Here is a 72,089-nt window from a genome sequence, read left to right as displayed (position 1 = left end):
ACGAGACGATCTCGGTTTAAAAGAAACAATGGATGTAAAGTTGTTTAACGAGATATTTGATGGACAATACAATAAGAACTTCACTAACATCCGGAAATTTATGCAAAGAAATTGTTCGCAAGCAAAAAACATTCTTACCTCGTGGAATAAGAAAAATTCGGGAGACGCGTTCAAGTACGCTATCAGCATTATGTCTACTGTTGGTAAGATAATTGATATTTTGTGATCACCCGAGTTAATCTTAATAGTAATATATAGTTTGTAGTTTAATTTATACTGTGACGGGTGACCTCCAGTGGCGTAACGTTGCCTGTTGGCGCCCCCCCCCCCCCCCCCCCCGCCAAAAAAGCGCCCCCCCCCTGTTGGCGCCCCCTCCCCTTTTGGTGCCCCTCCCTAGAATTGAACAAATTAGGTGATTTTAAACTTAGAGGATAACCCGATAAAATCTCTAAAAAAGTGTGTATCCAGAGCAAAACGCGCAGTTTTGCTAGTACTTTAGTTAAGTTTTCGAAATTGTCCCACATTTGACATACGTTGCATGCCACTTTTCGCGCCGAATCCCACATTCAAACGACGATTTGGCGCCCCCCTAAGACGGCGCCCCCCCCCCCCCCCCCCCACCGCACAGCGGGGTCAGCGGGGCCCTTCGTTACGCCACTGGTGACCTCATAGTCATTCCAGATAAATTGTACAGGATATGAGATATTATATCCTGCAAGTTCCTACTAGATATAACTATAATATACTATAACATATAAGCAATAAACACATGATTTACTGACACACTGCAAATAATTAATTAATTGACTGATAATTAATTAATTATATCTTCCAGGATATGGAGTGTTCTACCCTCCTGATGTAACGCTTAGAATTATAACTATTCTTTATTTAATGTTTGGAATTCCTCTTTTCGGTGCACTGATAAGTAAGCTTATATTAATTAACAAATTTTTTCCTTCATATTAAATTTCACATAAACTTTTGAGATTCAAGTTTTTACAAATTCAAACTTATATTAATTAATGCCGGCTGATAATTACATGATTTGAGGGAGCTGGATACATTTGGAATTTGAATCTTCCTTTTGAACCATGACTTCTATTTGTCTATAACACATATAATTAATAATTAATTTTTCTCAAGACCAAATCGTCTGTTTTCTCGACTGGTTTGAAAAGAAGATGGTAACAAAACAATGGGTGAAGAAATACCTTGGCGACGAAACTATCTTTCATACACTCCAACTTGTATTCGTCATCATAGTTGTCTTGCTATATGGTAAGGACCAGTACTAGTACTACAATAAACGATTCTCTGAGTTTTTACAATAATTGATAAAAGCTGTTATTTTTCTGAAATATGGAATTAATATAACAATTTCCAATCTCAATACTGATTTGACGAGTGATGTGAAAATAAATATTCCTAATCCCTTCAGCTGTGATTTGTGATCAGATAGTTGAAGCGGAGAGGGAAAGTAAATTAAAAGACCTCTTAATCGAAGCAGGAATATTTGATGAGTGGCACTTTTTCAATGCTCTCTACTTCGCAGTGCAAACAGTCACTACAATAGGCTTCGGAGACATATACATCTACAGTCCAAAACATGCCCTGCTCCACATAGGTCCTGTTGCTATGGTAATAATGGATGCCTTAATCATAGCACTATTTTCTAGAGTCTTTAACAGATTCCAGGCAAATGTGGAAAAGTCGGCTACCAAGAAGACAGTAAGAGCCAGAAACAGTATTGCGTCAATTAATTTGGGAGTTATGAGAATTAATCGGCAGCCGATTGAAGAGTTGGATGAAATTTCCGAGGAGATTGATGAAATAGTTTGCGAAAGTGACAACTGACAGTTACAAATATCAGTGTAAAATTTTGAATAAATTTGTGTAATAGCATTGTTTTTTAAAGGTCGTACTTTGGTTTCAGCACATGGAAATTTCTAGATAATGAGTCAGCTAAATGCTAAAGAACTTTTAACTTGTGTTGATGAAATTGAAGTCTTAAAGTATTCTTATTTTTTTGTAAACATTTTTATTATAATTCTTCTGTGCCATACCAATCAATTAAAGTAATAGTATTATTGATAGCATCTATTATCATTCATATATCAGCGTGAATATTTTTGGAGAGCGGCCTTTGTTTTTGTTTATGCAGACAGCTAAAGAAATGTTAACTTGTTGATAGTATATATATATTATATACCTATACTATAAGTATAGACACGTGATCGAGACAGTTTTTCGCCGATATCTCGCCAGGGGAGCATTTTAACACTATGTCTTACTTGTATCACGTTGCGACCCCCACGGTCGTTTCACTATGTGAAACTATCGTTCTGACGAAACAGGGGGAGCCGCGCACTTCGTGCGCGGCGGGTCATACAACGTATGACAATGTCTTACTGGGCTGCGCTCAGCCTGTCATTCCGCCGAATCTTTATTATGTTTATGAACATAATAGCCTGAGGTCCCCAGGTAACAGTAACACTATGTCATGTGGGGTGATTTGGAGGTACCGCGACAATTGACCCCCTATGTAATTACATTGGGGTCAATTGTCGCGAAATCTAGGGTTTAGTACGTCAATTGACCCTCCGACAATTAACCCCCTTGTAGCGCGATGCGTTACTGTGCCGCGCCGCGCACTCAATGAGGCTTCTCACACAATGAGGCTTCTCGCTAAATTGGCGACATGCGCTACTGTGCCTCGCCGAGCTGCGATGGGCGAGCAAATTAGTAAAAGCCGCGATGAATTGACATCGTCAATTAATTAACCCCCCGACAATTGACCCCTTATGTTTTTACACTGGGGTCAATTGTCGCGAAATCTAGGGCTAAGTACGACAATTGCAAATTGACCCCCCCATGTACATGTCAATTTAGGGGGTGCACCATAAAAATAAACTTGCTCGGATTTTAAAATTTTTTGTACCACTGTTTTCTATTGACGGATGTTACTCGTCTAAATTTCTTCGAAGTAGCGCGCGCCGCTTTCTTCTCGAAATGTTATGGCCGAAATGGCCCGATGGCAAGTGCTACGAAGTAGCGCGCGCCGGGCCAGATCATTAACAATGGTCAATGTTTTCTAGAGACTGTGAGAATTTTCACAATACCAAATTTGTTATACCTTTTTGGAAAGATCAGTGAGTTTCGCCTAGGTGCCATATTTGATGGTGACGTGCGCGGCTTTTGGAGCAAAATTAGCTGTAAAAGTCGCGTAATTTGACAAAATTTGACCAAATTCGTTGATTTTTGTCGTATTATTTGGATATATCTTCAGTTCCTTGAATTAGATCATTCTGAAAATTGGCGACGACCTTCCAATAGGGCTTTCACAACTGTCCGAAAAATTTGGTGGATATCGGAGTTGATATAGTGATCAAAATGGGGCAAAATACGCTGTTTTTAGCTGTAACCTAATGTCTGATGGTTGGATATGCTTTAATGTTTAAACTTTTCGGACACTTTCCTTGTACGTCTATGAGTAAGCTTACCAATTTTTGTTGCAATCGGAGGTCGGGAAGGATACTTAATGCTTAATATCTAGTTGTTTGAAGAAAATTGTGCTGGCCGAAATTAGCGCTAAAAAACCATCATACAGTCGGCACGCGCGGCTCACTGTCGATGGCGCACTACCTAGTCAATTGTCGGGGGCCGGTCAATTGTCGCCCACCCGATTTGGAATCAGCGTTCAAAAATACATCGATCCAAGGAAGATTCAACTGTCAGGGCCGGGGGCTCTTTTAGAAAAATCTTGGAGATCGAGTGTAAACATTATAGGTTTTTAACCTATAATTATATATTGAAACAAATATTCTAAGAGTATCTGTATAATCACCCGTTAAGTGTAAACATGAAACAGTAAAGTTTAAGTAATTGGTTAGCGCGCTCGGTCTTTTGCAACGTACTTGACCATTGTTAATGGTTTGGCCCGGCGCGCGCTACTTCGAGTTCGAAGAAATTTAGACGAGTAACGCCAAACGCGTACATCCGTCAAGCTGAAGCACCGTTGTCATACGTTGTATGACCGTGGGGGTCACGACGTGATACAAAAGCACCGTACGAATAAAGCTAGTGAAGTAACTTTAAGAAAAAGCAGACTCTTTGTTGGTGTGGATGGGAAGTAAATGATGTTGTAAATTGTATCACTGAACTGCTTACTCGACTTTCAGTTTCACTCAATTTCTAAAGTAGATTTTTTACTCGTGCCCAAGTGAAAATCGGTTTTTCTGAATTTTTTCCAAAAATAGACATTTTGTGCTTTCATGACCTTCATAGTACCAATATAAACATGTGCACTGCGGTCATTTTAAACTCAAGTTTGAGTCTCTAAGACCTTCAGAAGCTGAAAGTGAAATACATATTTCCCATATACCTGACATGAAATATGGGCGTTGCCCCACAGGGTTGGGACTAGCGACACAACATGCGCTCCTCGGTGATTTGAGTAACCAATGACCTATTTAACCATTACATATCCAGTGGCAAACAACTTTATACACCGAAGTGCAGTGCACACTCAACCTCTCCCTGCTACTGGAGTATATGGAAACTTTCAAAAAATATGTAGCTTTTCAAAATATTTAATACCTTATACAATAAGACGATTCTTACCACAATATGCATGTGCGATTAGTTTTATTAGAGGTATAATTTAAATTTACATCATATTTTAATAATAAATGAGAAGCACATGAAAAATTATCGAGGCCTGAGGAAAATTGTTGTTGTGATATAAAAGTCGATTTTAGGACGCAAATATCTTGTTTCACTAAATCACAAATTACATCACCTTAAACATTTCATCTCACCACGCACACGTGACACCGATAGTATAAGTAAAACAACTGATTACAAAAGTAAAAACAAGAAAAATAAATGAACAATTATTCAAAGAAAATGATCAATTCAGGATATCATAACCACAACATATTCAATATTCATACAGCTACAGGGTGTCAGTGAACATGAAAATGATACTGCATAATATTATATTATTATTGCATAATATTACAAAAACAACTAAAATGTACAAGTGTGCCTCCATAAGAGCACGCCAAGGCCTTCTTTAGAATTACAAAACACTATCGAAACTCTGTAGTCAGAAAGTCAGGAGATGAATTCGATAAGCCCAACACAAACAGTCTACTTAGTAAGTGAATACATTCTACAAGCTACTGTAGCTACAAATATTAAATATTTGTACCGTTATACTCAGACCCGTACTACCCTATAAAAATCGCCCCTCAAATTGAATTTAGAAATTGGGGACTGCTCTGGAAAAAAGAAACATATAATTTGAGCAAATAATTGTATACTATAAAAAAACTTTAAAGCTTCCGTGTTACCTTATTAATCTAAATAGCATACCCAAATAATAAATCTGTTAAGATGTGCACATTACTCAAAACGCAAAAAAAAATATTTAATTTCAAAAGTCTCACTTGATATAAACTATAAACAGTCTATCAAATAACACGTTTCACTTTCACTTTCACTTTCATATCTGATAAGAGATTACCGGACGAGAGCCTGGCCCTTACTGACGCTACAGTAAGAGTCAATCACATTCAAAACGCCAGAATAGTCCATCGTCTTTGGGAGTGTGTTAAGGACTTGGTTCTTGTTTTTCCCTTTTACGCTGCCGATACCCAGTCTTTTGCGCAGCTTGGGTGATGTTATACACTGAGGAAAATAGCGATCAAAGTCACATTCATTTTTTAACGTTAACGTTCAGCGTGCAATGTGGTGACACCTTTTAGAATTTAAAACACTAAAATGATCAGTGATGCAAAGCTCATTACACATTTAAACAAGAGATAACAATGATCAATTATCATTATCAAGACCAGGCTTAACAAAGTCCCACCTCTATTTTAATCTTGGCGGGTTGGGCAGGTCTCAAAAACTTTATAGACCATGGCTTCATGTTGGGTAGTTCAGCGTACACTGGATTTGTATTCGTTCCTCCACCTGTTACGATAGGACGATTAAAGGATTAATTAAAAATTATTTTATTTGATTACACAAATAAATTATTCAGTAAATTAATTCAATAATTATGGTGTGTTTCGATGTCTAATTCAACAATGACAATATTTGTTGAGAGACTTAACAGTACAAATTGCTCGACTGCGAGAAGGAACGATCTTCAAAGGAAACTCTAGACAGCACGTTTTATTGGTAATTACCTTTGGGGAGAGTGGGTTTCTGAGCCATGTTGGCAGATATTTCACACCATCTGTCCTTATCTCTCAAACTGTGAACATTAGCTGAACCGTAGAAGTCTCCTCCTGAGGAAAAGCGTTACTAATGTTAACATTGTTAACATTGTTATCATAGTACTGCCGTTTTCTGACAAAAGTGCTTAAGTAACATTTTGGAAATTTCGGGTTTTTTGGTCTTGTTGGCCAGGTATTGTTGACTGCCGAACGTGCTTGAACTATGCAGTCCACAAGCGGGAGTACAGAGAGGCACGCGACGACAGCATTACGAAAAGGACCGGGGCGAAAATCCTCAATGTTCATTCTCGGTGGACATGGAGAAAGTCTTGCTACTACCTCACATGCCACAGTACAAAGAGGCTATATTCACTTGGAGGCTGGTGACATTTAATGAAACATTTGCTAGACTGGGGTCTGATAGCGCCCCATTAGCGATAATATGGCACGAAGCTATTGCTGGGAGAAAAGATGAGAACGTTTCTTCAACCTGGGTGAAAGCTATAAGGTATTTTTCTGAAGGGAGGATTGGTGAAAGCCGGGAAATCATTCTGTGGGCAGATAATTGTTCTGCGCAGAACAAATGCTGGACACTTTACACCGCATTATGTTCACTCATAAACAGCCCTGACCTCGAGCTTGATAAAATAACTGTAAAATATCTGGAGCCAGGCCATACATTCATGAGCGCTGACTCATTTCACCACAAAGTGGAACTGTCCATCAAACAGTGTGGACAGCTTCATAACTATGAGGACTTTGTTGATGCAGTAGCAAAGGTCGGTACTGCTGTGTCTATGGCATGTTCTGACTTCCATTCGTGGCCCAGGTCATATGGGACGAGCAACCGCTGCAAAACCGAACGGCCACTGCTCGAGATGGTGAAGGTCGTTAGGTTTCAGCGTGGCTCGGTGGAAATGGAGTGGAAATCGGAGCATAACGAGCTTTCTTTCCGTTCTGCTCCATTTCTGCGGCAGAAAGAAGAGCGGTTTATCGAGTTAGGTAATATTATAGCTTTCCCACAAGATCAACCGCGGGGTATAGCAAGTGCTAAAAAGAAAGATATAGTTAAAAAACTTTGTAAACTTATGAGCCCCCGCAGTAGAGTATTTTGGGTTGATCTTCACAGCTCTGACCATGCAGCAGATCTCAATAGAGTATTTGATTAATATTTATTAAATATTAATGTGTATTTTCATTTACCATTTATTTATGTACAGTATTACTTACAATTATGTTACATTTTTATACCCTTGTTTTTCTTTGCCTCGCGTTACGATATCAATAATTCGCTAATCATTGGTCTTTATAAAGAAAGCCTCATCTGAGTTCTTAATTTAATTTCTAAAGAAAGAAAATTAATTATTATTATCCCGTATTTTCACCAATCAACTCTTCGTTGAAATGCTGGTAGAATTCCGATTTTTTTTAATCCGCTGGGAGAAGAGAGTGTTTACGTGTTCTTAAACCACCACCAATCAATTTGTCGTAAAATTTTAGGTCAGAATGATCGCAGATAAAATTTTCACTAATGTGGCTGTACTTAAGCACTTTTCTCAGAAAACGAAATTTTCAAATTTTCTATTTCAGCGTGTCCCCTTTTTACAACCAATGTTTCATCACAACTGTTTAAGGCTAATTTTTCGTTTTACTTTCGATGACCAATGGTTTGAACGGGTCATTTTCATTGGAACATGGAGCTTTTGCCGATGCGGCTGTACTTAAGCACTTTTGTCAGAAAACGAAATTTCAAATTTTCTATTCCAGCGTGTCCCCTATTTACAACCAATGTTTCATCACAACAGTTAAAGGTTAATTTTTGTTTTACTTTCGATGACCAATGGTTTGAACGGGTCATTTTCATTAGAACATGACGTAGTATTTGCCGATGTGACTGTACTTAAGCACTTTTCTAAGAAATTCAAACTGTAATTTGTGATTTTGAGGCACTTCCCGAGAAGTTAGGATGATGAAACCTTGTCAGAAGTTTCAAAAGTCGACAAAGTACCTTAGAAACATAGTGGGTGCAGTTTAAGTTGGACAGTAGCTAGCCCAGAGCAATTACAGAATTGAAATCTTTAACCTCAATTTGCACAAAATGAACCCTGTGTTACTTAAGCACTTTTGTCAGAAAACGGCAGAGTACCAATGGTACATTGTATTCGTTACAGCAAGCTTGTATCGACAAACCTTACTATAAAGTTTATAAATATAGTAGTATAAACTATTCTGGTATCCCTTTAGAATAATATTGAAATAAAGTCTAAAAATATGTTAGAACATATATTTTATGCCCAGAAATAAAATATCCCTCTTCATATCGACACACCTACTCTGATTACAAATGAGGTAACAGCTGGATCTTCATAGTCTCCCTCTTCATCTGCCAGTGCCATCGGTTCTATCCGCAACTTCTTTGTTGCTATCTTATCCTGAATTTAATGGATTCTTCATAAGTCCAGAACACGTTCGGAGAGGCGATTCTCAGTAAAATATCAAAATCACTGACAGCTTCAATAATGATAAACTTTTATAATAATATCCAAAGGGAATCCTGAATGGGAATCCGAATAATGAAACCTAATTTTATTATCAATATCCGAAGCTAAATGCAAGAGTGAAACAGACTAGCGCTAAATTCTGAAGTGAAAGCGAAAAGAAGGGGAGTGACTTACATGAATTTGTAGGGTAAAAAAAGGGGAGTGACTTACAATGAACTTGTAGGGTAAAAAAGGGGAGTGACTTACAATGAACTTGTAGGGCGTGTCCACGGACAGTATAAAAAAGGGGAGTGACTTACAATGAACTTGTAGGGCGTGTCCACGGACAGTATAAAAAAGGGGAGTGACTTACAATGAACTTGTAGGGTAAAAAAGGGGAGTGACTTACAATGAACTTGAAGGGTGTATATTAAAAAGGGGAGTGACTTACAATGAACTTGTAGGGTGTATATAAAAAAGGGGAGTGACTTACAATGAACTTGTAGGGTAAAAAAGGGGAGTGACTTACAATGAACTTGTAGGGTGTATATAAAAAAGGGGAGTGACTTACAATGAATTTGTAGGGTAAAAAAAGGGAGTGACTTACAATGAACTTGTAGGGTAAAAAAGGGGAGTGACTTACAATGAACTTGTAGGGTGTATATAAAAAAGGGAAGTGACTTACAATGAATTTGTAGGGTAAAAAGGGGAGTGACTTACAATGAACTTGTAGGGTAAAAAAGGGGAGTGACTTAAAATGAACTTGTAGGGTAAAAAAGGGGAGTGACTTAAAATGAACTTGTAGGGTAAAAAAGGGGAGTGACTTACAATGAACTTGTAGGGTAAAAAAGGGGAGTGACTTACAATGAACTTGTAGGGTGTATATAAAAAAGGGGAGTGACTTACAATGAACTTGTAGGGTGTATCTAAAAAAGGGAAGTGACTTACAATGAACTTGTAGGGTGTATCTAAAAAGGGGAATGACTTACAATGAACTTGTAAGGTGTATCTAAAAAGGGGAGTGACTTACAATGAACTTGTAGGGTGTATCTAAAAAAGGGGAGTGACTTACAATGAACTTGTAGGGTGTATATAAAAAAGGGGAGTGACTTACAATGAATTTGTAGGGTAAAAAAGGGGAGTGACTTACAATGAATTTGTAGGGTAAAAAAGGGGAGTGACTTACAATGAATTTGTAGGGTGAGTGACTTACAATGAACTTGTAGGGTGTATCTAAAAAGGGGAGTGACTTACAATGAATTTGTAGGGTGTATATAAAAAAGGGGAGTGACTTACAGTGAACTTGTAGGGTAATAAAGGGGAGTGACTTACAATGAACTTGTAGGGTGTATCTAATAAAGGGGAGTGACTTACAATGAACTTGTAGGGTGTATATAATAAAGGGGAGTGACTTACAATGAACTTGTAGGGCGTGTCCACGGACAGTATAAAAAAGGGAAGTGACTTACAATGAACTTGTAGGGTAATAAAGGGGAGTGACTTACAATGAACTTGTAGGGCGTGTCCACGGACAGTATAAAAAAGGGAAGTGACTTACAATGAACTTGTAGGGTAATAAAGGGGAGTGACTTACAATGAACTTGTAGGGTGTATATAAAAAAGGGGAGTGACTTACAATGAACTTGTAGGGGAGTGACTTACAATGAACTTGTAGGGTAATAAAGGGGAGTGACTTACAATGAATTTGTAGGGCGTGTCCACGGACAGTATAATAAGCCACTCAGAGAAGAGGAGGAAGTAACGTTCGTTCTTCTCTTGCTGACTATCAGTAAACCATACAGATGAGAATAGTACGATGTTACCCAGCTGTGACATCGGCTGAAATGATGAGGTGTAATTAATTTTAGTGACATTAATGTGTCAATTGGTTGCGTCCATGGTGTTTCACCGGGTACGCATGCTGCCGTGCCACATACCGTGCGCATCGCGTACAGTGTGCGCACAGTGTACGCCACATACAGTGTGCATCGCGTACAGTGTGCGTACAGTGTACGCCACGTTCAGTGTGCATCGCGTATGGTGTGCACTGTGCGTACAGTGCACCACAATATTTTTGATACGGCCCTGAAAAAAATTTCTCTCTTTTCGCTGCAGATGGCGACATTCCGGACAGACTGTTATTCGCACTCTGGTCTAATTTTGTTAATTAAGAAAACAACTTAAAGGTTCACGGCTTTATGGTAGAAAAAAGTCGGCAAGTTACTATGGCCACCCAGGGCCAAGGTCAATGATAAGATTATTGCTGCAGTTTTGTTTTTACGAATTATCTGCTCCTTGCAGCACCCAAATTAAAGGCTATTTACTAAGGTCCAAAAACGTTTTTTAAATGAGGATCCGATGCAGATAGATTGAAACTTCAGGTTAAATGGTGCATTTTAAGACTGTTGCTCCCTCCCAAGCTAAGGACCGATAGCTCAGAACCACTAACTATGAGGAGATCAGAACGAATAAAACATGTACAATAATCAAAACGAAAGGACAGTACTTATAGTAAGTGCTTCGCCCTGCACATAAACGGACACACGCGAAACTATTGTTACTATATTGGCTACACTTGTCACTCCCGTGACCTAATAATTGTACATTCTTACAGTCCCCCCAAACTGTCAGTATTGTAAGTGTAACACGACTGTCAGTATCGTTACCAGGTAGCTGTTTTTACAGTGCTATTACTGCGCAGCGAAACCCATACTGATAGCAGAAAATTGTTCGGCAGTCCTCGGTAATCGGTAAAATGTATGCAAGCCGGGGTCGGCCGAACACCAGAAACGTGTACACTAGTAACACTTGTTATACTAAATCTGCATACTACACGTGTGCCAAGTACGGCGGAGAAGTTTTAAATTTCTAGATTTCCTTAATTACAAGTTGTATTTTGGTAGTGTCACTGAGACGAACTTTGGTTGGAACGTGTATTTGTGTGTAGGTCAGAAAGTGTGTGTGTGCAGCTCAGCGGATTTGTTAAATACACGATCATTAGCCTACTTGTACGAGAGAGAGAGAGAGAGAGAGAGAGAGAGAGAGAGAGAGAGAGAGAGAGAGAGAGAGAGAGAGAGAGAGAGAGAGAGAGAGAGAGAGAGAGAGAGAGAGAGAGAGAGAGAGAGAGAGAGAGGGAGGGAGGGAGGGAGGGAGGGAGGGAGGGAGGGAGGGAGGGAGGGAGGGAGGGAGGGAGGGAGGGAGGGAGGGAGGGAGGGAGGGAGGGAGGGAGGGAGGGAGGGAGGGAGGGAGGGAGGGAGGGAGAGAGAGAGAGAGAGAGAGAGAGAGAGAGAGAGAGAGAGAGAGAGAGAGAGAGAGAGAGAGAGAGAGAGAGAGAGAGAGAGAGGAATGTCTGGGGACGTTCTGATTTGACAGTGAGCGACATTTGGTATTTGAGCAGTGTTTTACAGGCAATTCATCTGTCTCAGCACGGCATATGGTGACATGGTCGATCACCAATTATGAGTGCGGTAACACCTCCATTGTAACACCCCCATGCCATTGTTGCTATATATACACTATTGAATAATTTTAGGAGTAGGAATGGCGAAAATGGAGAAGAAATCAAAGGAAAATCTTCGCGAAAACCCAATATTTCTGAAATAAACAGGTGGTAATGACGCTCAATTTGATTTCAATGTTATTTTAATAAAACACAAAACTTCACTTTTCTCTTCAGTTGGTCCGTTTAATAGTCAAGCTGTCAGGGGTAGTCAGCTATTCTTCGTCCACCTCCATAGTGATGGTAGAATCAGATTCAACAGTAGACATTCCGCTCACATCGTACGTACATCTCTGTGTTTTATGTCTCCACACTTGCTCGTACGGTATCTCCATCTGGTACTTCTCCTGGTAAGCTTTACATGTCACCTTTTTGCCGGCCGCAGCTACACAGGGGAAGTTAAAGGACACAGATTTAGTGACTGTATTTGACTTTGTGAAGCTGTTTGTGTCTGATTTAGACCGGGTTACGGAGATGGACCCACTGGCGAACTTGGGGATTCTCGCGGTGAAGTTCACCTCGGAGGACACGGTGGTTCCTTGTTCGTGCTCGAAGGAGAGTGAATCTGAGATGGTAGTTGCTAGATTGATGGAGGAGGTTTGAGAGGAACTGCTGTCTCTAGCATCCACCGTGATCTCTCCAGCTTTGATCATTGTTTTTGGATGGACGACACCTTCATCAATATTCCAGTTCATGCTCTCAAGTACCCAGTTATTAGATCCAACAGGAAGGTAGTAAAAGCATCTTTTATCACACAGCTTGAGTGTACTGTGGTCCGCTGGATCCTGGGTCAGCACGGTGTCCTCCTTATTCCACATGAAGATCCCATTATGGGGCTCATTCTTCACACACCTTGTCACGTATACCAACTTCACGATGTAGTCATCAGTGCCATCTGTCTCCAGGGTTACACACATCACCTTGCCCACGTCCTCGTACCTGAAGAATGAATGTGTATCCACACGTCCCGGCTCCAAGTCATCGTACCATGGTAGATCCAAGTTGTATGGTGCGGTGTTGCCCAGGGTACCATGTATGGTTATGTAGATGTTGTCGTCGGTTCCGGCGTAGGTTTCGTCTTTCGTTTTTATCTGAACTGTGTAATCCATTGAGGAGCACAGAGGCAGGATGAGTAGTAAGAGGATCATGTTGGAACTAGGATTGAGCTTTACAATGAAAGTTTATGATGTGGCTGAGGTCGGAACGTAATAAGTAGGATAAAAAAGGGCGGTGTTATTTGTAGATGGCATCTTTTTTCACATTGTCAAGATGTGCTTTGTTCAACTCTTATGTCAGCAATGGAAGTGACAATTTTGTCACTTCGTCGAGATCAATAAAATAACTAACAGCTGTTTCAAAGGATCTTGATACATACATTATCTTAGATCTTCAGAGTAGTTGTTTGATCTTCAGAGTAGTTGTTTAAACTGATTACTGAATTATATTTTCCTCTGGCTACACTCAAGGAAGTTAATAATAGAATTCAGATGAGATTCTGGTGTTTCACTTTCCGTATAGTATGGGGATTTTATAAAATTAAAAAGATAACTAACAAAGACAACATAAGAATTTGAAATGATGGAAATCCATTTAAAGGTGGAAGCCCATTTATACTTTTTTTATTCATATTTCCCCAATAAATACCAATTTCAGCCTACGATAACGAAAAGGTAAAAGAACGTACCGTGCCTGACCAGCCCTGAATGTCACTGAGAAGGATAGCCAACTCTGATTCTTTCTTTTTTCTCACATCCGTAAGGAAAGTCAACAGTGCGTGGAATATGTTGATACAGTCGGCTGTAAGGAGAAAATTATTATTGGACCACGATAAATCAATAAGAAGGTCAGCATAAAGCATTGAATTTTCGGTAAGCTAAATACGAAGCTAAGTTTAAAATTACGACAAAAACCACTCCTCTGCAATCAAACTAACCTATATGAGAGAAGTCCTTATGATTTGTTTTGACATGGTACTCTAGCTCAGTTAAGAGCGCCAGATACCTTTCAACCCTCTTGTAAGGCTTACAGAGGTGCTGTGTCAGCTCTATAACCTTTATATCACCTTCCTCCAACTCGGTCCTGTGAGATATAGTTCAGTTAATGATTCAGACTGTCATATTGTTACAGTCAGTCAGCACTCAGCTATTCAATCATTCCGTCTGTCCTTCAGTTTATCAGTACGTCAGTCTGTCAGTCAGTCAATACGTTAACGCAACAGTCGCCACAATATGTAAATAGATGATAATTTAAATATTAGATTTACAGGAAATTAAAACCTAGTAAGGGGTTTGTAGTTCTAAAACTTACAATATTACATGTTGCTGGTAATAAGAAAGGCAGCCTGAGGGTGGTTTGTAGTTCTAAAACTTACATGTTGCTGGTAATAAGAAAGGCAGCCTGAGGGTGGTTACTGCAGAAGTTTCCGTACAATTCCTTGATTCTCTGTCCGTATTGGAGGAAGGTCCCTCCTACTTGTTGCTGCAGTACGGGCTTACTGAAACATTAATTTAATTTAGAAAGGTTTTATTAGCAGTAGCTTTTGAAACACATTGGTAAATCGTTTTCGGCTGGGGATGAATGATGATAAGATAAGATGGAGTGAAGAGGTGATTGAATCATTTTTTAATTGACCCTTATCTTTAAAATTAAATACGATATTTGATACAAGCTGGGTTTAGTTAAGATATTAAGATATTGAGAACACTCAGTTGTTTCTCTGATTGTTTGGCAACAGCATCTGGAGCACCACTTTTCGACCTCTCATCGGACGTTATTTGACCGGAAATTTCGTGAACGGACATTAAAATGAAAGCTCGAAGATCTTTCATCTTTTTGGGCTCTTTTTTTTCAAATTTAGCAGATCATTTTTTAATACAGGAAACAAGAAAAGCAGTCGTTAAGCAGTAAAAATGTTGATATGATTTAGTCCGTTGCAGGGACAAAAGGATTTCGCGATTATTTTGGCCAAAATTCGCGATACCGCGATTTTTAACAGACTATACATTAAACTATACATAAAATTTGTCGCAAATAATGGGAAAAATCGCGATTCCGTACATGCCGCGATATCGTTTTGTCCCTGGTCCGTTGATAGAAGTTGAAATTTACCGAAATTAAAAATAATAACCTGGAATAGCTAGACGATATAAATGTAAATAGTGATCATCATCAATATTAAGTCGGATTTCAAGTGAGCGTGATAGACAGTAGATTTGGATGGAGGACACAGTCATAGCGAATCAAACACTAGACCTCGCTCTTGAGGATAAGGATGACGAAAAGGCTTATCTTTTAAAGGGTAAGACAAAAGTTGGGGATCACCAGTCTTGTGTGATATAGCAGCGGGGGGGGGGGGGGATCAGGTACTAAGTGCCGAGGAATAGCGATTTTTCCTCGGCCTCGGCCAACAAAATGAAACCTCGGTTGTCCTCGGCCTCGGTTCTATCAAAGCAAAATTTCCTCGGCCTCGGTCGCAAATCCTGCCCTCGGTTGACCCTTGCATCAGGATCCGGATGTATGAACATATAAATGACACGAAAGGTTTTATTAGCAGGAGCTGTGTAAAGTTCTTTGTCGTATTTCAGTTCATGTCGCACTACTGCAGTCCAGGTAGCGTACTGAAGTACGACAGTGTCGATCTTGGAGGTTTTCGCATTAGGGTACGTGTCGGACTAGGGTACGTGACGCACTACAGTACGGAAATTATAAAAATACATTAGTGTAAATCGTCTTTGGCTGGGGATGATTAGATAAGAAGGGGTGCAGGGGTGATTAAATCATTTTTTAATTTATTATATTACCATTATTTTCGAATACGAAATTTGATACAAGCTGGGTTCGATTAAGATGATAAGTTTAGTAAAGTTATCGAACACTCAGTTGTTTCACCGATTGTTTGGCGGAGCACCACTTATTTGACCGGAGTCTAGACATTGCGTGAACGGACATATTTTTAAACGGACATTAAAATGAACGCTCGAAGACATTTCATCTTTTTGGGCGTTTTTTTTCAAATTTAGCAGATCATTTTTTATACAATAAGCAAGAAAAGCAGTCGTTAAGCAGTAAAAATGTTGATTTGATTTAGTCCGTTGATAAAAATTGAAATTGACCGAAATTAAAAATAATAACCTGGAATAGCTAGACGATATATAAATATAAATAGTGATCATCATCAATATTAAGTCGGATTTCAAGTGAGCGTGATAGACAGTAGATTTGGATGGAGGACACAGTCATAGCGAATCAAACACTAGACATCGCTCTTGAGGATAAGGATGACAAAAAGGCTTATCTTTTAAAGGGTAAGACAAAAGTTGGGGATCACCAGTCTTGTGTTATATAGCAGACCTATTAATGATTGACACGTCACCAGATGAGCATTGTAAATCACAAGGCTTTGACAAGGCTAGTAAATAGAGGATAGAGCTTTTATGACAACTTGGTAATTGCGAAAAGATTATAATGATTGTCTTATGTTTTTAAAGGAACATGATTGAAATTTGGCACTAAGCCACGAGAGTGCCTCGAGGATGCCAAGAGAGTGCCGCGAGACTGCCATCAGGATTCGGATATATTAAGTGTGAACCGTCTTCGGCTGGGGATGATTAGATAAGAATGGGTGAAGAGGTGATTAAATCATTTTTTAATTTACCGTTATCTTCGAATACGATATTAGATACAAGCTAGGATCAGTTAAGATGATCAGTTTAATAAAGTTATCGAACACTCAGTTTTTTCTCCGATTGTTTGGCAACAGCATCTAGAGCACCACTTTTCGACATCTCATCGGACGTTATGGGGGGAATGCAACGTCAATTAATGTCAATTAATGTCAATTAATGTCAATTAATGTCAATTAATGTCAATTAATGTCAATGTCAGTTTTGCAAAATTTTGGAATACTGACATTAATTGACACGATATTTTTCGACCAGAGATTATGTAGTTCTACCATATTTTTAGCACTTTAGAACGTTTATATCATCAATTTATTCACTACTATCACATATGGAAATGTGAAATGTGAAAAAAATTCAGATCATTAAACAATAAAACTAAAATAATACGGTTTCCCGAAATTTAATTTTCTTAAATGGGCGTGGCCATCCAAGGGCGTGGTTCTCAACATCATCAGAACTTAAAACCCACATTAAACGAAATGCCTTCATGACATTTATATTTGAATAACGAATCTTAAACAGCTAACATTACTCCTTCATACTAAAAAAGCCGATTCTAGATATTTTACCTGTATAAGAAACCAATAAAATATGGGCGTGGCCGGTGGGGACCGAAGATGGAAGAGTTGGAAGCTGACATTTTTTTTTGTGGTCTTTGAACCTAAGGATCAACAGATAAGAACATACTCATAATTATTCAAGGACATTTTGTTTTTTTGAACCGGTCTAACTTACATAGACGTGAATATCTTGAATATTTATCGAATAATGATAATCTCAAATTTCAAGACAAATTAATGTCAATTAATGTCAATTAATGTCAATTAATGTCAATTAATGTCAATTAATGTCAATTAATGTCAATGTCAGTTTGGGGTTTTTATGGAATACTGACATTAATTGACGTTGCATCACCCCCGACGTTATTTGACCGGAAATTTCGTGAACGGACATATTTTTAAACGGACATTAAAATGAACGCTCGAAGACATTTCATCTTTTTGGGCGTTTTTTTTTCAAAATTTAGCAGATCATTTTTGTTGATAGAAGTTGAAATTGACCGAAATTAAAAATAACAACTTGGAATAGCTAGACGATAGGAATATAAATACCTTATCGGACCTTATTTGGACTAACTATCCCGGTCCTGCATTTCAGTGTTAACTTTTACAAACCATTCGGCGTGAAGTGGTTTTATCTTAGACAACTTTAGGTTAACCTTAACATCACGTGGAGCTTTCCTAGCACTGTCTCATTACCTCCCCTGAGTAATATGAACTATAACAACGTCGGACAATGTCCTTGGCAACACGATTTACCGTAATATCAAGAGGCTGGAACAAGTTTGTCATGTTGGTGGGGACTAGCTCATGGGATTCCTCTACTGGTTTAACTTTCGGTTACCTGATTAAGATTTGTATGAAGTCGTGACCCCCATACCACTGTCGTGACCCCTATACCATTGTCGGTCTACTTAGTGTCGGGGTGCAAACGTGAGGTAAAGTAAGATCATTTCCAGAAACCCTCCATAAATTCCAGAAATCCTCCATAAATTCAAGAATGTTTAAGGGCTGTTCCACACCAATTATACAGTCTTAAAATGTTTCTTGTTTCATCGAATCATTCAGTCGGCTAATCTAATTTATCATTCAATCCCACCGCCAGCTCTTGATCCCTGAAAATCCTTTCAGGACTTGTGTCTTATTTTCAATTTTCAATTTTCTCCGTCCATCAAATTGTGCTGAACGTAACTTTTTAAAACTTGCTATTTTCGCTCGAACTTCAATTATCATAATTATGTATAACATTTTGAACTTTTATCCAATTGCATCGCTGCTGGCTTATTCCTTTATTCATTCTCTAGTTCAGCAAATAATTTCCATTAGGGCAGCTGTACAGCAGGTTGTTTTATGGGATGATGATTAATCACTCTACACTTTTTAAATCACGTGACTTTTTAAACCCATTCTCTAGCTGGTCCTGAATAACTACCTTATCGGACATTATTTGGACGAACATTACATAAACGGACATGATTATGAACGGACATTAATATGAACGCTAGAAGGCATTCAAAACCATCAAAAATCAGTATTTTTGTTGACCTTTTTTTATTTCGGCAAATGATTTTTAAATCCATTTTTATACAGTAAGTAAGAAAAGCAGTTGTTAAGCAGTAAAAATGTTAAAATATGTGTACATGATCAGTGTCTAATATCACATATCATCAGAGTTTTCTGTGCCTCCGGCAGACCAAGGAGAACCTTTCCGTCGTTAACTTACGGCACAATAAAGTTCTCATAGTTGTCATATTCTGGACCAAAAGTTCGAAGTGGAAAAATTTTTGAAAAAATTCAACGGACTTTAACTTGGATGGACCTTAAATGAACGGACTTTATTTGAACGGACATTAAGATGAACGTTAGGGCCTCCAGCGTTCAATTAATGTCCGTCCAAATAAAGTCCGATAAGGTAGTGATCATCATCAATAAAGGGTCGGATTTCAAGTGAGCGTGATAGACAGTAGATTTGGATGGAGGACATAGTCATAGCGAATCAAACACTAGACCTCGCTCTTGAGGATAATGATGACAAAAAAGCTTATTTTGAAAAGGGTAAGACATAATTGAGGAATCACCAGTCTTGTGTGATATAGCAGACCTATTAAGTGGGCGGGGTGCAAATGGTTTTTACGAGTTCAAGAGCGACCTGTCCCTTTAAGTGGCCTGCATCTAATGAGTTGACTAACAAACTAACAGCAGTACAACTTTCAGTTTCGAAACCAAGGACTAGGGACCTGTTGTTAGTGCTGGTTTTCGCTTGTCTTGGAAATGTCGCCTGTTTGGCTACCAGGTCATTTCCTTCTGGATTCTACATAGATTTTTTGGAGAAGAGAGGCCTCAACAAAACATTTGGTAAGGAAATAAGTAATAATTATCAGTTTGCTAGATTAAATATCCTGACAATTATGATTTAAAAAATTCATGCAAAAAAAAACATTTTGATACGGAATGAAGCAGTAGAGACAATCTCCCGCTAATACAGCAGACAGAAAATGGTAGTGATCCTTGTTTTTCCTTCATACTTGCTTTCCCAATTTCAGTATTATATAATGATATGTCTCTAAAAATACAATTTTCAGGTGCGGTCTGCATTTCGATGACCCTGATTACTTCAGCTGCCAGTCCCTACCTCCTCAAATGCCTTCCTAACTCAATAAGAACAATATCACTAGCCAAGAGATGTACAATATTGTTCGTGTCCAACGCTATCTTCCTCGCGCTTATGGGATCGGTGGATGTTGTTCTTGAAAGGTATCCAAACGGAGGGCGTGTCTTTGTGATAATATTCGTGTTGAGGTCACTTCAAGGATTTGCAGTTGGGCTTTTATTTCAGATAGTTCAGGTAAATCAATCTTTCATTCGGGGGATAAATAAATATCGCCGAAAATCTTCAACATTTTTAAATGCTCACAATTTCAAATTTAGCTATTGAACAATGATTAGTACATGTTAGTGTCTGCGTAGTAACATTTAATGAATTAATTCAGGGTGAGGTAGTGGACCTGTATCTCAAAGAACACAAAATGTTCATAGTTATCATCAGTAGCGCCATGCACGTTTCTTCTATCATATGTAGCATACTGGGAGTATGGCTTTATATGCACGGAGGTTGGGTCTTAGTTGGTCCTGGTGTAGCAGCGATGAACATTCCCCCCTTACTGTTAATGCTCCCTGTTATGAGGCGGATACAAAGCCAGGTTCCAGTAAGAGATACTACAGACAGTAAAAATAACCCCGAAGATTATGAACAGGAAGAAGAACCTCAGAAGAATAACAAGATCACAATATTGAGAAGATTAGCATATTACATGCCTGAAGTAGCTGTCTTTATTAACAACGCAATTTTTAACCTATTTATTTATGTCATCCCAGCTAGGATGGTCATGTACACAGGACGAAGTTTAGAAACAGCTGTTATTTTTACTAACTTGCTTAACGTGTTCTCATTCTTATCAGCTATTACATTAGGATACCTTGCTGAGAAAATGTTCAATGCTTTTAACATAATGATCTTTGGGAACACACTATTTTACATTGGCTGCATCCTAGCATTCGGATCAACAACTAAATTTTTACACTTCCCGTCTGACTTTGAAGTGGGATCAGTGTTAGTTGGCTTTGGAGATGCAGCAATAATAAACCTAGCGATTATGAGCAAATTTGTGTTGTACGAGAAATGGGGCGAGTCTGTCGCGGGACTAGGAGCAAGATCCACGGCAGTGAACAACTTGGTGCACAATCTTGCAGCTGCGACTGGAACCATCCTCTCAGGTCTTACTCTCTCCAGAGAGAGTGAGATCCCGGCATTAGGGACAACTGGAGGGGCCTTTATTGTTGTGACGATCAGTCTCGTCTTTTGCAAACTTGTTCGATGAAAAGTGAACAAATGTTGGACGATTTTAATTAATAACTCTTTTTAGGTTGATTATACGCGACTCAGGGAGACCGTGTTTAAATTATTTCCGTTAATCCGGAGAAATATTATAAATCAAATTGAAAACACAATTATATGATAAATTATGGCAATATAATTACCTTTTAAAAAGTGGGTATGCTCGGTACGCTAAATCGCGATTGTACCGGGAAATGTTCTTGATTTACCGGGAAATTGTTGAGAAATCGAAATTTTCATGATCTCAATATTATATTTTAAACTTGACGAAATCTCCACAGTGCAAAAAAACACTGAAAATCTACCAAAAACAGACCCTTCGTCCTGATCAATTTTAGCTTGCAAATATGGAGTTAAAAACTCGCTATTTTTAGCAATACAAGGTTGTAGAAAAAGGATAGGAGCGCATGATCTTGATTTTTTCCATACTAAGTCTCGCTTGAACATATTGTTGGGTATATTTTAATATCGAGGCGTGTAATAAATGTTAGAATTTATTTATATTTCATTTTTTTAACGTAACATGGAGAAGTTAACCATTACCCCTCGTGGGGTTTGAATTATTATTATTTCTCAACCTAACTTGATGAACGGAGCATCCTGCCGAACAGTACAAAACAAAGCAGATGGAAAAACACAGAGTCGGCGAGTTATATTTGAAGAGGCTCGTATACATAGCAATTATCTATTCATAATACTAATAATAATATAAGTGTAACGATGATATGTTTATTCCTAGTAACTTATATAAGAATAAGTCAGTAGAAGTTATTTTACACCCTATCAGAAGTCTTTTGTTCGAGCTAGAAAATTATTTAAGATTTTTTTTTTTTTTTCAAATATTATTTCATAAATATTGTTTTTATCTATATTTTCCGAATATGAAGTCAAATCCTCGGCCAAATCATAAATAAAACGGTTTTAGTGTATGTCCCCTTAATATTTATCTGCTTCTTGTAAAAACATTACCTTTGCTGAGTAGATAAACTCTGTAGTAGTTGAGTGTGTAGCATCTTTAGTTCGGCTGTGTATCTACACACTACCTCCACGTCACTTGGTTTTAACCTGATAATAGGTATTTAGTGGATGTGAGCAGTTAAACACGACGATTATACCGATTATATAGTAAATTATGACTACTATGAAGAAGTGTGAAGCATTTTTTAAAGAGGTAAAATATAAAATCAAAAGTTCTCTGCAAAATGACTGATAGCGGAGTTCTCCTAAAATATTAAAATAAGTGACACTCACTGTAATCTCAAAAAAAAAGTATTGAATAAAGAAATAAAGCAATTGTCTCACTTTTTAGCGCGTCTCAGGGACACCAGAAGACTGTCAGTCAGGTTCTTAATGTCTCCAAGATACTCCTTCTCTGAGTCGATAATATCCTGTACAACTGTCTTGTAGAACTCGTAGTCATTTGGGTTGATGTCCACCGGGACAGCTGACACCCGCTTTGTTACTGTGTGTCCTGGGGGATTTTTTGGTGTGATCAAGTTCGGGAAAATGTTTTAAGAGCATTAATTATGAACATTATTTTACATTTTGATACTTCTGGCTTTTGTAAGCGGAAAAGTGCGCAGGATTTTCACTATATAGTTATGTAATGTGTGTTTATATCGCTAGATAGGTACAAAATGCACCTAACATCGGTGTTAAACACAGTTTCTTGTTCCCACGAGCCTTTAGCCTGACACACATAACTCTCTGGTCAGGCTCTATTGTCGTGGAACTGTGAACAGGGGGGGGGGGGTAATCAACTTAAGTTTATTGTTCTATGACAGAGGGCTGCTAACTAACCGGTATCCATGACTCCGAACTCTTTTACAAAGTTGCTAGGGAACCAGCCGGTATCTCCATCTAGTTCACCCTCCCACCAACCACCGTCCACCATCTGCGTTACCGTTATTATAGAACCTGGGTGTTATTGTTATTATAGAACCTGTCCGTGTTATTGTTATTATAGAACCTGGGTGTTATAGTTATTATAGAACCTGTCCGTGTTATTGTTATTTTAGAACCTGGGTGTTATTGTTATTATAGAACCTGCCCGTGTTACCGTTATTATAGAACCTGGGTGTTATTGTTATTACAGAACCTGGGTGTTATTGTTATTACAGAACCTGGGTGTTACCGTTATTACAGAACCTGGGTGTTATTGTTATTAAAGAACCTGGGTGTTATTGTTATTATAGAACCTGGGTGTTATTGTTATTATAGAACCTGGGTGTTATTGTTATTATAGAACCTGGGTCATGGGTGTTATTGCTGTTTGTTAAAGATTACTTTAAAACAGCCTATCAAATGCAATGCTTGGACAGTGGAAACTTATGAAGTAATTAATGTTATATTTCAACACGCGATCTCAAGTACTGCTGCTACTATTAATAGCAGCAAAAATAATAATTATTAAATTTAAAAAAGGTGGCAACAAAACATCCGGTATTGCAATCAAGAACTTCATCACAAATTAAGTTATATAATATCTTATATTTAAATTAAGTTAAATAATATCTAAAGTTTTACCTTTAGCAAAAGTAAGTTCGTCCATGTTCTGAGCCTCGTAATCGAAAGTAGCCATTACAGTGAGAGCCTTCCCGTCGGAACCCTTAAAGTCAGGTCCAAATGACTCGTCGTACTTCTTGGTGTTGCGATCTGGGTGTTGAACAAGTGAAGGTGATATTATAACTAATAGTTTATATTACTAGCAGTAACTCGTCTAACTTAAATTAAGTTTTATTTCTCTCTTTATTATGTATCATACAGCTGAAAGAATTTTCGTAGCCGATGTTTGTCTCAATAAGGTATTTCTGCATAATAATACATTTTCTGAATTTAATCTCAAACATGATGCGTATACTTTGAAGCTGAAGTAATCGTAATAATATTATATTTGTTAACTTATTATAATATCTTACTGGCTGCAAAGGATTTGAGAGCTGTTATTATAATATCTTACTGGCTGCAAAGGATTTGAGAGCTGTTATTATAATATCTTACTGGCTGCAAAGGATTTGAGAGCTGTTATTATAATATCTTACTGGCTGCAAAGGATTTGAGAGCTGTTATTATAATATCTTACTGGCTGCAAAGGATTTGAGAGCTGTTATTATAATATCTTACTGGCTGCAAAGGATTTGAGAGCTGTTATTATAATATCTTACTGGCTGCAAAGGATTTGAGAGCTGTTATTATAACATCTTACTGGCTGCAAAGGATTTGAGAGCTGTTATTATAATATCTTACTGGCTGCAAAGGATTTGAGAGCTGTTATTATAATATCTTACTGGCTGCAAAGGATTTGAGAGCTGTTATTATAATATCTTACTGGCTGCAAAGGATTTGAGAGCTGTTATTATAATATCTTACTGGCTGCAAAGGATTTGAGAGCTGTTATTATAACATCTTACTGGCTGCAAAGGATTTGAGAGCTGTTATTATAATATCTTACTGGCTGCAAAGGATTTGAGAGCTGTTATACACTCCTGGACCTGCTCTACAGCGTCCATCACATCTTCACTTCTACACAACTGAGGAAACAATTCGGTGTTAAATAAAAAGTAGATCCTAAAATTAATACAGATTGTGTTATACATCCTGTATTATAGAGGTATACTTATTATTTAAAGATTCTATTATAAAATTGTGTGTTTATATCGCTAGATAGGTACAAAATGCACCTAACATCGGTGTTAAACACAGTTTCTTGTTCCCACGAGCCTTTAGCCTGACACACATAACTCTCTGGTCAGGCTCTATTATCGTGGAACTGTGAACTGTATAGGGTGGACATACAGTATATACGACGCGGTAAATTGGGCACTACGCTATTATTAATAGTTATTAATATTAACTATTAACAGTTTATAGTGTTAACTGTCACTATTTCTTATCCAGTCACAGTATTTTCAGACCAAATACATCAACAATTGAAAATGCGTATTATTGTTATATTAAACTCAAAAGATATTAAACCTACCGGGTTGACCCCAAGTTCAGTAAGGGCAGTGGTGAAGTAATTGAAGTTTTCTCTGAACCCATCCGCAGACTTGTCAGCTGTTACCTGCAACAAACAAGAAGTAAGGCACGTGTTTCTGACCTTTTACCGATTCATAGCCTCTCATTTCGTTAATTGAAACGTATTTTTATTTTTGTGTTATTTCCTTTTTGGACTCTATGAAGCAATGGGACGTTAGCTGCAAGTCTCAACGATAAGTCAACAAATATGTAATTATTCTAACTTTGGGTATTTTATTAGGAATGATACAATTCACTATTCTGCAACAGACGATCCCGTCCTTGAGAATCTGTTGAAGAGCCGTCTCCTCTCCCGCTGCTATGCGGTGTAGTTCGTATCCTATCAGTACACCTTGGGAACATGACGTCATAACACGTGGTGTGAGGTCATAACACGTGGTGTGAGGTCATAACACGTGGTGCAGGTGTGAGGTCATAACATGGCGTCAATTGTGGTAAGGTTTGTCAAAAGTCAAAAGTTAACAATTAGTTAATAACAATAATATATCAGTACCTAATTCTTCTAGCCATTTCTCAATATCCTGCTCGGACAACATATTTTAGGGAGCTCTAACACCGTCTTCTCTTGATCAACATCTCTAACACTACATCACACACTACTATTGGGTTTATGTGGTCACAAAGGTTTCTGGGATCATTAATTATAAAAAGCTTCGCGAGAGATTTTTAAAAAGGATAAGAACCAATAGGATTCAAGTTTAAACGCTGTTTTATTAAGAGTCAATATTCATTGAAATGCACGAAATGAGCATAGCTATGCACAGATTAATAAAATATGAAGTAACACTTATATTTGCATAATATAATGTCATGTGTATATTGTGTATTAAATATTAAATTAATTATCAAATTATAAAAACAGTGTCAAATAAACTCTTTACATTATATAAAAATGTGCGCTACTTACATTAGAAAACCTTCGAAATATTCAACCCTTACCAAAACAAACATTAATTAAAATGTATACTGTACAGTGTACACTGTAAACTGTGTATAGCTGTATTTATGGAGAGATGCAAGCTTTGATAGGTGTAAGTCTGCTGTACTAGACCGTAACGACATCCATTCTTTGATGCAAGTTTCACTTTCTCTTTGTCGGATTTAATTTATTCTCCACTTAATTTCAAAATTCACCATGAAGAATCTCATTCAACTTAGTGGGATCAGTGAAGAACCAGACAAAGAGTTTCCTTGCCACGCCCACCGTATCACTACTCTTAATAGCCTCAGTCTTACTACTGAAATTGTCCCTGAGACTGGAGGCCAGGTGTTCGAGCTCCTCTATTTCTTTACCAAGTCTGTCTTCTTCGTGGGTTGTGCTGGTGAAACCTTTATCTATACACTTAGCACATCCTGACAAGTCCTGATCCTGATGTAATAACTTGATAAGTAAAATATGCTTGAGTTAACATCTTGATATTCCACGAAAATCATGAATCACTACACGGTACCCTATTTCTAAATACCTCCATTACTCAGTCAACAAATCAGCTATAATTAAAGAACTCACCAGAGACGCTGTTATATTAGAAACAGTGCTGGTCGCAACAGACGAGTCCTCCTTCGCTTCCCCCACCTCTTTAACCAGAGCGCTGATAGCTCCAGCTAGGTCCTCGAACGTGTGGAAGATGTTGTGAGAGTCTTGTTTAAGGTAGGTCCGTAACATTGTTATCGTGGAGTTGAGGGTCTTGTCGTTGGGACACAGACACAGCTTGTTTACCTGGATCGGAATGTGTGGTATTGTTCAGTGACATGTAGTAAAAGTAGTGTTGTTCAGTGTTATCATCTGATAAACGGAGGGGTAATCTGATTGAACTTGGAATTACTGCTAATAGTAAAGTTGAGATCAGCTCGTTACCTTGACAGGGCGGACAGCGTCGTCTCCGTTTACCAAGGAACGCTGTTGTGTCATAGTCCTGTTTAGCAGAGACACATGACCTAAGACTTCTTGTAGTAGATCCACGCTCTCTTTGTGTGTCCTGTGTTCCCGTCAATTTAATGGTGTGGGACATAAGGGGTCGTTCACACATTTCGTAATCACTTTTTTAAACAATCCCCCCCCCCCCCCCCCCCCCGTCCGTAATCAGTAGCGTTATGATTTGGAAACCCCCCTCCTCCTCGGTTGATTACGTAATATCTTAACGACTCCTTTAATGTACCACGTGATAACTGATAATGTAGTACGTGGTCGAAGGTTATACATATATGTGAAGTTTTGAAAATAATTCCACATTTTACCTATAAACTATCGAGGCAGCAGTGGTGATGTGCTGCCATTACGTTTTATGATTATGACGTCATGGCACATATGATGTGACGTCACGTTACCTGTGTTCGTGTTCCAACATTAACTGTAACAACTCTTGTCGTGAGAGCTGAGACAGCAGGTTATCTATTATTTTGTCTTGTCTTGATATAAAGTAGTTCTGTCTGGCCAGCTTCAATTTATAGTTTCCTGAGACAGAATGATTTTATTTTTCAATCGAGGTTTCTTTGAAACTAGGAAAAGCCTAAAGGCAATTATTGCTCACCTCTACATCGTAATTGAAATTTCTGGTATGAACAGAAATGATACCGTACGGCCTCCAAATGATTAACTATAAATATAAACAAATCTAATTATATGAAATAGGATTACCACACAAGATAGAAACGTCTAGTAAATTCTTCAGCTGATTCATAAGGGGTACACACTCAGTGTGCCACAGCATCTTTATCTGCGAGGAGTAATACAATTTCAGAGTACTACCTTAATTAGTACTTACTTAATTGGCCAATGTTAAATTAATATTTTACATAATAATAATATAAGAATAAGCAATATATCAAATGTTTCTCCGACACCAACAAGCTATAAATGATAACGTCGATAATTTTAGAACGTTTTTCTTACATCATCCTCTTTTCTGATACACGCTATGCTGTACTCTTGTGCCATTGTATTCAGTGTTTCTTCATCCTTCGGATATTTGTCTCCCGTCAAGTCCACTATAAGTGATTTCAGAGCTTCTATCTTGGCCTGACTGGCGGCCATATTCACTGTCTCTGCTATTGTCTCTTCTTGTCTCTCCAAATATGTGCTTTTTACTCTGCGAACAGTATCCCGTACTTTCCTGAAGATTTTGTCTAGTTAATTAGTCAACATAGCCTTGTATTTAGACTTTCCTGAAGATGTTGTCTAGGTATAGATTAATTATAATGTAAGCCCTAAAGTTTCGGGGGGGGGGGGGGGGGGGGGGATCATAAGGTCAGAATCGTACGTGACGTTGTGGTGGTGGGTCATATTTTCTTCCAAAACACAGTTAGTACTTACTAAGTGGTTGGTCTGCTGCTTATTTCCCAGAAAAACATTTAGTACATGGTACTAAAGGGGGTGTCCAACCCCAAAAAACCCATTTTACCTCAAATTTCAATTTTGGTAATGGGTTTTGAGGTTTTTTTGGTTTTTGTAATTTTTAAAATTTGTTTGTAACTTTTTATCTAATTCGACTACCGTACATTGAAAACAAAACCCCTACTAAATAGTGGGTATAATTTGCCCATTTCCAATGTTTAATGAGCTGTTTAAAGCAATTTATGGGTGGGTATCTTATTTTATATACCAAGGCACAGTTAGTAGTTAGTACCGTGATTTCTCAACAGTTAGTACCACAAAAGCCGGCAAAAGGGGTGAGTGTCTTTATAATTATCCGGAGAAACAGTTAGTAGCGCGAAGGGGGTGGGTGGATCTTTTGAAAAATTCCAAAATTGCACTTAGTCGACGTCACGTACGGCACTTGGTACCTGATCCCCCCCCCCCCCCCCCCCCCCCCCCCAGAAGTTTACTACTAGAACTTAATGATATAGTAGTATAACAGTGCCCAGGTCATCCCACACAAACATCAGGTTAAGGAGTGTACCTATAAGGAGTGTACCTATAATTCCCGGTAAGTGACCGTCTTGAATTCTCTTTATCCTCCCCATCCGTTCCCACCAGAGCGCAATCCCGAGGGTTTCCATGAACTCGGTTAATACCGGGAAAGAATAGCTTCTCGGCGTACTTTCCCAAAGCTTTAGTAAAGTCCAGCTCTGTCTCTATGTAATCCTCGAACGGAAAAGAAGCGAGAAAATTGGCAGCACCTTGGTCTTCTTGGTGGAGTTTGATGTGATTCCTGATAACTGTGTCCAGTGCTTCTAACTGCTTCTCGAACCTTGCAAATTTGTAATTTAAGAACTTATACAGACAGATTTGTTATCATTGTATGCATACAGAGTTAATTAATAGTTAATTAAGTAATTGATTTGGGGGGGGGGGGGGGGCATCAACCTCATAAATATACATGAATACCTATACCTATTTTGAAATCGGAGGGAATAATAGGTATTTATGAGGTTGATCCCCCCCCCCCCCCCCCCAATCGATTATTAAGATAGTTTTTAAATGTAGCCCCACCTGTGTTGGAGGACCTTGCTAGCAGCGGCAGTGTTTAGATTATTTTCATCTCCTAACCTGGAACCGCATCTCCCCGCTGTTTCTCTCACTTTCTGATCACGATCTGATTATTAGATTATTAGCTTAATTACTATATACTTTACTAATTTATATATTTACTAGAAAGTCCATGGTCACAGGGAGGAAGCTAATAGTATTCTTTGATAGTAAGTTTTTATCGCATCAAAAAATCAGCAACCAAAAATACAGCCAATTAAAATGTTGCTAGCACGAAATACAACGTAATTACCACAAAACCGATCAAAATGTCGTTCGCAAATCTTTGCGCGTGCGCGTTTCAACACCGTTACCAATTACCATGGTTAGTACGCAACTTGTATTTGTTTACCTAATTTACACGTGGGCGGTCTTACAGACAGACATACAAAGAGAATCTCTTTCGAATTATAATATTAACTAGAAAGCCCGTGGTAACAAGGAGGAAGCTAGTGGTATTCTTTGAAACAGGTTTAATCGCATCCAAAAATATCCATTCCAACCGAAGATACAGCCGATTTAAATGTAAAAAAACTTTAAACACAACATAATTATCACAAAACCGATCAAAATGCCGTCCCAAAAAGCATTGCACGTGCACGTGCGCGTTCCAACGCCGTTACCATGGTTAATATTCAATCTTTTGCTTTTTACCGAATTTACCTTTATTTGCCATGCATATTATAAATCTTTCGAATTATAGTATAAATTTCGACTAGAAAGTAATGAAGTTGAAGACTTTGTCTGTTCTCCCAATATTTAGTAAGTGGATGCCCAGGAAACAATTGCTGCTCATTAACATAACAAGTATCTACAATCACGATCTGTCACGAGAGCCCTGACACGACTTCATTCTATTGGCAGAAATCAATAGCGTGACCTCTGTGCAGCCAATTCAGTACACTACAATATTTTTACTGTCCCGCGATCAGTCTGTCATTCCGCCGATCTTTATATGTTTAAATGAACATAATAGCCTGGGGTCCCCAGGTAACAATAATTAAGCTCCGACAAAATGAAGGCATCAATTTCTTTCGACGATATCTCTTAGAGTTCGATCACGGCCATTCGCTACAGCGACACAAATTAGCGTATAAAAGGTGGACATTTTTCGGTAGAAGCAGTCCTCCTGATCCTCAGCCCTTTTCAGTTCTCTCAAGTAAGTCAACCCAGCTGTTCTCTCAAGTAAGTCAACCCAGGTACACTTGAATAGAGGGAAAATGAGGTATATCTCATTTTGGCGTGCCTTCTTGCCGCTTCTTCTGACGCTCTGTCCATCCCAAGTTCCGGGTACTAGTCCTCAGGGGAAAGAGTTTGCAGTTGATTTTAGGAAGGTCGCCGGAGAGCCTTCATTTCTCAGCTTTCTTATTCTAGCCAAAGACCGAGAGAGCATATTGTCAAACTGCTACCAATATGCCAGATTCCTGCTGGAAGATATTATACAAGGGGTAACCCAAGAAATAGGAAATAGTGCCACCATCTGTCGGTTCAACTTCGACCCTTGGCCTTACCACGTCAATGTCATCGATAGATTCTATGTCGAAGAGGTAGTCCTGGCAGCAAATGATGAAGATGCAGAATGGACCTGTGCTCTGGCTGATAACAACGTCTGTGATGGAGTGTCTCAGTGCCTCACTGATGAGTGTAGCTGCAAAAATAACTTGACTGAAGTTTTCTACTGCTTTGACGGCTCAGGCTGCATCTCGTTCGACGGTCTATGTGATGGTACCCGGGACTGCATTGATGGGTCTGATGAGTGTTACTGTGAAGATGTTATCAAGATTTTTTGCCCGCTAATCAGCAGCACTCCTATTTGTTTGCCTGCTGTTTGGCAGACGTGCGAAGGCCTGGATACCAAGTTAACTCGTTTTAAATGCATTATTTCAGATAAGAGTGACGCTGATAAATGTGAGGCTGTTCGGAATCGGATTAAGGAGGGAAATAAACTTAGTCCCTTGTACTCGTGTCTGGAAAGACAATACAGACATAACCGGAAGTCATTTATGAAATTAGTGCATGAACATCCTGTTAGTTCCATACAATCTTATTGCAAATATAATTGCACTGACGAGACAGATTTCGTGGTGGAAAATTGGGTAAAATTTTGTGACCATATATTTTGGGATATGTGGTCAGAGGCGGACTTTGTTTTCAACTGTGAGAAAGATCCATTTAGATCTGGAACGGAGTCTTTCCACGTGACAGCATTGTGTGATGAAAAGCAAGACTGTGAAAATGGGGCAGATGAAATTGGATGTCCGGGCAGGTTCTATTGCAGCCCAAACTCAACATCAGTGTGGATTGATCCTGTCAAAGTATGTGATCATGTGAAGGATTGTGCTGACGGTAGTGATGAATGTGGGACATGTGATCACGGATTTGTGTCCTCCTCCAAGTTCCTTATTCAATCCATACCGGTTCTAGTAGTCACAATTTTCATGGGGCTCTTCATCGTCATCATCAACTCTGTAGAGGGATACAAATGCTATCGCTCCCAAATGAATTCAAAGACCGGTCAAATTGACAGAATTTTTCGTCTCCAAATATTCTTTTTCGATTTGCTGATGGGAGTGTATCTGTGCTGTATCGTCATAGCCGCAACAATGCTCCGATTCAAAGGCGACTACTGCTTGTTGGAGAGAAAGTGGCGAGTCAGCATCTTGTGCTCTATTTTTGGTGTGCTCTTCTCTGTATCCTCTCATGGTTCCTTGTTAACGGTCGCATTTGTCAGTGTGATCAGATGGCTGAATTGCACCAGTATGGTTTGTGATATAAAAACAAGATGGATTGTCTTAGGATCCGCTTTAGGTCTTCTCCTAAATGTAGCTCATGCTATTCTTCCGCTCCTACCAATTTCTGACGTACAGGATATTTTTAGGACGGAAATATTCTTCACTAATCTTGATGAAAATCCATTTTTCAGCAAGAACCCTATCAACATGTCAAGAATTACGAGAATGTACCACGGTGCATTCGCCATGGAAAGTAACACAAACACAATGCTTGAAAAGCTCAGAAACACGACTTCCAAGGGAAGCATGTTCGATAGTGAGGAGATAGGCTACTACGGCAACATCGGATTATGTGTTCACAACATCTTCAAACACCAGGAATCTTATCAGATCTACAAACTTCTCTACTGCATAACTCTGGCACTGCTGTTGCAACATGTTGGTCACAGTACTTGTTACATACACCAATATATTGCTGGAAGATAGAAAGAGTAAAGTACGTGTCGCGGCTCTACGACAAGCACAATTGGCACAGGGGGGCCAGAGGGCCGGCGGTGTAGGAGATCAAAAGGCGGATATTACAAAATCTCTAACACTAAAAGTAGTTCTGATGATCGGAAGTCAACTCATAGCCTGGATACTCTTCATCATGGCAACAGTCTACTACGCGTTCTTCCCCAAACAATCAGCACCACCTTCAGTCTTCGAGGTTTTCGCTCTAGTGGTCATCCCCGTCAACAGTTTCTTGAATCCCGTATTCTATAGTGACCGATACAAAAAGGCTGTTGATTGCATATGGGCAAGATGGAGATGGTTGGTAAACATGATCAGGGATAACCAAGAATCTAGTCATCTCGAGATGTTCAGGAACATAGAGACTGTGCAGTGTGAACCTGGAGACGAGGTCAGGAACATGACGACTGCGCAGTGTGAGCCTGAAGACGATGTCAGGAACATGACGACTGCGCAGTGTGAGCCTGAAGACGATGTCAGGAACATAGAGACTGCGCAGTGTGCACCTGAAGACGAGGTCAGGAACATAGAGACTGTTCAGTGTGCACCTGAAAACGAGGTCAGGAACATAGAGACTGTGCACTGTGCAGTGTGCACCTGAAGACTAGGTCAGGAACATAGAGACTGAGAAGTGTGCACCTGAAGACTAGGTCAGGAACATAGAGACTGAGAAGTGTGCACCTGAAGACGAGGTCAGGAACATAAAGACTTTACAGTGTGCAACTGAAGAAGAGGTCAGGAACATAGAGACTGTTCAGTGTGCACCTGAAGACGAGGTCAGGAACATAAAGACTGTTCAGTGTGCACCTGAAGACGAGGCCAGGAACATAGAGCTATAGAGACTGTTCAGTGTGCACCTGAAGACGAGGTCAGGAACATAAAGACTGTACAGTGTGCACCTGAAGACGAGGTCAGGAACATAGAGACTGTTCAGTGTGCACCTGAAGACGAGGTCAGGAACATAAAGACTGTACAGTGTGCACCTGAAGACGAGGTCAGGAACATAGAGACTTTGCAGTGTGCACCTGAAGACAGGGCAGGGGACATACAGTAGGCTGGAACTATTCAGTCAATTGATTACAGGTTAAAAACTATGCTTTCAGTTTTTGATTTTTGATGATGTTCGGTGGTAAAAATTAGTTTAAATAATCTGTTGCTTAGTTCCAACTTCTTTCTGTCCTTTTGCTGCTTGCTAAATAATAAAAAAACGATTAATCAATTATCAGCACTTAAACTAATAATTACCAGACAAAATGTTGTACTGTCTGCTGAAAACTTTCTCGCTGTCCTGACATTCCAGCAGTTCCTGCTGTAGTGCTGCTACTTCCGCTTCCAGGCCTGACTTCTCACTTCGTAACCTGGTATTTAGGAATGTACATGTAAGCAGGGGAAGGAGCTAGGAACCACAAATTAAGCTATTTTAGCTTTTATTATGTATTATGTTACTATTTCCAGAGAAATTTCTAGACGGATAAAGCTCTAGCTGATGCATATTTTAAGTTATAAGTTATAATTATACGTACATATTATCGCTCTGACGGATGTTTGCCGTTACAGTTTGCAGAATGCAGATAGTATGTCAATGTGTGTGTATTGTTATTTGCTTTTTAGATTCAGTTAAACATTCCAGCGTCTTCTTTGTTTAGTGCTCATACTTGGTTCCCATGCGCTTAATTGCAGTAAATATTTATTACAGATTAATCTCGTCAACTTTTTGAAACAAAAAACAATCTACAGTATGTATACGAAATTACGAATAACACTTAAGTAATGGCCAATGAAGATATTATATCAAGAGGCGTCCTCTGTGAGCGGTACATAACCGCAGTTACACAATTCCGCATCTTTCCTCATTTTTATCGCATAAATACACAAAAATGCATAATATTTACTGCAAATTACGCGATTCCACCTGGCCCAACGGTTCTACACTTAACAGTCAACTAATGAGCAATAACCTGGGCAGTTTAACGTCCTCCTCAGCGAACAGGTCGTCTATCTCACTAGTACACATCTCCTCGTACTTCTCATACTCCACTTCTGTTAGAGTCTCCTCCTGTAGTCAATTAACTGAATTAGTGAATTAGCACTTAACAAATTAGTAAATTAGCATTTAAAGAATTAGTAAACTAGCAATTATCAAATTAATACACTATTATTTAAAAATTAGCAAACTGTTAATTAGCAAATTTTAAATGTCAAGTTCAGTAAAGACTGGTGGATCTTGCATTATAAATATCCGCTCAAAATCTTTATGTAAATTGAAGATTTCTCGGAACAAATTAATTTGGTCCGGCTCTAATTTTATCAGGTATTCAAATAAAATTGAGCAGATTTACCTGGAGGACGGTATCTAGCCAGCTCATGAATTTTCGGGCAGCTGGCTGGTCACATATCTGCTGGACGGCGTCCCTGTCTGTTACTTTGCGTGCCGCTAACTTGTTTACACGTGTGCTGATGCGCGTACCAACACGTGCAGAGTTCGACATTATGGTTTCTATACACAAGGTTTTCTGTTAACAAACGGTTAACGTGGAGAATGGTCATTTTTCTTGAATTTAAAAACAGGTTAAAATGACTCTTATTTAAGTATCATATTATTTGCATTATACTGACATAGAATTAAAAGAATTTAACGTTTCTTATTAAATGAATAAATTATTTGTTTGTGAAAGTAAAAAGACAGTGATGTAGTCAGCTATCGTATATCAGGTGTGGTCTAGGGATCAAAATGTACTTCCTTTTTAAAAAACACACAACCCGTCTCAAATTACAAGAAAAGTCAACGTTAATATTTTCTTTTATCTACTCTTCCAGGATACTAGCTGTTGATGTAACATGTGTTAGTGAAGCTTCCTTCAGCAGCGATATATTGGTTTACTTCTGCTTTCTACTACTCACTTTCTCGCCCACTTATGCTCTCCGTTTCAATTATTTGCTATACGTAGTTTTAATCAGCCGAATCAGTCTAATAATACACTTGGTATACAGCGCGTATATCTGTACTTTCATTTGCATTTCATATTATTCCACATAAACTTCTGACAAAATACCCTGTAAAAATACCTTATAAAAACACTGTGCATATAACAACCATATAATTATAAATAATCCCATTATACACATAACACGTAGCAATTGCGATTAATGTTAACAGCTCCTTAAACATCCAGCTTTAATCAACCGAGGACACCACAACATGGCACTACAAAATAAAGCCCTGCTTTCAGCAATTGTGTTCCTCCAATCAGCAGCTGTAACACTAGGAAGAACACCTGAACCCTTCCTGAAATACCGGGCTGACTCTGACAATTGTGGTAGGTCTCATACGCGGTGTTCGGGGGATCTGCCTGACTGTTGCAGTGGTCATGAAGACGGGTATTACCTGGAGTGGTGCTGTGATAAGAATGTGTGGCGTTATTTTGTTTATGGAGGAATTGCATTGGTCGCTGGATTTGTTTTTTTCATCTGGTGGAAGTTTCCTGATTGTTTTGATCGTACATTTGGGAGAGTTTGGGGTGGTATGGTGAGCTGCATGTCCTGCAATTGGATCAAGAGGAACTTTGTGAATGAAGGGGGTCCTTATCAAACCATAGAGTGAGAAATTTTGTCAAAACGTGAGAGATTTACCTTTCTGATATTTTCTAGCAAGTTTATGTGTTGCGAATCGTTTTCGAAATATTTCTACTAATAAAGAGTGGACTGTGCAAGATTTTGTGATTAACTTTTCTTAGTTGTCGGTTTTTGATTAAGTCATTTCGTTTTTTTCCTATATTTGGTTTTCTATTTTGATGCACATTTTACGTTGTATATATTATAATACAAGAGTCTCACTATTATATTTTATCCTATATAACCGTTACTAAGTAGGATTCTGAGAACTGAAAACTATAATGGACGATTCCTATTTGGACCTCACCTTAATCTCCAGTAGACCTTCCACAAAACTTAAACCTTAACAGTATAATACCATGGTGTCCAAACCCTGGCCATTGTGGAATGTGATCAGGAATTAGGTGATCTACCAATAACTGTTGAGAAAAAAGACTAATATTTTAGTTTGGAGTGAAGTTACACGGGTAGTAGTCGGGACAATGAGGCCTCGTGGAAAAACGTAGTAAACATACTGGCAAGAACGTAAATAAATAGAAATTATAGTATCATAGATCAATGTTTGATAAATTAATACGTTTGATAGTTGCTGGTACGAACCAGCGATATATTTCATCGCGTCGTACTATCACGAACTCACGGAAAATACAGTAAATACCCTAAATACATACAAAAAGTGCAATCGAGAATCATCACAAAGAAAACATACAACAAGTTAACGAGTACTACTAGCTGTTAGCGTGACTGGGATCCAGGATTTAAATCTGTCGAGCATGGTCCGGACTTTGCACACACGGCGAGAACCCACATAACTACAACGTACTCCCCCGATACCCAAAATGGGCATTTAGGAATGCCTTATATAGCAATTATGAATACCGTATAAGGGAGTTGCTCCCTAATAAGGGCATTTTGATATTCCGCTCGTGGACATAATTTGCTGTGGAGTCAAGTAACATCTGCTCAAATTACCAAGTTGATGGTCGTGGGAAATATACTAATATATAAACATACCAGCTCGAGACTATTTTTGGATTGCTTCCAGAGCTGCTGATATCGCTGAGTTAGCCCTGTCAATGGAGACTAGCGTGGAGTTAACTTTCAACCTGACGCTACCAAGACCTGATTGGATTCTATAAACATTTAACAGATGTTTTCTGAGATCTTCCTGGGAATGCGGTGGTAGTTCTTGGTCGCGTGGGTTATCAGATAAAGTTTCTGTTAAACTTATAACATCACCAGGATTAGATGTGCTTTCTTTTTCAATTTCTTCTTCAGAAAGAGATCTTGTAACACTAATTCCATCAGAAAGAATCTGATGTGCTTCAAGGGGTGTGAGACCATTGATATCCTTTATCGTGTAGCCCAAGTCCAATAGGTTAAGCTTCATCTGCTTTGTTATCATAAACGGGACCTGAAATAGATTCTATTACTTGAATGAAATAGTATAAAATATAAACATACGCATAGCATTTTCGACCGAATAAAATATCACTCCAATAAAATTGTATGGCTTCTCAGATCACATGGCAATGTTGAATGTACAGCAATCAAAAGAATTCTTGCTTCTTTCCCATGTTTTGCAAAACCATGTAAGGAAACGTCATGACATTTTCAACAGCCCATAAGTCGAGTCATAATATCTCAATGACGAAATGCAACATGTACCACACACATTGAGACTGAATAAAGGATACAATTCTTGAAGCCAATAAAAACACATGATGTACCTTGGCAGCAGAACCTTCAGATTGTATGGTATCCTCGCTCTTAACAGAACCGTGTATTCTTGGTCTAGCCAGATCTCTGATGTAGAACGCTTTCTCTCTCCAACCATTACTCCGTAAACTACATATCTTGTCTAATCCGGGGAGACGGTACCATTCGTTCCAATCTTTCGAAGCATTGTACCTGACCAAATGTATGGTGTTGAGACGATTTAAAGGTATTCTGTATTCTAGATAATAACTTTCTATGCTAATGAATTACGGCCTGGACTGGGGGTCAGATTCCTGACATTCTTCGGGAAAAAAATTAGAAAAAGATTTTAGATTATAACCAATGTGGAGATTCATACAAAATATTACCTGAACAAGTTGAAGTGGTAGTAACACTGCCGGTAGCGGTTTAAAAAGCGTGTCCTCAGACGAGAGACGGATCCAGACATTCTTATAACACCGTTTATCTCTGATGCAGCGTCATTGTACTTGTTGTTCTAGATCATACTATTAGCCTCTGCCAGTTTGTCATTCTAAAATTGTTTCGTTGAATTATGAGTCAGTTGAGACAATGTTAATTTTCGCGGGAACCAGAAAATACTTGTGTGTTCCTACTCAGTACTCATTGATAATCATTTCACAGTTGTGATTCTTAATGCTAAGGGTCTCTCTTCAGTATTGCATTATCAGAAAACAGTGAAACACGCTGTTGATAAGTTAATAGTAAGGAAAATGTAAAATCAATAAGTTAAAGTAAAAATGTTGCTAACTCCATCACTTTCCATGACTATTGAATAATTGAACATTCGGTAAAATTCTATTCAATAAAGGCTTTATCAGACGCTATATAGATTATAATTCATGATCAAAATTTTGGAGAATTTACAAATTAGACAGAGCTGGAGTTAGCGTAACTGCTGAATAGAATGAATCCCATAACTTGTAAGTCAGTACACTGTAGAGATACGTACAGTAAAACCCCGATTTACCGCAAACCCCGCGGATGTTTTCTTTCCCCAAACTCCCCGGTAGATCGGGGGTTTTACTGTACCACATGACTTCAAAAAGACACGCGATGTCAAAAAATAAATCGAAAAACCAACCAACAACGTCCAAGCTGTACGATAATCGCGATAAAAAGAATTATAAACAGTAAAAACGTTAGAATATAAACACTAACTACATGCATCAAAATGGCCGATACGGATCGAAAATAATAACATAGATAAATACATGATACGTATGGTATAAAATATACCCAAAGTCTGTGGCCCTACTTTGGTAATACGGATTGAGAAACCGCAAACTTTGGTAATGCGGATTGAGAAACCGCAAACTTTGGTAATGCGGATTGAGAAACCGCAAACTTTGGTAATGCGGATTGGTGAACCGCAAGGAGACATCAGGACCAGACTAAACGTCCGAGGGTGGAGCAATTCTATACGGAATGTAAGAATGTAGCTCCTGCAACGGGTAGTCCGGTCCTGAATGCAGTACCAAGGGTTCGTAAGTTGGAGCCTCATCCACACACAAAGAGAGGATTAGACCAGACCCTGGATAACATGGAGCTGACACGTGACCTGACACGTGACACATACCGATCCGGACAATCACCTAGCGGTAATGGTAACTCAGTGTTGTGGGTTTATTATTGGTCTGGATACTGGTGGGGAGGTGACCATATTCTTTTCTGACACGTGACAGTGATCAACCAATAACAACCCAGAATCACTGTCACGTGTCAAAACAAATAAGGTTTTCTACCCACCGGTACGCCGATCTGTTGGCAGACTTAAAACCTCCTTGATAAAAAATCGTTATGTTTTCGAGAAAGGCCATGATCAGTAAATCATGCTATTAAATTAGCAAAACTTGAAGCTGACTCACCTTGTTAACAATGAGCATGTGACAAATTTAGGCCAGTAGCATCCAAACTACAAAAACCCAGTTTTTAACTTATATAATGATCAAACACATTGATTTTGGCCGAGAGAAAAACATCACAAAAGGGTCACCAAAAAAGGTATCTAGACATAAACTTTTTACTATATAGCTACAAACAAAATTAAGAAAAGTGTTATGTAATTGTACAATTCATTGTACCTACACAAATAAAAAACGATTTATCCACAAAATTACTACATAGATGGCTCATACTATTGCCTTTATTGTACACAAAACTATCAAACTTTACATCCAACAAAACCCAAATTAAAATCAATAAAAAATGTAATAATACGAAGTAAGGTTTTTGTAAATACCGTCGCGTCATTATCATTATCAATAACTTTTTTAATGAAACAATTTTTCTTTAAAGCAATGAGTTTTCGAGACCTTCTTTCCGCCTGTATGCATGGGGTCGGAAAAATGTTCGTTGAAAAGTCACAAAATCAGATAAAAATAACCGCAGTAATAAAAGAATCGAATGCTATATCAAGATATCACCATTGCTGGGTAAATTGGTAACACTCTTTAAAGTTGCTGGATAAAACCATCCCTCTTTATTCTTTAAAAACGATCAAACGCTCACAATTCTCAGCAATTACTCACGCTGTGATTCCAACCACTTCCTCACATCTTTTTCTGTTAACATTTCAGAAAAGGTTTTGTGTAGGACAATGTTTTCCAGAGGAATCCGTTCTTCGGGAACTTTCTGTAAACACCTGAAATGAAAACAAGGATCGAAATATTGTTTGGGTTGAAACTATTAAATCCCCCATAACCGAATCTATACAATGAAAACAAATAAAAGCGAACCTGTTGACAAAGTCACAGAAATGTGGAGAGTTAATCTGAGTAGTATCTAGTTGTGGTGGTTCACACTGAGTGACGACAATCATCAACTCGAACTTAGAGCATGTTTCGTTATCTTCCAGAGCCAACTTCCTGGCAGATAGAGGAAATATGGAAATTAAAATCATTTTAGAGAACCGCCGAGCTTCAAGGCGATAGCGCCAATCCAATATGAAAGTCCGATACGAAAGTCTGAACGATATAATAATAACAGATGGGTTTATTTTTGCAAAATAAACCCATCTGTCATGTCATGTACTGTTTTGGAGGAAATCGCGCGCTTTATAAACAGAAGTGCTTTCATCAAAACAAGGCGGAAAATTTGCGCGCGCACGTGAGCGCGGTAGACCTTATCAGGCATGCAGTAGATGAATCCATAAATTTGGAACATGGGTACATCGCAGTATTGGCCGTATTTGAGTGCTCGGAAGGCTCAGTTCGGTTTTCTAAGATGGATATAGCCGTAAGCTATGCCTAGGAGCCATCAAAAGTCGCATAAAATTACCCATGGAATGACCAGAAATGAACAAAAATGAATATTGTCCTAAAAATGCTCAGAACAGTTTAAAATTGGTCGGAAAGTGTTTATATTGGTCCTGCGACCACTCAAACCAAGTTTGGGAATCACTGCATGTCTAGAACCGATGTTACCTATGTTCCAAAATGTTCCAATTTTGGGACAATAATCCTCCTGAGAATCCAGATTTTTGGAACATGGGCACATCGAAGTATTGGCTGTATTTAAGTGCTGGGAAGCCTCAATTCGAATTTTCTAAGATGGATATATAGGTAAAAACTAGGCCTAAGAGCCATCAAAACTCAAATAACATTACCCAGGTTCATGTAATGAACGAAAATGAACAAAAATGAATATTGTCCTAAAAATGCTCAGAACGGTTTAAAATGTGTCGGAAAGTGTTTATATTGGTCCTAGGACCACTCAAACCAAGTTTGGGAATCACTGCATGTCTAGAACCGATGTTACCTATGTTCCAAAATGTTCCAATTTTGGGACAATAATCCTCCTGAGAATCCAGATTTTTGGAACATGGGCACATCGAAGTATTGGCTGTATTTAAGTGCTGGGAAGCATTTATATCAAAATATTGGAGGATTATTAAAACAAAAATATTTGCCCAATAAAATAATTTCTGTTTAATTGTACATAATTCTGAATGCAACTTTAAGACCCTGTTGGACGAAAATATTGACTCTTTGCCACCATTTTTTAACCATTCTGAGTGCTTTGAGGAAAATTTTCATGTTCGTTGTTCATTCCATAAACTTGGGTAATATTATTCGACTTTTGATGGCTCCTCTATAAGGCCTAGTTTTTTTTATATCCATCTTAGAAAACCGAATTGAGGCTTCCCAGCACTTCGATGTCCCCATGTTCCAAAAATCTGGATGCTCAGGAGGATTATTGTGACAACATTGGTAACATCGGGTCTAGACATGATTCCCAAACTTTCCGACCAATTTTAAACCGTTCTGAGCATTTTTAGGACAATATTCATTTTTTGTTCATTTTCGTTCATTCCATGAACCTGGGTAATGTTATTTGAGTTTTGATGGCTCTTAGGCCTAGTTTTTACCTATATCCATCTTAGAAAACCGAATTGAGGCTTCCCAGCACTTAAATACAGCCAATACTTCGATGTGCCCATGTTCCAAAAATCTGGATTCTCAGGAGGATTATTGTCCCAAAATTGGAACATTTTGGAACATAGGTAACATCGGTTCTAGACATGCAGTGATTCCCAAACTTGGTTTGAGTGGTCGTAGGACCAATATAAACACTTTCCGACCAATTTTAAACTGTTCTGAGCATTTTTAGGACAATATTCATTTTTGTTCATTTTCGTTCATTACATGAACCTGGGTAATGTTATTTGAGTTTTGATGGCTCTTAGGCCTAGTTTTTACCTATATCCATCTTAGAAAACCGAATTGAGGCTTCCCAGCACTTAAATACAGCCAATACTTCGATGTGCCCATGTTCCAAAAATCTGGATTCTCAGGAGGATTATTGTCCCAAAATTGGAACATTTTGGAACATAGGTAACATCGGTTAGATAGACATGCAGTGATTCCCAAACTTGGTTTGAGTGGTCGTAGGACCAATATAAACACTTTCCGACCAATTTTAAACTGTTCTGAGCATTTTTAGGACAATATTCATTTTTGTTCATTTTCGTTCATTCCATGAACCTGGGTAATGTTATTTGAGTTTTGATGGCTCTTAGGCCTAGTTTTTACCTATATCCATCTTAGAAAACCGAATTGAGGCTTCCCAGCACTTAAATACAGCCAATACTTCGATGTGCCCATGTTCCAAAAATCTGGATTCTCAGGAGGATTATTGTCCCAAAATTGGAACATTTTGGAACATAGGTAACATCGGTTCTAGACATGCAGTGATTCCCAAACTTGGTTTGAGTGGTCGTAGGACCAATATAAACACTTTCCGACCAATTTTAAACTGTTCTGAGCATTTTTAGGACAATATTCATTTTTGTTCATTTTCGTTCATTACATGAACCTGGGTAATGTTATTTGAGTTTTGATGGCTCTTAGGCCTAGTTTTTACCTATATCCATCTTAGAAAACCGAATTGAGGCTTCCCAGCACTTAAATACAGCCAATACTTCGATGTGCCCATGTTCCAAAAATCTGGATTCTCAGGAGGATTATTGTCCCAAAATTGGAACATTTTGGAACATAGGTAACATCGGTTCTAGACATGCAGTGATTCCCAAACTTGGTTTGAGTGGTCGTAGGACCAATATAAACACTTTCCGACCAATTTTAAACTGTTCTGAGCATTTTTAGGACAATATTCATTTTTGTTCATTTTCGTTCATTCCATGAACCTGGGTAATGTTATTTGAGTTTTGATGGCTCTTAGGCCTAGTTTTTACCTATATCCATCTTAGAAAACCGAATTGAGGCTTCCCAGCACTTAAATACAGCCAATACTTCGATGTGCCCATGTTCCAAAAATCTGGATTCTCAGGAGGATTATTGTCCCAAAATTGGAACATTTTGGAACATAGGTAACATCGGTTCTAGACATGCAGTGATTCCCAAACTTGGTTTGAGTGGTCCCAGGACCAATATAAACACTTTCCGACCAATTTTAAACCGTTCTGAGCATTTTTAGGACAATATTCATTTTTGTTCATTTTCGTTCATTCCATGAACCTGGGTAATGTTATTTGAGTTTTGATGGCTCTTAGGCCTAGTTTTTACCTATATCCATCATTTACAATTATTTTTGGCACTATTTAGAGCTTATTAGGGCAAATAAATGCATGGGACACTTTTGGGACAATTTTGGGACATGTTCCAAAAATGTTCCAAAAATGTTCCAAAAATATGGATTCATCAACTCCAGGCATGAAAAGTTTGAAAATCTAACAGACGCTGTTATATATTATATTATTTAACACATGAATAAAACTATCTAGATTAGTCACTAGAGTATAACTGATGAAGTATGCTTTGAAACATCACAGCTTCATGTACAAAACATGATTTGCCGCATCACTAGGCTGATTATAATTTATATCCCCCACTCAGACTATTTTATTAATTGCATAAAATTCCGATATTTGAAAGCTAGGTTACCTGATTGGATGTTCCTTGCAGGCTAGCTCATGAAGGGTTACACCAAGACTCCACATATCAGAAGGGTAACTGTGGTTCTTCCGATCAGGACCCAATCTTTCTGGAGCATTATATTCGTACGTACCAATACCTGAAATAAGAAGTAATGAATTCGAATCAAAAAGTCGAATGTGTTTTGAAAACCTTGGTTTCAAATCTTATACTAGTATTTGCTCATTTAGCAAACAGAGATTGAAAACAGGCGTATGTTGAATTAATGAAACCATTGAAGCATGGAAAAAAGAAACTAATTGAGATCACTTTATGTTTATAATAATAATAATAATAATTTGATCGACCGCAGTCGGGGAGCCGATTTCCCTGTCTAATTGCATTTCGGCCACGGTCCTTTCGGTACAGATTTCCCTGCAGTATAGTCGGGAAGCAACCCCAGGCATATACACTCGTGTTATTTTCGCAGCTCTAATGAAAGCCACTACCATTCACACCATGGTTTGGTGAGTGACGGCTGCCCTTCAGTTTTTGAGATTTTGGCCCAACTGGGATTCGAACTCGCAACGTCCAGGCCAGTACCATTATAGTAACATTTATTAACCTATTTAACGTTTATTTTAAGTCACACCTTTCGAATTCGCTGTTCCATCTTCACACTCCTTGGACAACCCAAAGTCACCCAGCTTAATCTGACCCGCAGAATTAAGCAGAATGTTGGAAGGCTTGATGTCTCTATGAAGAATGCTGTTTTCCTTGAGGAACTGCAGCGCTTTAACCACACTGAAGGCCACTGAGTGGAGTAGAAGTGTGGGGAATGTGGTGTTTTGTTGGAGGGTCTTGTTTAGTAGCTGTCTGAAACAGCATGCCATCTTTTCCATGTACAGGAACAAATCTACCTGTAAAGTATTACATGTGAGGATTGCGTTGTGTGTCAGAATGTAAACGCGATAAACCGGCCGGAGAGTAATGTAATATATTTTGGCTTAGAAGTTAGTAAAAACTTTCCGTCTTCGGTAAATAATAACAGTTGTTTTGGCACTATATTGGTGGAATTCTATGACCTTATATCAAATCTGAGAGTGCAAGTGTCAGCGTGTATAACAAATTGTGCACTGTCATCCTTTCATTAGCAGCACATGATCTAAGTTACAGTGTTACGTACGTGAAACTACTAGTTGCAGCCTTACAAACACAGAAGATGACAAACAGTGAAATCATAACCAATTGACAGAAGGCCAACAAGCCAATGCAACATTACACTCACAAAGTCAAAACAATTGTAAAACTGACTTTTACCCACAGAGTGTATTTTCAACTGGATTTAAGTGTCTTGCTTAATTCTTTAATTTAATGATTACGGGGCCGTAGTAGAGGTAGAAGGCGTCATTGCCGTAGGGTCATGCCGTAGGGGCCAGGATCGGAGTTTACAAGAACAAATGGGGCAAAATATCTACGTTATTAGATCTTTATAGGGAGGCGAACCCTACCAGTTTAAAGATTTATATGTACTTCGCGTTAAATACAATCATAAATTACCTGATCTTCGAGGAATCCAAAATATTTGACAATATATTCGGAGTTACTTTTATTGATCATGTCTCTTTCAATATCGACATATTTCTTCCTATTATCCTTCTTCCGTATCTTCTTCTCGATCAGTTCTTTGTTGGAGGGGCCGTGTCGTTTGACTGTAACCTGATCGTAAGTAAGCCTAAATTTAGAATGAATAATGCGACTTTAAGTGATGTCTGATAATGACATATGACGGTGACTGTTGTTTTGGCAAGAAATCCAGCAGGCTTGAAACCTAAAATACTCGTTTATCTCTGTTCACCAAAGTTGGTGTTAAAATTTGTTTCACAGCCAACACGTACGATAAAGATTCAAACTTTTCTGTAACTCATAAATTGAAAAACAATGTGACGTTATACGGTACCTGAAAAAGTAATTTAAACAAGTAATGTCATTACAATGTGTTATCTGAGATCATCACACAAATTGTGACGTCACCTAAAATCCACTCACCTTAGACCACTCCCCATTGTAGATAACACTCCCAGTTGCTTGAAAATCAGAAGCTGAGGAGGCGTAAGTTACTCCGTCAATGTAGAACTCACGTGCACAGGGTGACAATCTCCTTGCACCTAACCTCTCATGTATATTCATCTAACAGCTACAATCAGGAATATACTGGGTAAAGTTAGACACGGTTTAGTTTTTATGTTGTCGATTTTTTGTCCAAACATCATATCATACAGTAAACAGCTTAGAATATTACCTAGCCTGGCGTGTCCCTAAATATTCCACCTTTCGATAAGATAGGCTTCACAACAAGAATATTTGCCTCCCACCCATGGCGTTAGAGAATTCATCTGCCACCCTAATTCTTGGCTACTCAGCTCTTGGCAATGTTAAATTGTCTACGTTAAATTTCAATGGTACAGTATACCCTGGATACTCGCAATTAACCTAATTTATTCGCTCAATAAGTGCCGTGTCAAAAATAGCACAAAGACATCTGTTGTGCTAAATGAAGATAATCAGATTGTCACCGGTGCTACATCTCACAGATCCACACATTTAAACAAACGTTCCAACTTGTCAGAAATTAAACATTTCATTTTCATTTGAATAAAGTTTGTTCTGTATTAAAAATGAAGCTGCTTGGTTTGGTGACATTTGGTGTAGTTTTGGCGATGGTGGCAAGTGCTCCCGCAGCAGAGGGTGATTGTAAGGAAATGCGAGGGACAAAGAACATTTATAATGGTAAGAAATTATCATTTGATATTATATTGCATGGTAGAACAAGAATTAAAATATAATCAGGGTTACTCATCTCCCGAAAACCATTAACTGCGAATTTAGGTATATTATTATTTATTCTGGCACACCATGTATAATTATCAGTACAATTGCCATGGCCAGTTGGTGATAGACTTCCAGGGTCCAGGGAGCATGATGCATAATAATCGCACCTCTGCCATTTGATTGAATTCAAACAACTCTAACATAAAATATCTCAGAGGTTGGTGAACTGAGTGGGTCTGAGGAAATCAGCCACTGCTGTCCTGCTGGGTATACTTTCAGAGTGAGTAATAGTTAGTAGCCTGTAAATTTGTGTGGAAATATAACCTGTTGCAATTTATAATTATAACACAGGGGGGGCCGGGGGAGCCAAGTGGATATTTGTAGATATTTGTAGATTAATGAAGAATGGATAATCCACGAAAAAATTGGATGACATTCTACAAATTTATACATTTATCTCCAAAAATTCAGTAGAATTTCTGGGCACATATTTGAGATTACATTTTTTGTAGAAAAATGTAGATATTTGTAGATTATTGTCAATGGATAATTCACGAAAATTCTACAAATTCTACAAATTTATACATTTATCTCCAAAAATTCAGTAGAATTTCTGGGCACATATTTGAGATATACATTTTTTGTAGATAAATGTAGATATTTGTAGATTATTGTAATGGATAATTCACGAAAAAAGTGGATGACATTATCCAAATATCTACAAATATCCACTTGGCTCCCCCCTAACACAACATAGCACTGATAAAAAGTCAAAAAGTGTCCACATGATTCAATTGTGTTGGTGACAGAACTATTTAATATTTATATTATAATGGTTCACAATACAAATTTGGCTGGATGTATGAATATTAAAACAACTTATTTTCAGATTTTCTGTCCAAGCAACTCAGAATTTTGCTGGTGTTGTGGAAACTATTACTGCTATTACCGTCATCAATTTGACCTATAAAGTCTGATTACAGTTCTGAGATCACCATTTCTGAATTTTATATTTAGTTTTAAACAATATCTTAAATCGTGTAAAAAACATAATTCAAAGAATCAAAATGTTTTAATGGTTTTAAGAGGATGCAAATTTCAATGACCTTAATATTCGAAAGCATCACAATAGAGGATATATTATATATATATATATATAACTCTAAAACTTTGGTCACAAGAGCAACTGCCTAAACGTGCAGAATTAGAAGTGAAAACAAATAAATAAAAATACTAACAGTCCTTAATACTCGTAACAAATAGATTCATTCAATGTCATAAAACTCTTAACCATACACGTGACCAGTAAAATAATAGAGGAAAAAGCAAGCTTGCTCTTTAAGACCATTTGATATGCTGATGACAAACAAAGTTCTCATGTACAAAGATTTCTTTTTAATAAAAAGAGGACAAAAAAGAGAAAGTACCATTATTCCACTCATGTTGGTGGTGAGACCCAACCCAATGAAAATGGAATGGGCAATGCTGAACAACAAACGAACCCCAGCCGCAAAACCAAAACAAGGGTTGAGGGCCAAGTTCTTAAACTCACTGTAGGTACTATTTCTGAGGGCCACTACCATTCACACCATGGTTTGGTGAGTGACAGCTGCCTTTCAGTTTTGAGATCTTGGCCCAACTGGGATTCGAACTCACAACCTCAGGACCAGTAGACAAGGCACAAGCAGATTAACCATCTTAGCCACTGAGCCAGTGATCTTGAACTAACCCTTAAATCTCAAAATGACTTATTATGAAAGTTAATGTGCACTTGCCAGGGCCGGTAATATTTAGAAGACCATATTATCTGAAAGACGACAGTGAAAGCAACCAGAAGCTTCTTACTGCTTTAAAAATTGATCACAAATTCCTTGAACCAGTGGTGGTAGTAAGTCATAACAGAAAGAATTATTTCAGTTAAACAAAAATTTCAGTTAAACAAAAATTTCACTTTTATGCCATTTATTACAGAGTAAACAAGTTTACAATAAATAAATTTGATATTTAAAGAAATCCTAATTCAATGTGTAGTATGGTATATAGGGGGGTACCACTGTCCATTTTGTCCAATTTGTCTTTGTCTTTTTTTAAATTTTTTTGTGAAGGACAGTGTTTTGGGGACAAAATGGACAATACTAGGGACAAAAGGGACAAAAATTTTGGACAAATGAGACAAAAAATTAGACAAGCTCAAATGTAGAGAATGTATATATAATATTCTACTCGACATCAACAATTTGGATTTTCATGTCAGTGTTTTGCTGTACTTAGAATCAACTGAAACCACTGAAGGGACTGAAATAAGCAGAATTCATCAACGGCATCACATAAATAAATGTGTACACGGTTCAGTCAATATTTCATTAATCCCATTAATCAAGTGGTGATATCAAAAAAGTCATCATCTTTTAATATCATAACGCTCATAGCGGCCAGAAGCAGATACCCAGACCCACACAATTACTTTTCCATTAACAATATGCCGACAATATCGAGCTAATGGGTATTTGCTTTTTCCTATGAAGTAGGAGAAAAAGCATGCCCGTCCTCTAATAAAGATTTTCTTATTCCTCCTCTTGTTCCTGAACATGATGGTGTCTCCAGGACGAATCATTTGAGAGTCACATTCGTCACAGTTTACGCTGAACTGATAGGAACTTCTGAGATGATGGGCAGTGAATCTGTCCAGCCTATTTGAAGGCGGGAGAGTTGTCCGGCCACCTTGACCATAGAAATTCACTAGAGACGTTAAATTCTTTGTAGTACAATCTTCTTTCTTTTTACTCTTAACAAAGTTTTTAACGCCCATATCAGGCTCATGAAACTGCTTCTTTCACTAAACAGAGTAGTTATATCTCTTCCTCTGTATCCCCTCAGTGCAATATTAGTTGTCTTGCTTTTTGAGTGTTGTTTGCAATGCAAGTTCAGCTCAAACTTCAAATGTGAATCAGTGAGCAGGCACTAGACCAAGTTGTCTTGAACAGTGAGCACACTAAGGCTGATATATATACATATCACCGGAGACTCGCGGGCGGAACAAAATATTGCACGCGCACGGGCGTGCAATATTTCATATGTCCCCGAGGGCGCTAGCCCGAGGAGGACATATTTTCGTATAGCACGGAGGGCCCATCGGGCCCGAGTGCTATACGATTTTTCCGCCCGCGGGTCGAGGTGATGTGGATTATATCCACCAGCGTGAGCTTTTTCTTACAGATATTAGTTTTTACTTTAGTTTCTTCAAGAGATCCTTTTTTAATTTAGTTTCACTTTTACTCTCAACATGTTTCTAATACGATAGTTCCGCCCTCGAGGCGAGGAATGATATCGTGTATATCCATCAGCGGGCGTTTATCACGAAGCTTCAGTTTGCAACAATCACAGCAAATTAATGTACAAGATTTCAGAAAAGTTACGAAAAAATCATGTTGCTTTTGGTTTAAGATGTAAAACAGGCCAAAATGACTGACTATAGAACGAAAAACCGGCTGCTATCAAACAATGTTTCAGCTCATTGTTTCATGTACATATAATTTTATTGTAAACAATCAAAATATAGGCCCTCTCTCCCTGAATCTCCTTATCTCCTTCTCTCCCTCTCTCACTCTCTCACTCTCTCCCTATCTTCCTTTCTCCTTCTCCCACTCTCCTTACCTCCCTCTCTCCCTCTATCCCTCTCTCTTTATCTCCATCTCTCCTCATCTCCCTCTCTCCTCCTCTCCCTCTCTTTCTCTCCCTCTCTACTTCTCTACCTCTCTCCCTCCCTGGAACCAGAACAAGCACCGCCAGTCGCCACAGAGCAGCTGCTACTTATACCACGTGAGTTGTCATTATCAGTTACCAGGGTAACCAGGGTTACCCAGGTAACCAGTTACTAGAGTTTCTGTAGCAGCTACTGAGTGACTGGACAATCAAAAGTAGTAACCCAGAGAGCTCGAGATCACAGTCTGATCATGGACAATGGACATTGAATATGAAAGTTAAAGATCAAATTTATAACATCAATTTAAATGGCAGTTTCAAAACAAAAACAGGGCAAAATATCTTTTGGGAACATAATAGAATAACACGTAAAATGTCGGCCTAAATTTCAAGGTTTATCAACTGAAATAGTGAACTGAAAATGGTAAACACAAAACAATTATCGACACTAATGGATATCACAGGCTTAGACTTAACGTCTCCACGAATTTGGTAACCATAGTAACAGTGTGTCACGTGTTAATTATGAGCCAATCATGGCAATCTGCGTGAAAACTGATATGATATAGCATCCGATATAACATAAGGTGACTGGTGAGCTCACAGTTCAGAGTTGATACATTCTTTAAATCCACATATTTCCGTGGGAACTATTAAAGTGTACTGTGTAGTGTGTAAGTGTGGATCAATCACACTGTTCAGTGTTCAGATTTCATGTCATCTGCTCACGAGATGTATCATCAGCGAGATGTATCATCAGGAGACGATACAGAAACTGAAAATATTTTAGAGAACTCCGGGCTATATTGCTACTGGTCAAATTAAATGTCACTTGTTAGCGGGCTATATCATGAGCGGGCTGTAGAGATATCGGGCCCTTTGACAGCGGGCTGGTGAGAGCCCGCTATGCGAAAAAGCGCACGCTGGTGGATATATAACCAAGATTGACTTTACTGTTCTACTTCTGTCTGAATTTACCCAACTTATTAGCTTGTTGGAACTGTGCCTGAACTTATTTTTTGCATTTCAACGGATAATTGACCTTATTTTCTTTACTGTCTATTTTGTCCCTGTCTATTTGTCTCGTTTGTCCCTGTCCTTTTTGTCCTTTTTGTCCTTTTTGTCCTTTTTGTCCATTTTGTCCCTGTCTTTTTGTCTATTTTGTCCTTTTTGTCCCAGTCTTTTTTGTCTTTTTTGTCTTTTTTGTCTTTTTTGTCTTTTTTGTCCCTATTATCTTTTTTTGTCCCTTTTGTCCCTCTTGTCTTTGTCTTTTTTCAGTTGTTTTTGTGCAGGGATAAAATGGACAGTGGTACCCCCCCCCTATATATACTGTTTGACATTTCCTGTAATCTTTATACTATGAGATTTGCCACAAATGTGTAGTATGGTTGTCACTCTTTAAATAGATTAGATATAAGTTGACGTGGCAAAAGAGTGTGCGTGCTGTTCGCTATTGCTCACACCAAATGGCAACCTAGTAAATGTTTTGTATGGACACCAGTCTCCATCACGATACAAAATTAGGATTGTAGAATTTATTGAATAACTTTTAGTGCAGTGGAGGTGGCGGTGTGGTGCATTAATACAGTGACAGCCTACTGATTTAGAGTTGTTTTTAAGTGAGCATGAAGAAATTGTTGGTACCAATGCTGATAGAGCTGCACCTGATGTATCCTCACGAGGTCTCTGGAGCACATTTGAACGAACATTCTTTGATGTCTGTGTTACCCACCCCAACTCACCCACATATGACAAAAAAGATATGGAACAGATCTATAAAGCTCATGAAATGAGGAAAATGAAAAAGTACAACAACAGAATCATCCAGGTGGAAAAAGGCACCTTTACCCCACTTATATACTCAACAAATGGCGGATGGGGTCCACAAGCCTCAAGATACCACAAGAGACTCACTGAAAAACTATCCCAGAAGGAGAAGACTATGCGGCTATTATGTGTTACATGCGCACCAGGATTAGATTCTCAATCCTCAGGAGCACCCTGATAGCGGTCAGGGGTGAGAGAGGGAGACGGCAATCGTATACATTGCCAGTCAGTGTAACTTCGTTTAACTTGATACCTGCCACCAATCACCATGGACTATGAATGTTTCTAGACACTATCCTTTAGATATTGAGATATTGGTATCTCAGATCACGTGTACATCGTTCCTTTTTTTATGACACAGTAATTTATTGACACTCACAGCTATAATGGGGGGGGGGTGTCATGTCCGTCTATGTCCGCCTATGTCCTGTCCTTTTTGGATTCTATGAGACAACGGACGTGTTTTTTGGGACATTGGCGGACACGGACGGACATAGGCGGACTCGGACGGACATTGGCGGACTCGGACGGACATTGGCGGACCCGGACGGACATTGGCGGACTTGGATGGACATTGGTGGACATTAGCGGACATTGGTGGACATTAGCGGACAAACATTTTGAGGACTGAAGAGTACTGAAGAGTACTGAGGAGGATGGCTGAGAAGGATGGCTGAGGAGGATGGCTGAGGAGGATGACTGAGGAGGATGACTGAGGAGGATGACTGAGAGGGAGGAGGACTCAGGAGGAGGACTCAGAAGGAAGAGGAGGAGGACTCAGGAGGAGGACTCAGGAGGAAGACTTAGGAGAAATGAGAAGGAGGACTGAGGAGAAGTGAGGAGGAGGAGGAGGAGGAGGAGGACTGAATAGGAGGAGAAGGAGGGGGACTGGGAGAGGACTGGGGAGGAGGAGGACTGATGAGAGGGATGAGGAGGAGGACCCAGGAGGAGGACTGAGGAACGAGGAGGAGGATGAATAGGAGTAGGAGGACCCAGGAGGAGGAGGAGTGAGGAGGAGGACTGAGTAGGACTGAGGAGGATGGCTGAGGAGGATGACTGAGAGGGAAGAGGAGGAGGAGGAGGAGGAGGGGGACTCAGGAGGAGGAGGAGGACTGAGGAGGACTGAGAAGGAGGAGGAGGAGGAGGACTGAATAGGAGGAGGAGGAGGGGGACTGGGGGAGGACTGAGGAGGAGGATGGAAGAATGAGGAGAAGGATGAGGAGTAGGACTGAGGAGGACTGAGGACTGAGGAGGAAGAGGAGGAGGATGAAGAGGAGGAGGAGGACCCAGGAGAAGGACCCAGGAGGAGGACTCAGGAGGAGGAGGAGGACTGGGGAGGAGAAGGACTGTTGAGGACTGATGAGGAGGACTGAGGACGAGGAGGAGGAGTAGGAGGAGGACTGAGGAGGGGAGGAGGAAGAGGACTGAGGAAGATCAGGAAGACCCAGGGGGAGGAGGAGGAAGAGTAAGCACCCTACGCGCGTGGGGTGGACTTCTGGGGTGGACTTTTATTCAGCGCGTATTTTGTAGCCTGTTCAACTTGACGTTTTGAATCGTTACTATCTCAATGTCACAGATACATAGAATGTGAGGTGATCATCTTAAAGAGAAACGTCTCAGCTTTCACCTGGTGTAAAGTTTATCTTTGTTCTCAAAATATAGCTCGCTCAGTGTGCAACAGAAGTTGACATTACAATAACCACGTCCGTGACCGGTCGTCAGATACCGGAGTCTTGCACAAAATTGGGTCCCTAAATTAAAATTTTATGACACAGTTACGATGAACTAGTGTCTAGGGAAACATTTGGTGAAAGTTTCAACTCTCTACTATAAAAATAGCGATAGTTATTGAAGATAAACCGTGAGAAACTCCCTCTTGTCGAGATCAACGCTCTAGGAACCTCCCTTCTGTACCACGTGACAACGATTAGAGCGTCACGTGGCCGTCACGTGACACAAGTGCGCGCGTTGGCTCGAACATTCTCGTGGGAAATCCTGATTGCCTGATCGATCTGGTGGGAAATCCTGATTGCTACGGAAAGGGCTGACAACCACTGTTATTTTCGTTCCTCAATTTTCCAGTTCACTTGCTCAGTGCTGTCAGTTGTTTTTTGTTTGCCCTGCTAAATAAATTTCACTCCGTCATAATCCCCTACTCCCCTATCCAATGAACTGTTTCTGTTACAGCTGCCATTCTGTTGACTTGACCCTAACTTAGTCTTATCATTGTCACTTGATAACTTTATCCGTGTGCACTTTCTCGAAACTCACTTATCTTTGCCTTAACAGACTTACTGGTCACTGCACTAGGCCCTCCTTTAAATGCAAATATCATATGAGCAGCCGATCGATTTATTGCTTGAACTGTGCATCCTTTTTTTTAAATACATTAGGTCAATTTTTCTATCGTGAAACTTAGTCACTGAAAGTGAAGACAACGCAATCTGGCTGTGCCGGTTCCCCTCTGCCTAGATCACTTAGAATATCCATAGTTAGCAATACTTTAATCGTTTAATGCAGCGATATAGCCAGTTATTAATGCCACATTGTAGATTTTAGCCTGTTCCAATCATCCTTATATCGAGTTAATGAAATTTATGAAATTGCCTACCGTTCAAATCGCTCTCTGTTGTTAGCACCACATGTAACGTCTTAGCCGTGGTACAAGAGAAACAGGGAAATCGTGAATCAGGATCTAAACCTAGACCCTACAAAATATAATAGGTGATCAGTTATCAGTCTAAATATAAAATATAGTATCAATTTATAACAGCTCTCTCTCTCGTTAGATCGGAAAGCACATGTTAAAATGCGTCTCGTTCCCGAAAACGCGCATTTATTAAATGCTAACGCCGCGCCGCACTGCACTTAGATTATCAGTTCGGCCGGCAAACAACTTTCTGTGAGGCGCAAAATCAAAAATTTCGTGTTTTCACTGTCAGAACTCGAGTGATCTAAAAACAAACTTAGTGCTCCCGGCTAATTATAAACTTGGATTACTGTATAAAAGTTATAATTTAATTTAAAAAACAATTTCTTAAAAACTGGTCATCGTGACTGGTTATTGAAATATCACGTTGCTTACTTGCCATATCTGTTTAACATTTTGTAATTTACCCGAGGTACATCTCTCAGATTTGCTCTTCTAACATTAACATTTTCATCATCAGTTTGCTGTCTAGCAATAACGTCATCTCTAATATCAATCTCAGAAGGTTCATCATTATTATCTCGTAAATTATCTGGCAGTTCAATATCAGGGTCAACTATACCAGGTTCAACTAACGGACTAACATCCTGCTGCTCACTCACTGTCTCACCTCTCACTGAAACAGGGTCTTTGTCAGATACGTTATCTTGTTGAAGAGAGATAATAGGTCTTCTCAGGCTTTGAATGTGATCAGCATGCTTCCTGATGATGCGTCCTTCATGCTCAATATCATATGTGTTGGATGATTCGCCCAGTCTTCGCACTACTGTGGCTGGTCTCCATTCTTTTCCATCAATCTGGACACGTACTGGCTGCTTTGGACAAAATATTCTAGGATTGCTCTGCAACACTTGCTCTTGTTTGTCAGCTTGCAAGTTTTCCACTTTCTCCTTGTCATGCGGCGTGAGCATGTGTAACTTAGATCTTAATGTCCGATTGTACATCATGATTGCTGGTGTCTGACCTGTGGTTGCGTGCGGAGTGTTCCTGTAAGTTAACAAGAAATTATTGAGATTCTTGTCCAAGTCTTTAGAGTCATTCCACATCTTTTTCATAGAATTCTTGAACGATTGTACCAGTCTCTCTGCGATGCTATTAGATTTAGGGTGGTATGTCGGTGTTGGAATGTGTCTTATTCCGTTTTGCTTGAAGAAAACTCTGAGTTCCTCTGAAGTAAACTGGGGTCCGTTGTCTGATACAACGACACATGGTAACCCAGTTCTAGCAAATATGTGTCTTAGAACTGTAATCAGTGCTCCTGTTTTCGTTGAGTTCATCTTAACAATGTCAGGCCACTTAGAGTAGGCGTCCTGAACAAGTAACCACATGTGTCCCTGGAATAGTCCTGCAAAGTCCATGTGGATGCGCTGGTATGGTCCAGTGGGTCGGCACCACGGATGGTCTGTTAAAGCTGGTGCTGATCTACCAAACTTGTTACATTCCACACATGTCTTTACCATGTTCTCCAAGTCTTGATTAAGATTAGGCCACCAAACATAGCTCCTCGCAATTGTCTTCATACCGCTAACCCCTGAGTGAGTCAAGTGCAACATGTCTAACACTGACTGCCTCAGTTTCACAGGTATTACCACTCGATTTCCCCAGATCAAGCATCCTTGCTCCGTAGATAGTTCGGTCTTCCTTTTCTGAAATTCTTTCATCTCTTCGTTAGTACAGTCTAGTTTTGCTGGCCATCCCTCCATAGTGTAAGCAAACACACGAGATAGAATCGGATCCTTCATCGTTTCTCTGACCACTAGTCCTGCATCTAACAATGCTTCTTCCATCGTGACCTTGAGGACTGTGTCATAAATAGTGGTCTCCTCCTTGTGTTTAGTAGGCGCTGGCAGCCTAGAAAGTACATCACAATTGGCATGATCTTTGGTAGGTCTGTACTTGATGCTATACTGATAACTCATTAAGGTCAATCCATATCGAGTTATTCTAGCTGTGGCCATCTCTGGCAGTTTCTTCTTTGGGTCAAAAATAAATGTTAATGGCTTGTGGTCCGTCACTAACTCAAAATGATTTCCCCACAAATACACATGAAATCTTGTGACCGCCCATACTATAGCTAGGGCTTCACGATCAATCTGACTGTAGTTCTTCTCGGCTTTCGATAAAGTTCGTGATATGTATTCGATCGGTCTTTCTCCTTCTTTGTCCACGTGACTCAACACCGCTCCAAGTCCTCTGCTGCTGGCATCAGTGTCAAGCTTCAACTTCTTGTTAGGATCATACAGCGTCAACACTGCATCAGAACAGAGCATGTCTTTTAATTCTTTGAATGCTACTTCCTCCTTTTTGGTCCATTTCCATGGTGATGATCTCAAACTATCTAGAGGTTCAATAACTGAACTTAAGTTGGGCAGGTATCTACGATAGTAGTTGACCGCACCCAGAAATGAAATTAGTTCGGCCAGGTTAGTCGGTGCTGGAGCTGCTTTCAAATCTGCCACCTTGGATTTTACTGGCTGTATTCCATGTCTTGATATCTGATGACCTAAATAAACAACTGAGTCCTGAAAAAACTTGGACTTAGCCCGGTTACACCGAAATCCTCGTTCCTGCAATCGTCGTATTACCTCTTGAAGATTCTGCAAGTGCTCCCGGTCATCTTTTCCTGATATCAAAATATCATCGATCCTACAGCAAACTTTATCAATGTTTTTCAACGTGTTGTCCATGGTCTCCTGAAAGATACCGCTACTACTTGACACACCGTAGGGTAATCTATTCCATTGAAATAGACCGAGATGAGTGTTTATCACTGTAAGCTTCTTGTCCTTCTCTCTGACTTTCACATGATTGTAAGCAGACTTCACATCGATAACTGAAAACTTCTGTCCTCCAACCATTGAATTAAAGCATTCTTCAGTACTCGGTAAAGGATACATCTTTGTCTCTAGGTGCTTGTTGAGGGTACTTTTGTAGTCACCGCATATCCTTAACTTTGGCCCACGCTCGACAACTACTATAGGCGTAGCCCAGGTACTGCTTTCAACTTTCTCCAAGATATTCTGATCAACCAAGGACATCAACTCATTCTTGACTTTCTCTCGTTGAGAATACGGCAAGTTCCTAGCCTTTAAGAATACGGGTTGAGCTTCTTCTTTCAGCGTGAATTTAGCTTCGACTCCACTGATCTGTCCAATTCCAGGTTTGAATATCTTGTCGTGTTTTAAACTTTCCACGTAATCCGTGATCATCTTCTCAGTTACTATTCCTTCAGAGACTTGGTTGAGAGGGTATCCTTCTTCACTCTGAAGGTCTTTGTCAATCTTTGGCTCTTCGTCTTTACCAATCTTTGACTCTTCGTCTTTGTCAACAACAGACATTACACAAGACGACTCGCCTCTCATCTCACCTAAAACATCTACTGAACATTGAGAATTACATGACTGATCACACTTCACTACACTACTACATAACTTACTACATTTAGAGGGTACATTAGACACAACACGGTCTTTTCCATTGAATAGCTGTTCCAACCAATCGTAACCACAGAAAACTTGAATCCAAGTTCTGCCAAAGAGAGTCGGAAACGGTTCCTCCACAACATACAGCTCCATGTTCTCTCTACATTTACCTTTAAAATTCACTTTAACTTTCATCTTCCCGAGTATAGACTTAATCTCGCCGTTGGCAACTTTCAGAGTGTTCTTCGTCTTTACCAGTGCATCATACACAACTGACGAACTCACACGAGCACTCTCACACAAAGCTTGTACCGTTGTTACGCTCACACTACTGCCACTATCAAACTCCATATTCAAAAAAATATCATCATTAATAGTAACTTTAACCATTGGTTTCTGACAAAAAACATTATCAATTCCAATTTCAAGTGGTTCAATAACATTACCTGACACCGTAACGTTACCTGACACATTCACGTGTCTCACTGACCACTCCAAAGAACTATTGACATCTGGACTCTGACTCTCAATTTCACTCTGCTCTTCAACATTGTGAGTTTTCTTCACAACATAACAGTTCTTCTTGATATGTCCAGTTTTCTTACATTTGAAACATTTAGTTTTGCAGTCGTCCTTAGTGTGTCCACTCAATGTACATCTCGTACATACAACTGAAGCTTTGAATTTGTTCGGCTCCCGTCTCTCCCATGATACTCTGTTAACATCACTCTCGCTCATGTTCATCTGCGCTGCTTCCTCCTCTGTCTTCTCAGCAGCTAAAGCTAACTCTACCGCTCTCTCAAAAGTTAAGTTGGCTTCCCCTAACAGCCTTTTCTTCATTTTCACACTCTTCATTCCAGCAATAAATTGATCAAGCATTCTCTCCTGAAAGTTCTCAAAGTCACAAAAGGTTGCGATTGTTTTCAGTTTGTTGATGTATTGACCAACTGTCTCGTTCACTTGTTTGCAGGAAGAAAACTTATATCTCTGAAGATGTATTGCAGGTTGCGGCATCAAGTGATCTACTAACCTCTTCTTCAGGGTGTCATAGGTGCACAATCTCACTTCATCTGGGTTGCTCAAACTCTTGATTAGCCCATACATGCCACTGTCCAAGTACGATAGGAAAACTGCGGTATTTCCTTGAGTCGCATTCTGCGCATCCGTCCTTGCTGTTTCCACTGCTGCAGCGTTGCTGTTGTCATTAACGAGTTCCGGTATTGCTGGTACCGCTCTGAATAGCTGATTGGCTTGAGCGAACAACTCAAACCTCTCAAACCATGTTCTGCAATCTGCATCTGATGTTAAGAGTTCCAACTGTCCAATAATCCTCGTCGCCATTGTAACGTCTTAGCCGTGGTACAAGAGAAACAGGGAAATCGTGAATCAGGATCTAAACCTAGACCCTACAAAATATAATAGGTGATCAGTTATCAGTCTAAATATAAAATATAGTATCAATTTATAACACCACACTGATTAACTACAATGTTCCAATTTTTTAGAATTATGTCCGACATAATTCTAATTTTTGCTGTTACAGCAGATAGTTATGGTGAAATGGCACGCAGGAATAAGTCATCCCTGTCCTCCAAAAAGCACATGAAAAGGTACTTGGTAAGCCATGTCTTTTCCAATAATAAATCCAATGTATCACAATCTGTGGACTTTTTACTCAAAAACTAGATTGATTAATTGATAATTCATTGCTGATTGTTCACGCGCCCTGTATGGAAGTATAAAAATGGTAATCCGCATACTCCAGGAAGAATTGAAGCAATCTCAAGAGAAAAGAAGGGAATCTGGATCCTTCGTCGGATCGTCACAGAGCTTAGAGGGGAGCTCTACGCTTCACTGGCCATGCAAAGCAGGGAAAGTGACGGAGGCGGAGGCACTGCTGGCTGCTGGAGCGGACATTAACAAGCTGGACAGAGCGCAGATGAACCCTTTCATGGACGCGATCAACTCAGGTAAATCATTTGACCGCCTTAACAATATGGGTTTATCTAACATTGGTAATAGTAGCAAGAGGTTTTAGTCATGCGTTTGATTACAGCACAGTGTGAAACCCTGAAGCATACGTCGAGCTCTAAACTCTGTTTTGTCTGATAATCAATTATTCGAATATTGAAGGATTAAATTTGGTAACTTGATGATCACATAATTAACAGGACAGGTCGACTGTGCTAGATGGCTGCTGAGGCAAGACGGTTGAAAGCTCCAGCCCGAGATATGGTCGTTTTGTAGGGAGAGGGGGCTAGAGTCAGTGCTAACAGCTTAACAGAAGGTAAAATCCTGAACTTTTGTTCATTGATTCTTTGAATCAATGAACAGATTCAAAGAATCAATGAACAATCGTTCAGATGTAAAAATTATTTATTCACTATTTTGCATTACATTTAGTTACAGGACTGACATGCGACATCCGTCGTTGACCTTTGTCTTTATTTCAGCAAGGTACGGAGAGCGATCCATGGCTGTCCCGATAGACCCACTCAGACTCCTGCCGGAAGATACTCCTCCGGTTGATCCAGATGAGACAGTTCTAGCAGATGATCAGTTACAGACTGAAGAACATATCCCACAGATCAATGCGTCAACATCTGCAAATGAAGGTACTTCAATCTGCTCTTCTTGTATGTGTCTTTGTGCCTGCGTCTGTGATTGTACTGAAGTGTACTCTGTGTGTTTGTGCCTGTGTCTGTCTTTGTATCGAGTGTGTGTCTCTGATTGTACTGCGTGTGTCTGTAATTGTAATGTAGTGTACTGAAGTGAACTATGTGTGTGTGTGTGTGTGTGTGTGTGTGTGTGTGTGTGTGTGTGTGTGTGTGTGTGTGTTTTTTCATAGAAGTTGTTATTTCCAAGATACGAAGTTCGAAAAGCTTGCATTTAGTAATAGACGAATTTTGCAGCTGATATCAGAATCGAAATGATGATGGTACTACACGAGATGCTCATGGAAAAGGTATCAGTTTGCTTTCCTCCTCCCACGAGCAGTACAAAGTGTGGGTTCAACTTTAATCTGATAGAAGATATCTATGCGGAACCCAAGCCCGGCTATGTCTGTACATAATAACGAAAGAAAGCGGTAAGTTTTTAATCATGTAAATGTTCGGCCGAACGTTTGCTTTCATTTTAGACTAGTGACGAAAATCAACAATCGTTTGCCAGTTTGGTTAGTAAAGTCGACAAAAAATAGTCCATTCCCCAAGGCCATGATATTCGAATTCTGCCCGTTGAAATCGGCCACTCTGATTTTTATCATTGAACTTTGCATTGATGACATGTTCATTCTCTACAGGTTATGCTGCGAGGGCGTTTAGCTCGATAGATGTTGAAAATGCCCACAGCATTATAAATCATTTGGACCGCCGAGGGGTCCAAAACTCCTCAATCGAAGAGCTTAGTAGACATGTCAGCTACCTACAAAGACTTCAAATTCTCAGGAAAACCTCTCTAGGACGGTAATACATTAACTTGTTTAGTTAATAAATTTAATAAGTAGATTTTGAGTGATGATTACTCAATACTGATATCGAGGTACCATAAAAAGGGTATATAAACTTATCACTTATGCTTATATGCTTATACTCTTATACTATCAATGAATATCAAATCGCCTTCTCTAGTTATCAAACCCAACATAAATTAAATCTCTGCCTACAAGGACTATTCGATATTTACAACAGACCGAGTGAATGTCTCAATCTTTTCAGGAAGCTTTATACTCCGACATCCACAATTTACCACGCCCCTGAGACCGACAAAGGTCTTTCTGATAGATTGACTTCCAGCCAATTCGATCTATCGAAGCCGAGTGGGAAGAACTAAGAACTGAAACCCATGGTCGCAACGATGCTCCTCGCGGACAAGGGAGAGTTAGGGCCATCGGTGGTCACAAGACTGCAGAATATTTATTTTTTAAGCGTTGAGGTTGTCACGAAAGCGTACTGTAACGGGACTGTATCAGATTTGAGGGATTTGATTTTGTGATTCGCAGTTCACGTGATTTTATTGTGATCTTAGACTGTAAAAACTATAAAGGTTCAAGTTGAACTATCGTCGCCATGATTATGTATTTTGGAACTGTTCACGTTGATATTGCTTCGTTAATCAGCAGTCTTCCTTGTATATTGTTCCTTGTATTGGTTACCTTCTACTGTGTAATGCAGCTACGATCAACGATACTTAGCTAGTACATTCATAGTAACTGCACTGAGAAGAGTAAAAAATTTGAGCTTTGACGGAATAACATTTCCTTGTTTTTAGATACGGTTACTATTCTAGTGAGGGGTTCATAGCTGACCATTAAGGTCTTACTCACAATAATTTGTGCTCTGATATTGGCCGTACTGACTGCTGTTGAAAAAGCCACGCCATCAGATGCGCGTCACGAGAGTCCACCCCACTACGTACAATGCAAAATTTGAAATTTTCCCAAAAACTTCTGATTAAGCTAGTTTGTTTTCAATAACTTTTGCAATATTAACAGTAGACCCTTCAAATTTTCACCAAATGTTTCCCTAGACACTAGTTCATCGTAACTGTGTCATAAAATTTTAATTTAGGGACCCAATTTTGTGCAAGACTCCGGTATCTGACGACCGGTCGGGGACGTGGTTATTGTAATGTCAACTTCTGTTGCACACTGAGCGAGCTATATTTTGAGAACAAAGATAAACTTTACACCAGGTGAAAGCTGAGACGTTTCTCTTTAAGATGATCACCTCACATTCTGTGTATCTGTGACATTGAGATAGTAACGATTCAAAACGTCAAGTTGAACAGGCTACAAAATACGCGCTGAATAAAAGTCCACCCCAGGAGTCCACCCCACGCGCGTAGGGTGGTAAGAGGAGGAAGCATCTAAATGTTATTTCCATTTTTGTCCGTTTTTGTCCATTTTTGTCCGTTTTTGTCCGCTCTATTTTATGTCCGTTTTGAAAATATAGGGTACCGAACGGACAAAAAACATGATCCCCCTATAACAGCAAAAATTGAACATTTTATTTAGCAATTTAGGTGTCCATTAATGTCCGCCTATGTCCGCCTATGTCCGTCTATGTCCGCCTATGTCCGCCTATGTCCGTCTATGTCCGCCTATGTCCGCCTATGTCCGCCTATGTCCTGTCCTTTTTGGATTCTATGAGACAAGCGGACATAGACGGACGTGACACCCCCCCCCCCCCCCTATAATTTTAATCATTGAATCAGTATTTTTTCCCGATCCATGACTCAAAGTGCCGAAGGCACAAAAGAGTCAAGGACAAGGGTTAGCGAACGAGGTTTTTTTGTATATGGTAGCTTTCGTCCGTACCTGCGAGCGTGCCTGCGAGCGAGCGTACGTGTCGCCCACGTGTCTGCCTGCGCAAAGTTATTTTGCGCGAAAATCTGAATTTAACAATTGTTGGCGCGCGGTGCTGAAATGTTCAAGTACATTGTTAATTTCACCAGGTACGCATGCCGCTAGGGACTAATTGATAGCATAGTATTATTATTTTGAGTTAGTATTACTATTTTGCACAGGTCCGTGTCAGGTTGCATAAACAATAAACATAGTCATATGGTTACATAGAAATATACACGATTTTCAAATTAAATATGGAATTATATCAACTGGGCGGCGCTCGGCCTGTCACTCCGCCATATCTGCATGCTTATAAACAGTAAAGACTGGGGTCCCTAGATGGTATGGAATATGATCAAATACTCAAACACGGATCGGGAAATTGAGCGGCCATCCACAAAAGAAAAGCGGCCGCATTTCTTGTTATCTGTGCTCTGCGTAATGCATCACATGAATCAGTTTTTAATCTATTAACTTATTACACATTTGTGCTCTGCTTTAGCATCACTTGACTATTTTAAAAAAATTGTTTGTTCAGGCCATGACCTAATAGTCAGCCAATTGGCCATTGCTGAAATTGAATGTAATTTATTCATTCAGGTCTACTATATTTTAAGTGAGCATAATGGGTATATTTTTGGACCTAAAGGCTTTAGTATGGCAACTTTAAAATTGGTTCTTTTAATCATTTATTAAATATCAGTTTAAAAATATATAAATCTGGAATCTGTTCACACTGTAAACCAGTCCTATAAAAATTTCAAAAACCCTGTTAAATTAAATATTAAAAACGTCTCAATAATGGAAATAGTCATACAATTAAGAAATTTACCAAATTCTTAATATCTACCTAAGAGAAAAATACCTAGTCAATGTCTACCTGTAAAACACTAAATATTAGGTTAAATACATTTAACAGGTGATACTCGTAAAATATCTGTTCCATATATTCCAAATATCTGTTCCATATATTGGACGAGTCCAACTCGGCGTGCGTCCTGGTAGGTTGTAAACCTACAAAAATACATAGGTGGTGGAGTCAGCACACATTTAATAATTGTACCGTAAGATTTTGATTTTTTTGTTGGGGACTGGCCCGTGGTACCAGCCAATGTTTACTCAAACAAGAATTGCGCCCGTTGTTTCGTTTTGGCGGACGCTAGATTTCCGTTCACTATATTTATAAATATAAGCTCTAATCAGCTCACTGCATAATAATAATATACACATAGTACACTATACTACGAGTACGCATGCCACGTACAAATTGGGCTCATTACCTAATACTATACATTAATTAATACACTCACGCCGCGCATTTATTGACATGCTAGCTACACATACATCATATCTCCGCAAGCAATACTCGCGCGCTGCACTGCGCGCTAGTTGTCATGGTAACTAACGAAAGGACGGACGACATATTTAAACCCACCTATCTCGTTCTCCAAAATCCACGTTTTTCTGCAAAAACGTCCATTCGTAACCTTTCACTATTGTCTTTTTACAAAAGAGTGTGAACGGAAAAAATATATATAATATCAATGGTAATAAGAAAATCATCCCCGTGGGGCACATGCATAAATATAAAATGTTAAGGAAATCTCAAACTATTCAATTTAGACTCTACCGGTAAAGTATGCAATGCAGGTTTATAACTTAAAGTTTAATTTTCTAATGGTTAATAGGTAAAGATTAAAAACAGTAAAACAAGACTGAGCACTTCAAAATTTGTAGAATTTGTAACTTGATTTGAAATACGCGGCGATAAAAAAGAATGTCCAATGTTGGCAGTGTAAATGATGAGATATGCGACGTTTATTGAGTGATGCATAAGTGTGTGCATATAATCTAAGATGTAGAGACAAGGTTATTATCGGCATTTTGGTTTATGTTACCCTTTGATTTTCTTAGTCCTGTTATACAAAATAACATGAAATTAGGCCATTCGTCTTCGATGTTTTCATTTTGCTGATCGATGAGCATAGTTTTTATACAAGTTTTGTAAATGTTCAGGTTAAATAGACTAGGCGGGGAAGTTGCTGCAACATTATATCGGTTTATTGCTAATAATGGACCTTTAAAAAATACTGAGTTGTTGTAGGGGTGTTGACCATACTTTTCTGACCATTGTGTAGTGAGAATAGAATCCGTGTTAGTATTAAATAATGGTGCGCTTTTGGGAATTGTTTTCTTGAGAGACAATGGTACTAGATTAGGAAAGTTTTTCAATTTATGCATTAAAATGAGTGCGTTCTTTACAATGATACTGTGTACTGTCAATATTTTATGTAAATAAAAGCCAGACTTAGTACTTGCTGGGGGGATACCGTCCTTGTACCAGTAATTGACGAAACCAGGTAATACTGCACGAAGGCCCATTTTCTGTTTTACAAAAAGTGATTCAATATGAGACTTAGCAGCAAAACCCCATACAAGGCTGCAATAATTAAGGTGTGACTGCACAAAACTTTGATAAATTTGAAGACGTGCTTCGAGAGGCAGATATTTTTTAAGTTTGTACATGACTCCTATGTATCTGGACATTTTCATTTTCATGGCAGAGATATGATAGGACCAGTTTAGTTTATCATCTATTATAACTCCTAAAAAACGGGCTTCTGTTTTTCTCTCAATTGTGACACCAGAAATTGTCACATCACGATAATTAAGATTCCTTTGTCGAGAGAAGATCATATAATTTGTTTTCTTAAGGTTGAGAGCTAAACCATTATTGTTATATATTCTAGTAATTTATTGTATGATTAACCGATATACTATTCAGGATGACTACCTGGGTTTTGGTTTTGGTTTAGCTTTTAGCTTTTAGTCTTGCGTTTACCTTGTCACAACGATTCAAAACAATGGCGACGAGTCTGGTTTCGAACTTACGCTTATCCAAGGAAACTGATTGTGTCAGAGAGTGGCTGGAAATCTTTGAAAACGCCGCTTCTGTGTTCATTTTCGCACACGCAGATAAGTTACCAGATGACGCAAACGAGAAAACTGCTAAAACTGCAGAACTCATGAGAACACTGTTAACAGTCAATCTGGGGCCTGACGCGTTGAAGAAGTTGCGTGCATTTACATTTCCAGCTGAAATTAAAGACACTGACTACGCTACCCTGAGAAAAACTCTTGTTGATCGGTTATCACCCAAAACAAACATTGTAGCTCAACAGCAGAAGTTTATGACTTTGAATCAGATTGCTGGTGAATCCTTATGTACTTTTATGTCACGATTGAAGGAAGCTGCTAATGTTTGTCAGTTCGGTGATTTGTTTGATTTAATGGTGCGTACACGTTTTGTGGCTGGACTATCCTCTGATAGGATACGTGCTGAACTCATATCAGAATCTGCTACCAACGACACGTCTGCCAGCCTGTTTGATAAAGCTCAGACGAAGGAGAATGCTCTGCAAAGTTCAATGTCAGTCACAACACACTATGTTCAAAAACCCGGGAAGTTTCAAAAACCTCAAAACTCTAAGTTCCATCAGAAGGCCGACCTTAGCATTGTTTGTTCACGTTGTACTGTTCGTGGTCATGTTGCGAAAAACTGCAAAGTTCGTTGCAGAAACTGTCGCAAACCCGGACATATCGCGAAGAACTGTCGTTCAGCTAAGAAGCAATCCCATTGTGTTGAAGGGATTGGTGATCATGATGATGGCAACGCTTGCGCTGCTGATTATGGGTACACACATCAAGAGTCGGAGAACACGTTGTACTGCGTGGAGACGGCTGATCCTGTCCAGATTCCAGTACAGACTCCTGTTCCCGATGGTACTCTTCCTGCATCAGTTGTTAGTAATTTATCCAGTTGTATTGATTGTAATCAGAAACCATTTCTTAAAGTTAAGATTAATGATAAGATTTTGAAAATGGAGTTAGATACTGGTTCATCTTTAAGCTGTATAAGTAAGTCTGATTTTGCTAGACTAGGACTAACTGATTGCCAGATTGTTCCATGTTCCCAGAAATTGCGAGTAGCTAATTTTAATTGTGAAAGCATTCACTGCAAGGCCCTTGTAAACGTTGAATTTAGAGGCAAGAAATGGATTTTACCACTATATGTAGTCGATTGTCGGTTTCCCACACTCCTAGGTCGAGAGTGGATCATCCAGATGTTTGGTAAAGACTGGTTGGATCATATGATAGGACTTGTTGATGTTGAGCAATCTTACGCTGTCTCCAAGTTTCAGAGAGATGAATTTGTTAGTGAGATACTCCGCAGTCCTGTGTTCGATCCTGGTGTTGGAACTGTTAAAGGATTCGAAGCTTGTCTACAATTTAAGCCTGATGCGAGAGCAAAGTTTTGCAAGGCAAGGCAGGTCCCATTTGCCATCGTAGACAAGGTTGGGAAAGCCATAGACGAGTTAGTGAAGAATGGACAGCTGATTCCAACAGAGCACTCAGACTGGGCTTCACCCATAGTTCCTGTCATGAAAGCGGATGGTACGATTCGCATATGTGGTGACTACAAGACTACCGTAAATCCTAATCTTGACACAGCTATTTACCCACTTCCTACGATAGAAGATTGCTTGAGTAAGATTGTCGGAGGTAAACTGTTTACTAAGCTGGATATTAGAGCCGCTTATAATAGTTTGAAGTTGAGAGAATGTGACCAAAAGATTGTGACTTTGAACACACACAAAGGATTGTTCAGTCCTACTTCTCTACCATTCGGTATTTCATCTGCCGGACCGATATTTGAACGCAAGATTGATGATACCTTGAGAAAGACAGAGAACACAGCATGGCGTGTTGACGACATTCTAATAACTGGACCTGATGATGAGAGTCACATGAAGAACGTGAGAACGGTGATTACAGCACTAGAGAAAGAAGGCTACAAATGCCGGCTAGACAAGTGTGTTTTCATGGAGCCTAAGGTTACATTTCTTGGCCATGAAGTATCTGCTGACGGGATAAGACCGCTGAGTTCGAAAGTTGAAACCATAGTGAGAGCACCGTATCCTACTACTAGAGCGGAGATGATATCATTTCTTGGTGGTGCACAGTACTATTCACGTTTTATTCCCAACATGTCAACAGTTGTTGAACCACTTAACCGTTTAAGACCCGCTGACAGTATTTTCCACTTTGGAGATAGAGAAAAGAGAGCTTTTGATGAGTTAAAAGCACTGTTATCGTCTGACTTGGTTCTAACAGTCTACAACCCTGAGCTGGAGTTAAAGCTTGACACGGACGCTTCATCCGTTGGTTTAGGAGCTGTTATGTCACATATTGATGAAAATGGGACAGAGCGACCGATCGAGTATATATCTCGAACTCTGACGAAATCTGAGAGAAACTATTCCATGATAGAAAAAGAAGCATTGGCAATAGTTTGGGCGACTAAGAGACTGCACCGTTATCTTTTTGGACGACCGTTTACCCTAGTTACAGACCACAAGCCGCTGGAATCTATCTTTCACCCTAGTCGTGGGATTCCTAGCATGGTGGCAGGTCGTTTACAACGATGGTCATTGTTCCTAAGCGGTTACACTTACAAGATCCAGTTTCGACCCACTGGTAAACATTGTAATGCTGATCTATGTTCCCGTTTTCCACTGCCTTTAGACACATCGGCAGAGACGAGAGAGTTTGATGACGAGTTAACAGAGGAGTTTGAAATGAAACCTCTAGATACTGTTTTCAGCGTGCACTACTTCGGTGATGACAAACCTTTGATTGACGCTGAGTTAATAGCTAGTCACACAAGAAGAGACAAGACACTTGGTCGAGTGTTACAGTTTGTTAAAGACGGCTGGAACGAGAAACCCCCTGTTGATGTCGAGCTGAAACCGTTTTACACACGTCGAAACGAGTTGTCAGTAGACCAGAACTGTATTGTCTGGGGATCTCGAGTTGTTATTCCAGAGAGTATGAGAAAGAGCGTGCTTTCAATGCTTCATGCAACACACATGGGCATTTCACAGACAAAAGCACTAGCGAGAGGCTATGTTTATTGGCCAAACATGGATGCTGAGATCGAGAAAATGGTTAAACTATGTGAACCATGTCAACTAAACCAGAAGAAACCCGCTAGATCTACACCACACCCATGGGCTAAAACTATGGAGGCTTGGGAGCGGATTCATCTAGATTTCTGTGGACCCTTTCTTGGATCTATGTGGCTGATAGTTATCTGTTCGTATTCAAAATGGTTAGAAGTTGTTAGAATGACGAACATTACAAGTAAGAGAGTGATTCAAGAGTTACGAGATATCTTTAGCCGTTGGGGACTACCCAAGATACTAGTGTCAGACAATGGATCGAGTTTAACTTCAGAAGAGTTTAAAGTATTCACGAATAATAACCAGATTCGACACGTGCTTATTCCTGCTTACTCACCTGCAAGTAATGGACAAGCAGAAGTTGCAGTCGGACTGTTTAAAAGAGCTATGAAACGGATGATCTTGAAAAACCCTGACGTTATGTGTAACCTGGCTGATTGGCTGCTAAACTACCGCAACACACCACACACCACTACCGGAGTAGAGCCTGCAGTTGCGATGATGAAACGACGGACGAGAAACGCCTTGAGTTTTCTACACCCGAGTTCGAGTAGTAAGTTTGCCAAAGTTGCTTTAAACGATCAGAACACGATTGCTGAATCGAGACTTCGTGATCTGAAGATTGATGACACTATATCGTTCTATGATGAGAACAAGAAGTGCTGGAGAAACGGTGTTATCGAGGGTAAGGAAGGTACCAAAGTGCTACTGATCAAGACACCTGATGGAGTCTACCGCAAGCATTTGGACCAGGTAATCAAGAGATCTGTTGTGTCAGAACCGTTGCAACAAACAGATCCGGATACACCACGAGTTGAGCTGGAGATAAGAGATGAGCAGAGCTCTACAGCTATTGAGGGTGATTTCAAGAAGACAGCTAGCTTACCTGAGAGTACAGAGCCGGAAACTTCGATTATAGTTGGTAATAATCCAAATCTACCAGCTGAGCCTGACCATAAGGCAGCCGTTGAACCTATAATCAATGCACAACCTGTACTTAAACCACGTGAGCTTGCCATAGAAATTAAACGTAGCACTATGAAACCTAACATTGTTAGAGAGCATGAATTGCAACAACCTAATTTGCTTCTGCCAGCAAACTTTGCACGTGATAGTAAACCACCAGATAGGCTAAGTTACCGCAAACTGGGAGGAACATAAAACACGTTTCATTATCACATTTTATGACAGTTGTTTTATTTTGAATGTGTAAATCTAACCACACATTAATCCAGTTAAATTATCCAGATCAAACATAAAGTTATAAATATTCCCTGTCACGTTTATGTTTTGAAGAGAAACACGTTATTTTTTGTTTTAAACGGAATGCGCTAAGTTTTAAATCGTGTAGCGAGCGCAACACGTTTCACTATTTTCACGTGAGTTCACTTCACACTTTTGTAGAT

At 39.2% G+C, this 72,089-nt stretch overlaps 3 protein-coding genes and 2 long non-coding RNA genes across 5 annotated transcripts in view; 4 read left to right on the top strand and 1 right to left on the bottom strand.

Moving 5' to 3' along the window:
* LOC134816294 (potassium channel subfamily K member 4-like) overlaps nt 1-2,133 on the top strand; it is a 2,828-nt gene extending 695 nt beyond the window's left edge. Inside the window, exons 2-5 of the mRNA XM_063825071.1 lie at nt 1-203; nt 836-928; nt 1,147-1,281; nt 1,442-2,133. The exon at nt 1-203 is cut by the window's left edge and continues 35 nt beyond it. Of these exons, the coding sequence (XP_063681141.1) occupies nt 1-203; nt 836-928; nt 1,147-1,281; nt 1,442-1,857 (847 nt within the window). The 3' untranslated portion in view covers nt 1,858-2,133. The remainder of the gene's footprint in view (nt 204-835; nt 929-1,146; nt 1,282-1,441) is intronic.
* A 35,600-nt stretch (nt 2,134-37,733) lies between these two features.
* LOC134817401 (dual specificity mitogen-activated protein kinase kinase 3-like) lies at nt 37,734-47,010 on the bottom strand. The gene is made up of 8 exons (XM_063826541.1): nt 46,870-47,010; nt 46,381-46,539; nt 45,473-45,740; nt 44,851-44,980; nt 41,185-41,313; nt 40,992-41,090; nt 38,440-38,620; nt 37,734-38,123 (listed from the first exon to the last, which is right to left on the bottom strand). Exons 1-8 carry the CDS (start codon nt 47,008-47,010, stop codon nt 37,734-37,736), a joined length of 1,497 nt encoding a protein of 498 aa, XP_063682611.1.
* A 238-nt stretch (nt 47,011-47,248) lies between these two features.
* On the top strand, nt 47,249-48,576 carry LOC134816296 (uncharacterized). Its single transcript, XR_010160395.1, has 3 exons — nt 47,249-47,610; nt 47,868-47,932; nt 48,542-48,576. It is a non-coding gene; the product is annotated as an uncharacterized LOC134816296 (long non-coding RNA).
* A 12,683-nt stretch (nt 48,577-61,259) lies between these two features.
* On the top strand, nt 61,260-62,336 carry LOC134817303 (uncharacterized). Its single transcript, XR_010160518.1, has 4 exons — nt 61,260-61,283; nt 61,485-61,600; nt 61,767-61,928; nt 62,226-62,336. It is a non-coding gene; the product is annotated as an uncharacterized LOC134817303 (long non-coding RNA).
* A 5,188-nt stretch (nt 62,337-67,524) lies between these two features.
* On the top strand, nt 67,525-71,844 carry LOC134817400 (uncharacterized protein K02A2.6-like). The gene is made up of 3 exons (XM_063826539.1): nt 67,525-68,090; nt 68,238-68,463; nt 68,638-71,844. Exons 1-3 carry the CDS (start codon nt 67,525-67,527, stop codon nt 71,842-71,844), a joined length of 3,999 nt encoding a protein of 1,332 aa, XP_063682609.1.
* Nucleotides 71,845-72,089: the final 245 nt, after the last annotated feature.

Source organism: Bolinopsis microptera, chromosome 6 (assembly GCF_026151205.1).
Source record: "Bolinopsis microptera isolate Bmic1 chromosome 6, MBARI_Bmic_1.0, whole genome shotgun sequence".
NCBI lineage: Eukaryota > Metazoa > Ctenophora > Tentaculata > Lobata > Bolinopsidae > Bolinopsis > Bolinopsis microptera.
Note: the sequence above shows the minus strand (reverse complement) of the source record. Positions and strands in the feature narration are given on the sequence as shown.

What these genes read in the sequence shown, in the direction of transcription:
- LOC134817401 (XM_063826541.1), bottom strand. Translation starts at nt 47,010, where the DNA reads ATGAATATACATGAGAGGTTAGGTGCAAGGAGATTGTCACCCTGTGCA. An exon ending in ACAATGGGGAGTGGTCTAAG is followed by an intron (nt 46,540 to 46,869) that starts GTGAGTGGATTT and finishes ACTTACGATCAG; the next exon opens with GTTACAGTCAAACGACACGG. An exon ending in TTGGATTCCTCGAAGATCAG is followed by an intron (nt 45,741 to 46,380) that starts GTAATTTATGAT and finishes AATACTTTACAG; the next exon opens with GTAGATTTGTTCCTGTACAT.
- LOC134817400 (XM_063826539.1), top strand. Translation starts at nt 67,525, where the DNA reads ATGGCGACGAGTCTGGTTTCGAACTTACGCTTATCCAAGGAAACTGAT. An exon ending in AATGCTCTGCAAAGTTCAAT is followed by an intron (nt 68,091 to 68,237) that starts GTCAGTCACAAC and finishes AGTTCGTTGCAG; the next exon opens with AAACTGTCGCAAACCCGGAC. An exon ending in GTACTCTTCCTGCATCAGTT is followed by an intron (nt 68,464 to 68,637) that starts GTTAGTAATTTA and finishes CCATGTTCCCAG; the next exon opens with AAATTGCGAGTAGCTAATTT.